Here is a 72089-nt window from a genome sequence, read left to right as displayed (position 1 = left end):
CCAGGACTGGATTCTTCATCACTTGTTACTTAAATATAAAGATGACAAAAGTGAGTTTGAGTTCTGCTCAGCAACAAAATGGCTTGAAAACAGAATCTTTGAATTGAGGAATAATTTCCCAAAAAGGAAAGATGTAGATTATCACAAATAAGGAAGAAACAAAAACAACCAAAAAAACAAACATACATTTTTGACTTATTAAGTCAAGGGTGTCAAACATAAGGCCTGTGCGCCACAACTGGCCCCGTAAGAGGCTCCAATTCGGCCTGTCACACCACAACGTAGATTGCCATTTCAAAGAAAACATTGATTTTTAAAAAACAAATTCCTTATTTTAAAAAAAACAGGCATAATGCAACAGCTATAGGAGATGCTTATTGGACATTACACTGTCTTTTGCACCTGAATAAAATTGGCTTTATGTTGAGATTATAGTCATTTTCTGTAGTAATTGTTTAATGGGTTGGTTGGTTGGTTGGTTGGTTGGTTGGTTGGTTAGTTGGTTGGTTGGTGAACAGGAAAACTCAAAAACATGAGGACAGATTGTGATGAAGCTGTACATGCTTACTGATAGTAGGACACGAAATAAGTGATTTAATTTTTGTAAAAATCCAGATTATATTGACACCAATGCCTTCTCATAGTGCTTCCTTCTTCACTTTGTTCTTCTCAATCTGCTTTATAAGAAGTGTTGGGAATAAGTGTTTATAAGATCACGGTTTGTCACAATAAAATGCAAGTAAGTGATTACCAGCATGAGATTAGGAAGTCCAACAATTGCCAAAGTTCTCGTGACTTTATCATTTGTTTATGAATCAGTTTGAGTGTAGAGATTTTTTTAACACCTAACTATAAGTGACGTCTCTTCAGCTTTACTTCAAGAGTACATCAGTTATTAGATAATCTGTCAACAGCAACAGTCAGACTTACAGATTGTGCACATTATAAATCCTATAATCCTAAAAACTAATATCGTGGCATCCTTGTCTCAAAGTATCCTTCACATGTGAACGTATTTGAGCTCTCTCCAAGAGAGAGTTTTGAGACTTTTGCTTGAAGAAATCGCTTTGATTGAGGAAAAACTTCCATTAAAAAGTCGAGCTCACACATGAAAGAAACGCCAGAACAGAGAGGCGGGGTTAAAGATGAACAACTACAAGTGAATATCAAATGAAAAGAAGTGAGATCACAAGCATCCCGTCTGTCGTATTTCCTCAGAAAGGAAGCGGGACTCTTTGTGGATGTTAAACGCAGTTGGCAGCATCGAGTCGCTCTGTCTTGTGATATGAACATAAAAAAACAAAAAAGATGTTTGGGTTTTTTTACTGACGGATAATCCAACTGCCGAAACACTGATCTCTGTGGACGCAGAGAGATTTTAGATGTGCAGTCAACTGTTGCAGGAGTCAAGGTTTCGAAATGAACGGACGCAGTCCGGGAGAGACAGAAAATGTTGCACTCGAGCGTTTTCTGGTCCACGGATTCGCCTCTCGGCGACCCTCATTGATGTGCTGCAGTCTGGATGGGAGCCGCTGCAGGTGTGTTATTGACTTTAAAGAAGGCTTTCAGGAACACAAGTCCACTCAGCAGCTCCTGGATGTGAATATTTCAGCACCTTTGTGACCCGGTGGGCCGGCTTGATTGGGAGAGATGCACCCGGGGTCATAGGGGGGAGGAGGGGGGTATCAAACATTCATTATACACAACTGGGAAAAGCAGGAAGGCATTAAATATACAACAGTGGAGCCACCAGAAGCCCTCCGCCGTACAGGCAAGGATGAGATGGACCTGTATATGTGTGTGTGTGTGTGTGTGTGTGTGTGTGTGTGTGTGTGTGTGTGTGTGTGTGTGTGTGTGTGTGTGTGTGTGTGTGTGTGTGTGTGTGTGTGTGTGTGTGTGTGTGTGTGTGTGTGTGTGTGTGTGTGTGTGTGTGTGTGTGAGGGAGAGTGTTTTGGGGGTTGTCATAGCTTTCGGAGCGAGGTTTGATGGACAGGTCTGGGAGGATTTATGCTTGGCTTTTGAAGGGCAGAGTAAAAAAAAAAAAAAAAAAATGAAGAGGGGGTTTATTTTAATAATTCACAAACTCTAAACTCTGAGGGGGTTCTACAACATACCAAACCCTGTGATGCCCCAGGTCATGAGCATAGACAACAAAGGAAGGAAATACATTGAGGGAATTTTCTTTCTGACTTAAATCTGCTCAGAAAAGAAACTAAGCAAGAACCAACATCAGATTTATTGAGATACAGATCAGGAGTCTGCAAACTATGGCTCTGGAGACACACATGGCTCTTCAGCACCATTGTCGTAACTCCATGTAACTTTCAAATAATCATATGGAATGTTCTTATTCATTCATTCATTCATTCATTCATTCATTCATTCATTCATTCATTCATTCATTCATTCATTCATTTATTGATTTATTGACTTATTTATTTATTTATTTACTTGTATGGCTATTTCTTTCTTTCTTTCTTTAAAAGGTTTTCTTATGTCCTGGCTACGAAAAGAACAAAACAACTAAAAAGTCAAAACGGCTCAAATGATTGACACAGCTAATGTGGCTTAAAAAAAACAACAACAACCCCAAAACAAAAGAAAAGAAACAAAGAAACAAGCAAAACTGTTAAAATGTGTCACTTTGCAAGAAAAAGTTAATCTGGGAAAGAAAAAAAGCAGCTGAAACAGCTCAGAGAAAAAGAAAATCCATCAAAATTATGAAAAGCAGTAAAACTGCTAAAAATGTCACCGAAAATTTCCCTAAATTGAAGCAATTAAATGTCATAAATACAATGTAAGTTGCAGGGTTTTTTTGTATCTACATCAAAGCTAAACAGCTTTTCGAGCCGTGGCATCCTCAGAAATCTTCATTCTCATGTTGCTCTTTGGGAATAGGATCTGTTCCGTCACTCTCACATCATAATGCACTTAGCGAGACTAAAATAAATATTTTCTCTGACTGCTCGCCAGCGTCTCTCTCTCCTCTCTGGGCCAACACATATTTCTAAATCACATTTATCAATGACAAATATCCATAAAACAACATGACCTTTCTTTTTTTAAAAAAAAAAAAGTTTTGATAATTATCTTGGCACGAACACGACCATCTGCACTGATCTGGAGCGAAGCCATAATGCAATTATAAAGCGAGTGCAGGTTTGCGGGACGAACATCTTTTTCACAGGCTGCGTCTCGGTGGCTCCTCCTGTGCAGATCTGGCTACATAATGTCCCCACATGTCATTAATAAAGCACTCGTATTTATTATAGCAGGAGATATACTGAGCGTGTTTGGATAAACTCAATGTGATTCAGCCCAACAAACGTTATGAAAGCAGAATATTCAAGAGTCTGACATGTTGTTTGTGGGGTGTTTTGGGTTTTCCAGGAGCCAATAAACACATGAACACAGCCAACATGCACCATGTGACAGGAGCAAAACTTCACCTTGGGGAAGGGCGATACACTACACCTCTTTATAGTAACATTAAGGAATAACTTCAAACGGTGTTACTCAAGCAGTTGAGTTACCAAAATCATGTAGTCAACATTTCAAATGTGATAAAAACAAATGATTATATCACCAATGTTACATGAGATAAGCTGACCAAAGCTTTTCTACATTCAGTATCATTAAAACACCCAAAGCACAGCAGCAAAAAAATAAAAACGTGCAAAGGACTGAAGTGAAGACTGGTTTTCGTGCGAGGATGCTGCATAAATAATGAATACAGGTCTTCCGGTAAACGTTAGATGAACACAGGTGCTCAGACTGCGCTCCGTCACAGAGGAGTGTCTCGCTGTCCAGGCCTGCTATCGCCAGGGTTTATCTCTGGGCTCGTCTGCACCCTGCTGAGCTGACAACACCGCTCTGTCACTCTGTGTGTGTGTGTGTGTGTGTGTGTGTGTGTGTGTGTGTGTGTGTGTGTGTGTGTGTGTGTGTGTGTGTGTGTGTGTGTGTGTGTGTGTGTGGGGGTGGGTGTGTCTGCACATGCAATTGACCCGAGAGAGCCAGACGCAGAGCGAGGCAGTGGGAGGAGAGTTCAATCAATGATGTTCATATGACTATAATGAGGTCTTTCTACATTCAGTTCAACAGCTGACAGTTTTTTTTAAAACTATCATTCACTTCTTTATTATTTCTCTCATTACGTCCACACATTTGAATTAATTTTAAGATGTTGGACACAAAAAGAACAAAAAAAAAAAATCTGTTTTATCTGTGTGTGTGTGTGTGTGTGTGTGTGTGTGTGTGTGTGTGTGTGTGTGTGTGTGTGTGTGTATGTGTGTGTGTGGGTGTGCATGAACCAGCTGAACCCTGTTGTGTCGACTGCTGTGCAGCCAACATGGCTGCTAAATTTTGCAACCGCCTGTTCAGACATTATTAGCCCGCAGCGCAGTAAGCGCAGTGTGTGTGTGTGTGTGTGTGTGTGTGTGTGTGTGTGTGTGTGTGTGTGTGTGTGTGTGTGTGTGTGTGTGTGTGTGTGTATGTGTGTGTGTATGCGTGTGGGTGTGTGTGTGTGTGTGTGTGTGTGTGTGTGTGTGTGTGTGTGTGTGTGCGTGTCCACCACTTTCTTCCAAACTAAATATCTGCATGTTGAATATTAGAGAAAATTCACATTCCTAATGAATGAAATCAATGCCTTTAAGTGGATTCTAGATTATTCCTCTAGCAGCACCACAAGATCAATATTTATATATATATATATTTCTGTTCAGATTTTTAGACCACATGTACTAACTAAAGCTACTGTAGAGCCACGTACAGCATGTACTTTGTGGTAATACAAGTACACTTTTGCACTCTAGTGTATTTTATCTACTTGTTGTGAATGAAGTGAAATGGTTTTGATAAATTCAAATAAATTTGGGAGAATGGTAGTCAGAAACCACCCCCCATGTGATTTTCTTCACAAATCAGGCTCTTATTCTGTTAACAATTTAGAAAATAAATACTATTGGTTGGGAATAACAATGACTTTTGACAGCATGAGAGAAACATACAATAATAAGATATATTTAGATGTTTTGTTGCCTATGCTTGTTACCCAAATATGCTATATATGTAAAGAAACAGAGCAGCGACGAACCCACCAAACAGTATGGTGTGTTTGTTGCTGCGCTGCTTTGCTGCGGTGTTTTCCAGTGCGGAGCTCACAGGGAGCCGACAGACACAGTCACTGCAAAGTCAAGGGCCTCCCTGCGCGCTCCTCTAATCTGCACTTTACTAAGTGATATCCTGCCGGGACGCAGAAAGCAGAGGGGTGTTATTGGCTGCTGGGAGGCGAAATAGCTTTTTGGTATTGATCCAGGGAGACATTATTTTTGATCTGAGGAAGCAGAGTAATAACCACATGACACAGGGATTTCTCCAGTGATAAACAAATAGATTGCATCGTAAATCCATGTTTTTTTTGTGTGTGTTAAATATAGAAATATTAAAGCGTGTGTTTATCAGTGAACGTCAGACCTATTGAAAGTTTGACAGGAGTTTTATCATCGATCTTCTCTATAAGCTAAAGCTGCATTGTTATTTTGTTTGTGCTTCTTAAAGAATTTAAAACAAATGCAAATTCATGTTAAAAAAAAACCCAACAAAAACACCTCTTATCTCATGTTGTAGTGTAAAAATAACTAATTTCCTGGTGGAAGAAGTTCTTTGCAGAAGTGAAGAAAGGTACAAAATTGCGGCGAAACCCTGCAGTTACACAGGATGTCACTCTTTTCTCCTTTTCTTCGTCTGGGATTAAACCCGGCTGTGGGGCCGTAACATGAGAGGAAAATCCAAACGCCACACAGAAAGCCCCCTAAGCCCGGACTCGAACCAGGGATTCTGTCAATGTGAGGCAAGAGCGTTAACCACTACAAGTCATATCCAAATGACTGATTATAAAGTTTGCAAGGGCAGCTGTTCAGTGTCTTTCAGAGGAAGATTCCTCTTCACTATTAGACTTACAGCGTCCTCTTGTGGTGATTTAATAGAATACATTTTTCCCCAAAATAAACTTGGTTTAGTTTTTAACTATTATTTGATACGTAATGTAATGAAGAGTTAACTGCCATTTTTTTGTCCACTTTAATGAATTTAAATTCAGATTAAATATTACTTTGATTTTACAATTTCTTTGGTATTTTTTTCATTCATAAAATACTTTATTCAGTTTTTTCCCCCTCAAACAACTGGAACAACAAATTAGCAATTTGCATTTCTGAGGTCTGAATTGTTTTACATTTGACTTTAACTGGGATGTACAATATTTTTAATAGAAAATAATAAGTATAAGTAGTAATAAACTACATAAATGTACATTGTTGCTTTAACAATTTGTAAATGTTGTTTCAATTGTGTCAGTTTCATTTGAGCCTATTGTCACTAAATAAACATCTTTACCCGACTTTCATTTGAATAAATGACTCACTGGTGATACTATTATCGTCTCTACAAGCACTTTAAAACTGTTAGTTAATCTTCTCTTTGTTTGGGTGTGGATCCTGATGACTGAACCTTGTGTAACCGAGAAGTTCATGTTGTTAAATAAGCATTTTACTCCTGCTGTGGCACAGGGAGGAGAACATTTCAAGGCCACTCATGACTCCAGACCAGCTTACTATCTTGACATCCCGTCCCTGCAGCCAGTGAAAACCTCAACCACTACAACATGCATCTCCTCTGATCCTGAAGGATCTCAACTTGTCGTTACCTGAAACTCACACACGGAGTGTGTGAATTACAGACGGCAGTCAAAAGCACAATCTGTGAGGTCTTGTTATTGTATGCAGCTTTAATCATCAGCCAAATGTGTGTGTCAGCATTTTTTTTCTTTTCCAGGAGCAATTTTGAAAGAGACGAACTGCAAAGTCAGGCTGCTTATTATCTGAATTTCTTTGGAGGGCTATTAGTTATAATTAAAGCACCACCAGTGAGTGGAGCTGTGGGGCCGTAACATGAGGGGATGACAACAGATGACTGTGTGTGTGTGTGTGTGTGTGTGTGTGTGTGTGTGTGTGTGTGTGTGTGTGTGTGTGTGTGTGTGTGTGTGTGTGTGTGTGTGTGTGTGTGTGTGTGTGTGTGTGTGTGTGTGTGTGTGTGTGTGTGTGTGTTTGTATACATGTATTTTCGGGGACGTGTTGTGGGGACCTCACTTATGGGGACAAAAATCTAATACTATAAAAATCAAGGTTTTCATTGGGGAAATAACAATTTTTTAGGTGAAGACATGTTTTGAAGTGCAATGCATTCATATGTTATCGTCGCAATTAAACAAGCAGACCACTCTGATGCAGTCTAAAAGTAGCCGAACCTGGCAAAAAGCACACCTGAAAGCAACCGTTTGACCTGTTAATCTCACGTGCTGCCTGTGCAGTTAGCAAAAGTCAGTGAAAAAGAAAATACTGTGAATGTTTATCAAGACTGTAGGAAATCCCCGCTCGGAGCCAAGAAACGGCCCTGTTGAAAACATGATACTATCTTTATCTGAACACCAGCCAACTGCTGTTAGGTGCTTAGCAGTTCATCGAAGACAGGACACAGGAGAGAACAGCCGAGCCAACTTTTATCCAAAGATAATACAAACGGCAAACTCGCTAATCAAATAACAAGTGTACTTGCAGTACCTGCAACTGCAAAATCAAGAAGTTGGTGCAAGAAAATATAGAATACAATCTTGCACAACCACTTTTTTTTTATTATCATGTAGCGTACAGGTGGTATTTACCTTCGGTGAAAGTAGAATGAATTCTATTGTATTGTGCACAGAGAATAAACACTTCTTTTTTTTTACTTTGTAGGTTAGGGATTAATGTGACTCATTTAAACTTAAAGCACTTAATCAATGGAACACATTTATCATAAATCCTGCAGTAATAAGTGTAAAAATATTCAATTTGAAATTTAATTCAATGAGTTTTTTAATTACTGTAGACTTTCTTGGATTTTTAAGATAATATAGATAAGATTGGACTTTTATTAATCCCACATGCGTAAATACAGTTTTACTATCTTATTCAAATGAAAAAAAAAATAGGATTAGTTGCACTGCAAATTATTTGGCACTTGATAGATAATCTGAATGTTTTAAAAGTTATTTAAAATGAGGGGGGATTCCTCTTCCTCCTTTTAATGACAATTTTCAATAGAAAAAAAAATTACAATATAAATGCTGAAACACTCTGGGGGTTATTATTTTATGACCTGACAAATATTATTCAGGCTGAACTTATTCTATTAAAGCTTTAATCCTTAATGTTTCTTGACAATCTTTTGAGAGCAGTTGTGATCCCAGCGTCTCTGGGTAAATGATATCCAATTGGACCCAGCGTGTCATGGCGTTGATCGCTGCAGATTTATATATAAAAGCTTGAGATGAATGTGTATGTATAGTTTCGTTTTAACACTTTCTCTTACACAGCCTCCATGCTACCATATTCTTATTTATTTTTTCATATAATAGTAATGCTAGATGTCTCCTGAGTAATACCGTCTGATGGCGCCGGTTGTTTTGACGATTGTAGGCAGCTACCTCACAGAACTGTAATCTGATTAACCAACTTATAGATCTGGTGCCATCTAGCTGGGACGTTTCATCATTTATCCGACTAATCCCGTGCATTCTTATTAGGGACGTAATTGATTGTGATGCAATCATTGAACGTAAAATAGAGTTAGGACAATATCAACAGAACCCGGATTGATATAGACTTCATAGAGAGCTTTGGTGCTGAAATAACATAACCCACACTTTCTGCTTCATATTGCAAGTTAAACCTTTAAAACAGGAGCGTTGAGACACTTGGTTATATTACTGAAGCACCAAATAGACGTCTAGAAACTAAATAAAACTGTGAGATGCTCCAAAACACCAACAATCCGAAACAAAAGTAGACGCACTGCTGCTTTCGGCTGTACTAATGGATAGCCTGAAAACATCCTCTTTTGGAACCTGCCGTGTGAAACAGACCCAACAAATAAATATCAAAGATAACTTCATGACAAATGAGACCCAGCAATCTCCATAAAGGGAAATTATGGGAACAACGACCTCAATGTGGAGCCGCAAGGACCAAAAGGAGAAGCTCCCCATTAATCATCCCCGGCATTCCCTTTGGTCCGCTGCGTACGTTCTCAGCCTCGGTTACAAACGTGGAAACATGTTGTTCTGTGCTGATCAGGAAACTGTCACATGCTGTGTTGTGCTCCGCTCTGTGGGGCTTTGTTCTGCGCCCGGCCGTTTAAAGACGCAGCTACATTTAATCGGACTTCTGGACTGTGTGATATCAGCCAGGAGGCCGACTGAAGTCCAAAAGCACACACACACACACACACACACACACACACACACACACACACACACACACACACACACACACACACACACACACACACACACACACACACACACACACACACACACACACACACACACACACACACACATTCCTCTGGCTGACTTTCCATTGACCTGGCCATTAAGATAGCATCAATAGGAGTGGCATTGGCTTTTAATGCTGCACTACAGTATTAATAGCAATAGTTAAAAAAAACAAAAAAAAGAACCTCTACCTTAATCAACATCACTTCTGGCTAATTACACGTCGATGTCTTTTTAGTACAAGTTCATGCAAGGCAATATGTGCATCATGTCTTATTATATCAATACAACAGCAATAAAGTGCATATTCATGAAGATTCACATTCATTTTGGAATATAATTCTGTACTTAAATAAAGTCATGTTTTCATTATGCTCACGCATTGTATGGCAAATGTGACACGTAACCTACTGAATTTAATTTAATTTCAAAATGTTGAGTTGGGGTTGGAGTTTTGAACACCTGATGTACATCGTCATGGGCAAACGGCAAGTTTCTTTTTTTACATTAACATCAGTGCAGATGAAAACATGATACATATGTGATAATTATGAGCATCTCTGAGACACATGCTTATTTTTATTTATGTATGTATGTATGTATGTATGTATGTATGTATGTATTTATTTATTTATTTATTTATTTATTTATTTATTTATTTATTTATTTATTTATCTCAATCTGAAGTTATTCCTCTGTACTGAATGACCTGGTCGAGATGGAATCATGTGTGGTACAGGTGAATGTATGTATATATACAAGTTTGTTGAGGTATTATTTTAATGCTTATTTGTGATTGTTTGTTAGGGAGGGGGTAGAAATAACATCAAAAAATATAGGGCATTCACAGTCACACTTTAGCCTCGAAGAGATCCAGTATCAAGACTTTATTTCTGTCAACAAACTTTGTTGTTGTTTTTTTGATGTTACTGACAGTACACCTTTCTGTGTTTTCACTTCCTGTTTTCTCAGAAGAAAACGTAAGGACTGTTCTCGACTTTCTCATTTGCCAAGCAAAACTGCTCAACAAAAGGAAAAGGAGCAGATGTTTGAACTTGTGACTGAGGTCAAATTCAAATTTAATATTTTTCAATCATTTAAATGTCAAACCCAGTAAGAAATAGGAGCTGGACATGTAAGAATATAAATTAATTGCTGTATACGGTATAACATTGTGATCAAGAACAGAGAGAGACAGCAGCTTTATTTTAAACATTTTTTTTAGATATTACAAATTAATGAGTAAATGTGCTAAAATTGCATTTTAAAGTAATCAATTACTAGCATCATTCTGCCAAAAATAGTGATGTTATAGAAACACAAGACTGTATAATAGTGCTGATAACACGTTTCTATCCTTTACTATATGTAACCTGGCGTTCCAGTGTATCAAATAGCCTTTAAGTTAAAGCTCAGTCGGGATGTGGTTATCTGCATTCTCTCTAAATTTTACTTTTTCCAGCGGGTATCCACACTGTGTCTGTTTATTGTATCTTGGTTTGTGTGGCAGCAGCGGTCAGGCCTGGTCAGCATTACTGTCCACGGCCAGCTACTAACTGGACTGATCCTACTTCCAAAATGTTTTTTTTGGGGTGAAGCATGTTTATGAAACCAAGCGTGGTCGTCTTATAAAAGACCGAAAAACAAGGATGCTTGGGAATATCTCCTGATGCAAAAATTTACCGTGCACAATATAGAAACATGGGAGAGAACAGGCTGAAATAAAACATGAGCAAAGGTGCAAAACAGAAGAGTAAAAATCTGTAGTAGGACGTTGCCTGAGATGTACATTTGAAAGAGGAAGAGTTAATTCTAAATGTTTAAAAAATAATACAGATTTTAAAATATTGAATGCAAGCAGGTGATACCTACTTGCCATCATTTTATTCATATCTATTCAAATTTTTATTGATCTTCGTCAACTGGAAAGTATGGTATAATGTTAATGCCCTAAACGGAGACATCGGCAAGGAACTGCATGTAATCTTAATCATAATAATAATAAGGCATCAAACTTGTATAGCACTTTTTGTGCACTCAAAGCCATTTAACATCAGAGAAACACAAATGAAAAAATATCAATAAAGCTCAAATGAGGAGTTCCAGGAAAATCTTAATTTTGTTCATTTTTAAAGCATAATTCAACTATCATAATCTCAGAATTCAGACACTGTAGTAGCTTGTATAATGTCAGCTTCTTTTTTCAACTATTCCAACAGATGTGACAATATCCTCACGACTGCCAGATAATCTTTAATAATATGCGACCCACAAGCCAAACTGCCTGCAAGAGCAATCAATTCAGCCTGTCAATCAATTCAGAGGTCAATAACGGCAATTTTTTAGGTGCAGAGCAGAATAATGATGCAATGCTGAAATCCAATGAACATTCCCAAAAGATTCCTGATAAGAGCCACAAAAGCCGGTTAATTTATAACAATCTATGAGGGTAGAGAGTGAAAGCATGCATATGTCAGACATCCTGTGCACTGAGAAGAAACGGGACTTTGTTTTTACTTATGTACTTTTATGTATTTATCTATTTTTGCCTTAAAAGTGAGCGTTTTACTGGTCCGTTTCGGAACACTTCGGAAATTAAGCAACACACAGGGCAAATGCAAATGAAGAACAAACAAACAAACAATGAAAATTTGCAGACTGAAAGGAGGTCAAACGTCACAAACCGCCTGCAGCCACGTTCACCCCAGTGGCATTAAAAGGAGCATTAGATGTTCCCGGGTTCTCTGGGAAAGCATTCCGCTCCAGCATGATCGAACCCACAGTCATTTGGCCGAGAGTTCTTGGCCAGGAGGGGCGACACCAGTGCTTATATCACGATCCCACCACGGGTCAGTCAGAGTGTAGCGGGTAGCCGCGGCTCGTTTCCCATCAAACAAGAAGCAGTGGCTCCAAAAACGTCAGATGCAATCTGCTGCGAGATTTCACAATACAGGCTTTTATCGAAGATCTGATACTCCGAGCATCGCGTCTCATGGGGCTTAAACAGTCACATTGGTCAAAGCGATCAAAGGGCCGTTTATGTCCAATTTGTTTAGATGACTGTGATTTAATATCATTTCATTACTTTTTAGATTCTTTCCTCTCATATGGTAATGATCTGGAGTTCAGGCGCAGCACTTTCTCCATCAATCCAACACTTTGATGTACTCTAGTAAACAGCTTGATATTGTGTTACTGACGAGTTCCTTCAGATGATTCAGCTTAATATTTATTCTACTCAAACACAAACATACGCAAATGTTCTTTTTTTTCTTACTTTGATAAAGGTAAGTGTATTCCACCAAAAAAACTGTGGAGCTGGAAGTCACTTTTTTTCTCGGCTCCATTGAGGTTTTAACGCGAGCAATCATGAATGACCGTCTAATACTGTGCAGATTTTTACATCCTCAATTTAATGTTTTCAATCGTTCACATCTTAAATCGTTCACATCTTTGGAGGCGTAACACATCATTTTTAAAAAATGTCTTTTATCAGTTTATCTTTGGAACACTGCATGAATCCACAGCAGGACATACCTTTCTACTGATACAACATTACTTTGTTTCATAAATCTAAAGTATACATTCCCCTCCGTGTCTCGACTGGTCTTAATGTTGTAAGACTATTTCATATGTAATATCGCTTGAAGTGACACAGTCGAAGTAATTCATCACTTCAACATCAATCAGTGTGTGCGTGTGTGTGTATAGGTGTACAGACTTTCTATGTGTATGTTTTGACATGTGTGGAATGAATGAATTAATAAAATAAAAAAAATAAAAGTTTTTATAAAGCCCCAAGTGATTAAGTTTCACAGGAAGAATATTTCCATATTCATTTGCGTCTTATTGCCTCACTGCACTGGAACACACCTCATTTCCAAGGTAGTGGGAAATAAAAACCCGTCGGACTCGTCTGAAGGATTTACTGGACACAAAGCAAACGAACCATGGGAAAGTTCACAAGGTGGCGTTTGACTTGTGACCTCCGGCGTGTATCTTGATCACATGACCTCTATATGAGGACCTTGTACAAATATACCCGAGTAATAATTTACAGAAAGGGGAAATTACATGACGATGTTACAATCGGGAGGTGGATATGTCTTGTTAAAAAAAAGAAAAGAAAAAAAGAAAGGAAAATCCTTTTGTTTGAGCTTAATTTGGTTTTATTCATGAGTTTATCAAAATTATCTTCCCGCACAACCATTAAATCTTACAACTTCTGGAAATGAATCAAATTCCCTCACTGACAGAGGTGAGCTTTTGCAGCACGTATAAATATCTCAGATTAAATATACTAAAACTGTCAGTTAGAAATCCACATCTAAACTGGCCACAGGCCGATTTAATGGGAGCTGAATAACGTCAAACCTTTATCTTCACCTGCTTTCTTCACACTGTGTAATTCAACCGGTGTCATTATCATCTATCTGTGAGAACACTGATATCAGACTATGCTAACAACAATCCTGGCCGCAGTCACTTGATTGAAAAAGTTCACTTAGGTTTATGAAGATTTGAGCCGGGGGGGGGGGGGGGGGGGGGTGAAAATCACAGCAGAGTGTCACGAAACAACCATAAAAACCCACATTTTAACAGTTCATCTCTCAATAACGCATGAAGTGCTTTCAGTGTCGGATAACCTTTTGTGTTGTTCAATTAGATGCAGAAACGGCTCATCTTTTGTGGTGTTTGAATAAAATGTGAGCCACGTACAAGATTTTGAACATTAGAAATACATGTTACGACATGTTTTATTATTGTGGTTGAAAAATCTCAGTAATTGCCGGCACACAATCAGTTGCATTAGAGGTTATTATTTATTATTTATTACAAGGAGTGGCTCTCAATGAAAGTGTTGCAGTGTTTATTAAACTTGTGACATTTTAGTAGATCATATTAATGCTACTTCTTTGCAGATAATGCAATATATGATGTTACTGCGTTTCTACAGTGGGAAATGTATCTTATTCAAAAAGTATTTTTTGTAGCTACAGATGGTAAAAAAATAAAAAGTCTAATTTTGGTCAGTTGCAGAATTTCAAGATATCTTATTGCTGACATTTTGTGCTGAAAATGCAACTTTTTGAAAACGGCTCCCACGGTGGAACTTTTTGAAAAATGCTCCGACTCAGTCTCTATGGAAACGGGGGAAAAAACACAACTTTTCTGCAATGCTGCTACTGTGCATGCGCACCACGGCCAGAATAAATAGTCCTTCTGCACATGCTCAGTAGATGGAAAACTAAGAACAATGTTTCCTCCAGAGTGTCGTGACTCTCCGTCCATATTCCTGGACTTGGTAGTTTTATAGGTTGAGAGTCACCTGTAATAGCAATCCAATGTCGTTGTCTGTCCGTGTACTCGCCATGTTTAAACCGCATCCTTCTCTGCTGCTTGTGTGTGTGGTTGCATTACAAAAACAAACAACAGCACATACTAGTGGCCCAACATGAAAACAACATTGTTTTTCCACTGTTAGTGTGGACTGATTGCAATGTCAACGCTTCCAGCTGATAGTAACCGTTTATTTTTCTACAAATGAAGCAGCAGTTTGAAATTGCCCCGTCCTTCTACATTGACGCTGTCAGGAAGGAGGCTACAACACTGCAGCAGAAGCACAAAAAAAAAAAAAGAACCCTGTGCAGAAAGCGTGCTGATGGATGTGATGCATGAACCAGATGAAAGCATGTTGCGGGAAGCAAGACAAACAATTTATATATCACAGAAAACAATTCGAGTGTTCGATCTCACCTGAGCACAGCTAATGTTATGACTTTGTAGTGTTTAATTTCAAACGAAACATGACTTTCCATCTTTGTAAGTTTAAATTAAAAAAAATTAAAAGTCTATTTGTTATTTTTAGCCTTCTGGGTGGACTATCTAGATTAGATATATTAGTTTTTAATTGAAGATAAATCACATTCGCTGTGTTTGTCCTGATACGCATTTGATGGTATTACAGTCTCCCCTGCAGCTGTGTGGTGACCCGAAAAAAAAAAGAAGAAAAAATGCGTCAAAGGTTTTGTTTCTAGACCTGATGAGCCACTCAGACACGGTTTGGAACATTTGCATGCATGAGGAAACATTCAACAGATGAGATCAGATATCATGACGGGATCAAGGCAGAAACAGTGAGAGCGATCGTCACACACCGATACCCATTACACAACCTACTTTCGCCGAAGCAAAACCTCAAACGCTTTTGTTTCTGCTCGTTTTTGAGACGGACGGTGCTCGGCTGGGACCCTTCGCCCCTCGTTCTCTCGCCTCGGTCCGTTCTGATGTTCTGAGCTGCTTTGACACTCAGGAAGACGCCTGTGCGAGCGCTTCTCCTCAAACAGGAAGTGCTTTGCTTTTTTGGTTTGTTTTTTTCCTCTGCAAATATTTCATCGCTCTGCCTACAAATCCCCTCTCCCTGTTACTCTGAAGAGGACACATGAAAATATACACACACATCTGCTTTAATACGATGGAGCAATAAATGTCTCACCGGCTGAGGGAGTTAATCACTAATCACTCGTCACCTCGTGCCACAAGCTCCATTTTGCTCATTTTCTTGCAGAATACAATTAAATTGACAATCATCAGCACCCAGTGATTTTCACTAATGTAGGTCAGTAAGTCACAGGTTTATTGCTGTTAATAGTCGTTCGTTGAACAATGTCCTTTTTTTTTAAGGAAGCTGATATGAGGAACTGAAAGTAATTTAAAGTCAAAGAACAAGATGTGATCATGTTCGTCACGTAAAGGTTATTATGAGTCGATAGAACATTTTTGAACGGCCGCACGTCTGGGAAAACTGTTGGTGAAGAAACCGTTAGTTTTTTATCAGCAAACAATCAGTTGGGCCGCGACAAACTTTCAGAGGCAAACTGAAACCGAGATGTTTTCAGGTTTGAACGCCGACAAAACCGACACGAGTCTAAATGTACCCAGCGTGCGACCACACGTACTGGTGTCTGTGAGTGTACATGCACTGCATCATCTATGTCATTTCAGATCAGGAGTTTAATTCAGTATGCAAGCAGCTTGTGGGTACAAATATGCTGCATTTGTGACAAGAAGCCAAACATAAAACCTGTTAGTGAGGAAACTGCAAAATAATAAATCTGTCTTTATTGTTATGTAGGAAACAATATGGATACCTGTTACTGCTGGTAATAACACAGTGGTATTTAAGATAAATATGTATGTACATTTGTTTTTGTAAAACAAATATCTTCTGAAAAATGAAGAGAATATGCAGGAATTTACATTTTTGTTACTTTAGTTTGTTAAATTTAAGCATTAACAATTAGATAATGTCAGTAAAAACTATATTGTGCATCACAAGTAAAATACTGAAAATGCACATCAGTGTGAGAAGACATGAGGTTGCCATTTTAATAAAGTATGCTCAAAAAGTAAGGACTTGTGTTTGGTAGATTAGTTTTTTTCCTTCATTGTGACGATACATATAAACTACACATTAAACTACACTATAAACTACACTCATTTGTAGGGAACATGCATTTGCCGAATGAGCAGCAGAGCTGATCGTGTGGGTTTCGCTTATGAAGAATTTGCCAAATCGTCTTTTCAAAATAGATTTTCTTTGCCAACAACTCCTGTTTTTTTTTTTTGTTTGTTTCTTTTGAGTCAGAGGATCAAAATCTGATAAAAAAAAAAAAAAAAAAAAACACACCACATACTCACTATTCAACTCTGCATTAATTCACTAAACAGGAGCCTCTGTATCACTTTGAACAACAGCCTGGCCCATCATCCTGGTGGTGCTAAACCCAAACAGACGGCTACAATGGCAAACACATCTAAAGAAGTATGTGAGATGTAAACAAAAACTATTAGGGATTGTGTGATTCTTATGCAGTCATGTTGCTCTTCTTCTTCTTCTTCTTCTTCTTACGGGTTTAACGGCAGTTTGCCTCTATGAAGTTGTATTACTGCCATCTGCTGGTTCTATCTAACTACATTGTTTCCCACCGCTCTCGTTGTCCCTGATGACTGTTTCCCTCTCTATGTCTTACCAGCTGGCTTTTTCGTCCCTGATGACTGTTTCCCTTCTTCACTTGGGTTCAACGCAGTTGGCATTCGGGCAGTTGCACTATCGCCATTTGCTGATTCCAGCTCGCCCATACCATTTCCACAAAATTTCCAAAAAAGGGAGAAGCAAGAAAGAAGAAAGAAAGAAAGAAAGAAAGAAAGAAAGAAAGAAAGAAAGAAAGAAAGAAAGCCTCATGTACATTGTCGGCTGAGATTCAGCTTTTCACCGCGCTATCTGCACACAGCAAACTTTATATTGTTGTGTGTGTGTGTGTGTGTGTGTGTGTGTGTGTGTGTGTGTGTGTGTGTGTGTGTGTGTGTGTGTGTGTGTGTGTGTGTGTGTGTGTGTGTGTGTGTGTGTGTGTGTGTGTGTGTGTGTGTTGCTCTGTGGTGGACTGGCGACCTGTTCAGGGTGTATCCTGCCCTCGCCCATAGTCCGCTGGGATTGGCTCCAGCATCACGCGACCCTGAACAGGAAAAAGTGGTATAAAAGATGGATGGGAGGCATAATTAACAAAGTATCGGAGCAGGAACATGATGAATTTCCTTTAGTGTCAACGAACTGAAAACACTGAACTTCCCCTTTAATTTCTTTTTTTTTCTTTTTGGCACAAAGTGAATTATTTCTGTGAAACATTCAAGACAGATGTAGGCAGGTAGTGATTTGTCTTTGACCTTTGTGGATTTTCACTCCTACTTTGTAATCTCCTCCTCCCAACGTCGCTTTTCTCCTCCAGAACCTTTCACTGATATTCGCCAAAGACTTGATGGACTCCGCAGGAAAACTGATGAAGGCAGGATGGATAATTTCTATCGTAGTTCTGAGGAATGACATCATGAGTCGTTCTGCAGAAAGGTTTCGAAACCTTTTCTGATCACCCCCACACACACACACACGCACACGCACACGCACACGCACACGCACACGCACACACACACCAGTATGAGTGATTTTTCCTGACAAGACAATTAATATTCCTCAACTTTACGAATGATTTCATTGCTTGCATTTTGTATTTATCATCTATTTCACATCTTTTTTTTATTATATTGCTGAGTCATGCTATCTGAAACCAGCATCTCACGGGCTTGTTAACTACATCACATGCTTCAATCTGAGCGGATTTTTTTTTTATTTCTGGTTTCCGAAGTTTTACAGATGGAGTATGAGTATTTTTGCTGGACAGAGCCTCGGCTTTACGGTATTCACATTTTCAGGTATTCTTACAAAGTTAAATTGAATAAATTCGCTTTATAGAGTATGAACATGGGAATGGTATTGATGGACGCAAAAAAGTTCATTGAATATATTTAGCACAAGGATTAAACAGCAACTTCAGCTGATATCTCGTTCTAAGAACCATCTTCCTACCTGTGAAACTAATCATTTTGAAATATGAGTACATCTTAGTCTTTATGATATAAAATTCAACACCCCTAACATTTATATGAGATATTTGCAAGTTAAACATCAGTAATACGTCAAATTTGCTCAATATATTATCAAATGATATCATCAAAAGTCAGTCATCTGTTCATGTGATGGAGCAATGCACAGTGCATGCAGGGGGCGTGGCCTAACCAGCACTGCGGTAAGTGAATGGCAAAATATCTTCAACTGGACTTGCATGAAATCTGGTTGTTTAAATCAGGATTATGCAAAAATATATTTCATTTTCTCCAACGACACACAAGTTCCCAAAATGTCAATGTTTTACATTCCTGGTTTATTTCCATAAATTCCAGTTTATTCCCATGGAAAGTTTCAAACTTAATAGCGACTGAGCAGTCTGCACAGCAGCGTTGACCACTGTCACTAATGTATGAGTGTGAACAGGTGAAGCACTTAAAAAGATGCTATATAAGTGATTGCATTTACCGCAATTTGAATATTGTCAGCCTGTTGAGTTGAGTTGAGTTAATTTTCATTCTGCATGTGTTTTGCAGGTTATGAACTAAGAGTCACACCAGCAGTGACATCATGGGGAAATACAAGTATTCAAAAGAGGGTTTTGCATGTTTCAAGCATGGTTTCCACGAAAACAATCAGCGAGACAAGGTATTGTGTCTGTGTTCGTTTGCTTGATTTGCAGTGATCTGATGGAGGATGGAGACGAATACATTTGTGAAGGACGTTATCAAACATATTACAACGTTACTGCAAATAAATCAAATTCTGGCACAAAGTAAAGGAAAAAGAACAGCAATGACAAAGAAACAGAAAAGAAAATAACATAATAAAGTCCAGAACTACAAGTTGTGGGGAGCCAGCAGAGGAAATCAAACAAAGCAAACAAGACAAAATAAAGGTCTTCAATGTGTAAATCAGCTTCCACACACGTGCAATATCAAGTTTGCACCCACTTTAATACTTTCAAACTATTAATCAATCAGGTTCTACGCCTATTCGTGTGCTGTTCTTCTACAGGAGATGCCACAGTGAAGACATCACAGGCTGCAATGTCCACTTTTCGCCCCAGACGCTCTCCCTGGCACAACCAGCTTACGGCCCAGACCCGATGCTCCGCTTCAAGATAATGACGAGAAATACGCAAATTTAAACGGAAAGTCCACATAAAACACGATGTTCTACTCCTCGTACTCTCATATCCTTTTCCGCGAGAAATTAATGTCCGTCCAGAGGACCATACTTAAAAAAACGGGCAGACTGGAATCATACCTGTGTGTCGGGATGTGAGGTCATTAAAAAAAACAACATAACGTTCGTCATCGCTCCGGTAAACTTTCTGTGACGACCGAGGGCAAAACTCACTATACAGACACATCCTGTCCTCGCACACGTTGACCTCGGACAGCCAGGGTTTATGAAAAAAGGACACTGACAGAACAAAGTGTCAGTGGTTTGCGATGATATTTATTTGTGTTTCCACTGCTTGTGTCTTTCAGCGTAAACCGTAATTCAGCTCCACTGCACACATTGTCAACAACAGCAAACAGCTGGTTTTCCCTCAAAAAAGCTCCGATTTAACAACCACTTTCAACACCAAATGGAACACCGTCAAAGGTCGTGACAAGCTGTTGAACATGATGGAGTTTTTAACACCTAAAGACTCAGATTCCTCCGCCGGGTCAAGTTTAGGACAACATGTTGCCAAAAAAGACCGTGAATATCCATTTTTAGCATTAATTTCCACACAATGGGTTAGTAAATTAGTTATTATATAGTGAGAGACTTTCTTTAATCCTATGAAAACTTCACAAGTCACTTTCAAGATGGAAACCCATTAATTAATTGATTTTGATGTGTGATAAAAGTTGGTGTGTATTTTTAATTTCTTAAATAATAGAAATGATAATAATAATTAAAAAACTGATCAAATTAGTTCATAGACTACTTAAACGGCTAAGTAATTAAACAGCTTTATGCACTTTAGATATAATTACAATAAAGTTTCTAGCCTGTCTTCAATCCCGAGACGTGACTGAAAAAGTTGTGAATCTCTAAGATTAAGATGAAGGTGTAAAACTAGGCAAACTCGAGCCTGTCAGTAATCCATAACTAGTATACGATCAAACCGATTCTGGTAATATGTGTTAATCTGGCTTAGGGTTGTGTCACGCAGATGATCAACTAAGAATAATACCAAATATCACACGCAGACAGGACGGTATCTACGATGGAAAATTGTGTTTTGCATCATTTAGCCCAGGTTTCGCTGCCATGTTTGCGTTCACCGTGGAGAGATGAGCTCCATCCAGCAGGAGTTATAGTGAAGCTATCAAACATACTGGAGCTTTACGGAAAATCACAAGAATTAAAAAAAATAAAGAAATAAAAACAATTAAGCAATCTTAGAGGTTGATCAGTCAAATTTCCAAACTTGAGGTAAAACACCGAAAAATACCTATAATGAAGACAATTCTGCAGTTATCACAATAACTGATGAAGGCAGAGTAGTTTTAAACCTCCTGTTCAAATGAGGGTAAAAAAAAAAAGTAATAATCACAGAAAGAGTTTTAAGACAATATAAATCACATCGTGGATTAAACTCCTCCCTGTTACTGAATCATCTTTCATGGTGTGTATACTTAATATCCTGTCTGCGCCTGTATTTATGTGCAAACCTTCAGTAGGTCAGGCCCAAACCATGCAGCAAACCAGAACATTTTATTGTGTCCAAACACTTGAAGCTTAAAGTTCTTTGGCTAAATGAACTGTTAAATATAACATTCCACACAGATGGAAAAGAGAAATATTTACAGAACTAAATTAAAGAAAATGGTACAAAATAGAGTTAAAGACAGAATTAGACACTGAGCGGACATGTTACAACTTCTCTTTCCCATTTTAAAAGCAAATGAAGAAAATCGTAGGGACTGGAATTTGTTTATCCCTCGAGTCGATTCACTCAACCGCAATTTGTGATTAAAACAAAACAAAACAGACCAAATGGCCGACATTGTGATTATCAACGTTTCAAGACTGTGTGAAAAGATGAGTGCCCGAGGGAACACAGTGGGGTTAAGATGCTTATTAAAGTGATTATTCTCCGAGGTAAAACTGTGTCTGATTGTCAGTTTATTCAGACAAAGACCTCTTTGTGTCCCTGCAGTTAGTAGCAGTTATTACATGTTGTTGTTGAGAGTCGTTGGACGCTTGAGAAACTAAGTGGCGGCGTACGCCGATAAAAATAAAACCCCGCTGTTCGCAGCTGTTAACATGTGCGAGATCTTGACACAGACTGGTGTGAATCTGCATGTGTGTGAACTTGCAGGTGTTCCCAGGCCGACACACGCACTCAAACACATACGTGTGCACGTGTGATCAGATGATCGGAGCACGTTTACTGCGGAGGAATGCAGGAGAGGACAGGTGTGGCACTGCGGCATCCCGACTGGTGCCAGAACCACGGCTCAACGCTGACGAAACTGAAAAAGCAGCTTGGAAGTAGTGGCTGTACAGTAATGTGATACATTTACTATTTATAAACTCAGGTCAGCTTGCTGTGTTACCCAAAATCTGATAGTCCTGACGGGTCCGCAATAGGCGAAAGTCTTTTTATTTCTTTTTTCGAACTAAACCAGCCCAAAACTATGATGAAACCACCCCATAACGAGCATTCCAGATAAAAAGTTAGTCTGAAATGTGTCTGAACAAACATAAAATCTGCCTAGAAATGGTGAAAATGTAGATTGAAACAGCTGAGCTCCAGCCTGAATTCCAAAAAAAAACAAAATATCCCCTGAAATGAGTCTAAACTCGAACTAAAAGTGGTTAAAACTGTGCAAAACTTGCTGCATAAAACAAGGATGTGCCTGAAGACTGTTTATTTTCTCTGTGGACCAAAAAAGATTAAAAAAATTGACAGAATTTAGAGTTATGTATTTTTAATCTTTTCATAATGTTCATATTCAACACCTTCACACCAAACAACAAGTTGTAACCGATCAATTTCAAGCCTATATAAATTAACGTGTTTGATTACTCCTTAATAAAACTTGTAGAAAGCCGTTAATACTGTGTTCTGAGGGCAGTTATCCCACAATAATTAACTCGTTTACATAAAACATCGAAACATAACTTTGAGCACAGCTGGGCCGCGCCACCATTTTTCTTATTTTGACACACAACATCCCCAGTGAAAGTCAACCTCGAACGTCTTGCACATATTTTTAGTAGGTTGTACTCATATAAAGCCTTTTTCACAATTATGGTAACTTTAGAAAATGCCGTCACATTTCATGTAAAATAAATATATCTGGCACATTTTCACTGCTGTAAATTGTCTGTTGGTCACAACAGATCACTTTTGATCCAAACCGTATGTGACGGGTTAAACATTGTCCACATTATATTGTGCGTATTTAAAAGCCCTCTCATCAGTCTTCAACATGCATATAATGTTCTGTTCTGGAGATCGCAGGAGACAACGAGGAGACGCAAAACACAGACTGAAACAGAAACACAGATGAACCAACAACCAGAGCACACAGAAGACGCCCCATATATAGACCCCACTGTCACCAGGTGCAGACAATCACACAGTCAAGCACAGGTGAAACGCGTCAGGGCGGGTAACAGCAATCAGACACAGGGAGGGGAACTGCGGAGGTTATCAGTTTGTGATCTAAGAATTTCAATTCAACATATTCCATTAGTTGGTTAGAGGTCAGAGAAGCAGACTTGGGATCACAGGTTTGCAGGTTCAAATCCCACTGTTCCTTCCATGTACACTTAAAGATAAAAACTATATTTGGGATATGGATATATATATGCATATATATATATATATTTTTTATTTTTTTTTTTCATTAGGCAGAGGTGGTAAATGTTTGGACAGTTGATCTGAGATATATATGTGTGTGTGTGTGTGTGTGTGTGTGTGTGTGTGTGTATATATATATATATATATATATATATATATATATATATATATATATATATATATATATATATATATATATATACATATGTATACGTATGTGTGCGTGTAACAGTTATAAATGTATTTAACCCCGTGACCTCAATTCAAATAAAGTACTGTTGATAGAGAAATACACACAGAATACAAGCAATTACCTTTGCCATTCAATCTTTAATTACAAAATTATGCTTACCGAGTCCGCCCCCCCAATCACTTATTTTGATTGATATTATATAGTCCATATATTTTCATTTTCTCAGATCAACTGTCCAATCATTTACCCCCTCTGCCGAATGAATTACACTAGTTGATCTTTCATTTGTTCTTAAAAAAAAAAAAAAAAAAGATTTTATTTCTTCGTAAACCGATCGGGTCATGTTTCGGGTAACTCCTGGAGGCGACCAATCCCTGCCACCACCAAAGATACGCATGATCATCCCACTGATCTTTTTCTTGGACGTAGTTCAGCTTATGAGACTAGTATAGTACCCCCCCATAAAAAAAACCCACATCTAAATTTTATTTTAGACAGGAGTTATCCTTTAGTGTTTCGCTCAGAGCGACAGGCCTCACTCCTCTTAAGACTTGCCAGCTGATGGGGAATAAACAGCCGGGCCAGACGAGGTCACCGCTCCCTGGTAGCTGGTGTCTGCCGAGGCCTGTTGGATCGCGGGTCATGCCAGGTGAAGCGCTGCTGTGACTCTCGCTGACTTGTTTGTGTGTAGAATGAAAGGTGGATGGGAGGTTTTGGCATGCATTTTAATTTTGTAATTATATAATGCACCTCTCTCTCTCTCTCTCTCTCTCTCTCTCGCCATCTATCTCACACATGCACAAATACTGAGAAGGCTGTGGGACATGCAGTACTTGAAGTTTGCTTCCCGGGCCACCTCGGGGTAATACTTCGCAACTGTTGGGACTTGTTCCTCTAAAGCTTATGTTAAAACCGCACCTGAGTGTTGAACTGATGAACATAATTATAGCCGTAAGTGTCTGAAGATCTTTATGAATGTACCGATTGAGAGGGGAAAACTGGGGCAGATTCAAAAAAAAAAAAAAAAAACAACAACAAAAAAAACCCCCAATATTTAAAAGTGAGAACAAGGAGGAGATGACCTCACAAGTGAGGAAAGACCTGCATGCATGATCAGAAGAAGTCATGACGGTTTAAGTTCTCTGCAGATCTTATCTATTCTCTCTCGTTCTGGAACACATGCATACCCACGCCACTTCCCCACGCTACACGCAGCAGGAAGCGATAAACCGCATGTGCAGTGTGCATCATGGAGATAGTGCAGGACAGGCCGTACGTTCCCCGTACGGTGAGTCACGGCTCAGAAACGTTGCGTCTGCTCAGCGGCGGTGTGGGAGGAACTCTTACAAAGTCCCATAAAAATGTGCTGCACCACTCTGCTTTTTTTTTTTTTTTTCTTCACCATGTAAACCAATTTGTGCTCCACCTTAATCCATGACAAGTATTAAATAAAGTTTGTTTGTTTTGGTTGGATTATTTAAAATGCGTTCGTTTGGTTGATGGGTGGTCGCTTGAGTTTTTTTTTACATTTGAATGATCATTTGATTGATTTGATTTGAGTTGGTTCAACATCCCCTAAATGTATTATAATGCTGAATGCACTTTGTATGATAGAAACTTTTATTTTTCTTACCCCTTTTTCTTTTTTCACTACAGAACTGGAACACACTGAGAATGATTAACTGCAATTCAATTATTTATGGCCACATGGTTCTTTCTGTGGATTGTCACTAAAGAAGAGGGGTTTGGTCATTTTAATAATCTTATTCAGCTTATTCTAATTCGCTTCCCAGTGCAAAAAGAATAGACGATGGATGTGAGACAAGGAGTACAACTTCAATAAGACTGGCTTGTTGGGTAAATTATTAGTAAAGTAAAGGGTTTTAAGAAAACGACCGTGCCTCCAAGAGTGGTTAAACTTTAACGTGACAAGAATTCTGTTCAGCAGGTGAGTGCACAAGTTATCCATCCATCCATCCATCCATCCATCCATCCATCCATCCATCCATCCATCCTCCGTCCCGCTTCATTCAGGTCAAAGAGTCGATATCATTGTATGTGAAAGCAGAGGGCACGACAACAAATATATAAGAAAACTGCTGAGGGAAAACAAACTTCATGAGAAACCGGCCGAAGTCTCAACCAGGGATTTAAAAGAGGAGAGCACTTCTCTCTCTCTCTCATTGCTTTTGGATTCACTCATAATCTCTTTCAAAAGGAACTAAGTCCGCAGCGGATAGAGATTTTATAGTTATTTATTGGGGTTAAATCCAGAATAGTTCCCCATCTCGTGGGGATCCTCCTTTAACCCGAGCGGTTCCCACAAAGACTGGGGGGAGTAACCTGCCTCTCCGGGGAGGTTTTCTCCTCTCCAGCCACGTGGGGGAATGCGTGGTGGGACGCGCAATTAGCTGGATCTTCACTGGAACAATGGCGCAGACAAAAGGCCTTTTACGGAGCTTGGATTTATTGGAAGAAAATTACTAAATTGTCACAATATCACTGTTGACATTGATTGACGGGGTTCCAGAGTCGACAAGGGAACGTCCGCAGATCATGGCTTGCCGTTCCAAAATATTTTTCCCATATTTAGAACAAAGCTTTAAAGCGGGTTTCCCTCTGTCGGAGCAAATCATGCACAGTCCTAAACCACAAGAGTAAAATAAAGAACAAAATGCAGATCTGCACCCGCGGTTGAAAAGAAAAAAAAAAAGAAAAAAGAGTGAAACAGGAGTGAGCACAAGTGCAAACATGACACTGACAATTATTTCTCTGTGTTAAGCGGAATATCTCTTATTAACGTTAGTCATAGCCGTCTAAGTGTGGTCTCTTTGGGAAACGTTGCAAGTGCACTTCACAAGCCATTAAAGGTCTTTTTAGTAAACGGTGCTTTCACTGGGTCTCTGGGGGATGTCTGCACTTCCAGGCAATCTGAGAGTTTGGAAAACGTGACCTGACATAAACGTAACCCGCATCCCCGAAGATGACCCGAGTGAAGACGACGAGGTGGACGATGGAGGGGTGGCGATTCCTCCCCTGGGAACTCAAGACATTTTCTCTGGTTTTCCCAGGCTGGGACGGGACATTTCATCAGCATTTCGTTCTGCAGTTTGTTTGTTTTATTTGCACATAAACAGGGACCCACATTGATCCGTACAGGTTTGGCAACTGCAAATTACCGACTTGTTATTGTTTTTCACAACTTCATACACTTTTCACAGGTGAAGGTGGGGGTATGTGTGTGTACATGTACATGAAATATGCACCAAACAATCATGTCCTCGTTACTGTTAAGTAGCATTGGTGTGAATAATGTGTGATGAAATGACCAACACGGTTACACTTACTGAAGATTTAGTTTTCTTTAGGGCCCAAAAGGTTCATTTGCGTTCTGGGTGTCCGTTTACAATGGTGCTCAGAGCCACTGGAAATATTTTGAAAACTGCTCCCATGGTGAAACTTTTCAAAAATGTGATAAATTTCTATTATTCGATTTAAATACGGTGCGTTTATAAACCACATTACAACAATGTTGTCTTTTTTTAGATTGAGAGAACCCCCCCCCAGAGATGAAACATTATAGTTCCCTGGCGCCCCCTATTGACCAGCCACCACTGGCGATAACAACAATATTTGCCTCCAGATTCTCCTGGGACTTGGTAGTTTTATAGTTCAATGTACTTAATGTTTATAGAAAATTAATCATTGCACACACGTGCGTGTGATCTCATTACAAACACAACCAACAGCGCCAACTCGTGGCCTGGTATGCCAACTACATAGTTTTCAGTTTTTTGGTTTTTTTTCCCACGAAAACAGAAATCGTTTTCAAAACGTTGACTTTTAAACGCCAAACTTTTCTGTCACAAAAAAACCAACCAAACCGGTTTCACTGGAAACATTATCGTGTAAACCTGAGAGATGTTCGACAATAATGTGTTTTGTACGTTTTTGCTTCAGAATGTGGCGCCGTTTACTCCCGGCTCTGATTTTTAATATCTAATGATGACGCATGACAAAGAAAAAAAGAAAAGAAAAAAAAAGAAAAGTGACACAGCATTGACTCACAGAACAGGTTTAGCAACTTTCTATTTAAATGGCACATTACAGTCATACTGAATGAGACATGTAAACACGATCATGCAGCGTCTCACAGAAATCATGGGGACAAATTGGTGACTGAAAAGTTTTGCATACAAATAAAGCCTTGAATTGAAATCCATAGGGTCAAATAAATAAATAAATAAATAAATAAATAAATAAATAAATAAATAAATAAAAATAATAATAAAAAATAGAAATAAATAAAAATAAATAAAAATAAAAAACTAAAATAAATAAATAAATAAAGCTGTTTAAAGTTTAGTAGGTGAACTTGAGGAAATCATTCATTTGACTGACCAACACATCATCTCCTTAACAGTTACCTTCAAAATTTATTCATAAAAATCATCTATTAGAAACGACTAGAAAAGAATAAAGACAAGAACTTAAAAAAAAAAAAGTCATTCATAACTGTCATCACTCGGTGCTTTTAGGACTCTGGGCAATAAGAGAGCTTAATAAGAAAGTTTCCAAAAGGTTTATGTATGAGAGTCACTGAAACATTTCACAAAGTTTAAATCCTGCTGACGCCAGCGTTTTTAAAGGAAAAGTTACTGATTGTTCCTGCCGTAGTTCAGCTTTATTCCGTTAATTCAAGTATATTGATTCTGTTGTTGATGCGTATTAGATTACAATTTATTCCTCGAACGATTGGGACATGAGGATAAACACGTCGGCTGTAGACAGGCGAATCTTTCGCTGATTTACTCTGATCGTAAAGGTTAACAATACCTTTCAGAAAACGTCTGTTTCTCAAGCTGTTATGGGAAACTGGAAAACATCCAGGCTTCATATTTCTACTACATTTGCAGTGGAAGGCTGAGAAAAAAAAAAAAAACCTAAAGAAAGAAGGATGCACTTGTTCTAATTACAGATCTACTCTGATTCCTGGTCATGTCTGGTTCCTGGAAATGGACCATAAAGGTGAGTCATGGGGATGACCGTCTGTGTCTGTTGATTTCATGGCTTAAAATTACATTTCCTGCTCTTCGAGCCATTTTGTGTACAATACTCCCGAAAAGTAAACAGATTAGGCAGATTTACAAGCCGCTTCAAAGTGAAGAAAGAAAGAAAAAAAAATCAACGATCCATAATGTGCTTGTGTGAGTAATCGTGCAGTTTTCCTGGGGTGAGCAGCGTCACTAAATCTGCTCTCTTAACGCCACACTCCGTCAGCCGACCCGACTGGTCGGAGCAGACGTTTTTTAAAAATAAAAAAAAAATCTGAAAAACAATGTGGAAAATGTCACAAAACCAAATCTTTTTTTTTTTTTTTTAGCAGGTTTTAGATGTTTCTGTCTCTCTAATCACTTTCATGGAGCGTTGTATCGGCGCCACATTGACAGTAAACAGTAGTTAAGCACGAGTTCAGATAATCTACCGCCGTGATGAACTCTTGATACCGACAGACCATGAAAAGATTCGTTCCACCTCAAATATTTGGCTCATATCTGGAAAAAGCCACAGCAGGCATGTCCCTGAACTGACATCATTGTTCTTGTTTTGCACTTTTGGGTTGTTTTTTTCGCCCTTGGGGGGGTTTACGAATGTTATCTGCTGCCAGAAGTCATGCCTCAACAGTTTGATGTTTGTTTGCTTCTTAATCATTGTGCCAAAGCCACATCAAGAATGAGCCAGACTGCATTACCTGGTCGGCCCCGCTTGTTTGGAAAGTAAGGTAGCTGCTGCCCTGCGGGAGAAAACAAGCACAGCTCCACAATACTGCTATTATCGAGCAGAGGTTAAGATCCCAGAAAAAATTAAATAAATAAAAGAATCATGATTAAAACAATTCTATAAATAGTCAAAACCTCGTTCTCAACATCTGATTTTCAAGGTAAAAAGTCTTTTTGGATTTAAGTTTGATTGTAAGACATGAAATCCTTATAGTGATCCTGCAGTCCAAGCATTATTAGGAGTCCTACTAATGCTGATCTCAAATGGACTTCAGCAGCGGTATTTGATGGGGACCTGAAGTGAAGTTCTTAGGGAACATTAGTAGAAATTCTGTTTTGACGTTTCATTCCAATTCGTCATTGTAATAATCTATGGAAACCAAAACTTCGATCTAACCTGAGCATCGGCAGGAATCTCAGAGAGACACCAAACTCTGATCTCAGCCATCTGACCAGGAGTTCTACTCAGGTTCTACATATGACTCTCGTCTCACCAGCCCATCAGGAGGAGTATCTGATCGGGACCCTGGATCCATTCTTAATTGAGCCTTAGTAAAATTTACAGTGAGGTATTATAGGTAAGATTGCATCTTCACCTCGAACATGAGCATTGGCAGGAGTCCTGATCGGCAGAAATGTGGGTTAGTATGTAGTTTCACCCAAATGGCCGCCAAACCCGAAGCTCTCGATGAGGCATCCCAACTGCTTTCTGACTTCAGCATTAGTAAGCGCCATTCAAACACACACCAAAGGAGGCGGCTGCTAACGCTGACGCTTTTTCACCGAGTTATAAAGAAACCGCTGATCCGGAGCATTAGCAGGATTACTTCATTCTCGCTGTAACTGTATTCGAGTATTATTGATAGTTCCTGTTGGGAGCCACAATTCTGATCCAAACAAATCATTGGCAGGAGTTGTGAGAACACAAGTTCTCTCTTTCCGTCTTTCAAGTCGCGGTCACTAGTCAAATTATTCGACTACCGGAATTTCAAGATAAATAAACACAAGTCTGATTTCGGCAGACGATGCCAGTGAAGAAGTATTTTCTCTGGCGGATATCAGGGAGTGTTTTTCTTTTAAAAAAAGTCCTCGTCCTCTGTAGCAGGCCAGGCTGCTGGACGGATGACTCAGGAGATGTTTATTTACAGACGAATCCATTTCCTCTTTTAAATGCATTTTAGAGCAATCCCAGAAACTCTTGTAGTTTATCGTGTAACAACACACACTTGGTGGCGGCTGATTATTTCTGAAAGAACCACAATAAAAACGGCAATACAACTCTTGCTATATTCAATTTAAAACTGTGACATGATGCGGGATTCGCTAACAAAATGACATGAAATATGGTTACAATTAAATTTTTTGTAATTTATTTTTAGCCAATAAAATACACACAAATCTCTATAATATTCTACTAATGTACAAACTTGCTCATAAAAGGTATTTTATGTAGATCTCAAAATATCAGTTCTTTGTTGTTTTTTCTCGTTTTAGCAGCTGTGGAGCTGCTCTTATCTTAATAATACATCAATTTATGTTTATTGTAAATACTAAATCCTTCATTTTGTAAATAATAAAAGGAGCCAAAGTTACAAGGACTTTTTTTTTTTTTTCAACGCTTAAGAAGAAAGTGCCTACATGTGCTTCTCTTTGTTAGATCGAACACGAAGCACTGCGGTCAGAGGAAGTGGCAAAAGGTTTCAGAAGTGTTTCGGTGGAGTACATTTGTGGGTAGTTCGAAGAACATCAGACTGTGGCTTTGTGATACAAACGCCAACATCCTGCTCAGGCACATGTTCTTCACTGGTCATGAACAACAACGTTTATTTGTTAATAACCCGGAAAGCATCTGAATAAACATTTATCTGTTGGGAGTCTTTGTCTTAACAAAACCTTGATGAAAATGTCTCGAACGTAACAAGCATTAATGCAAGGTATTGTAATTGTTATGTTTTTGTGACAGCATTCACAGGACACAGTTTGGAACCTATTTCAACTTTATCAAAGGTAGAACACATACAGTGTAATAACTTCTGTGAATTAAGTCGCACAGCATCAACATTTCCTTTACATTTGCCGACGAACTGTAGGAGCCTGTTTATAGATTTAAAGAAAGAAAAGACTGTGAACGTTCACTGAAGTCTCCAGGGGCCTTTTCGCTCCATTTTATTGCATTCATCGGTACGCCTGGAAAAGTAAATGCATCAACAAGTATAAGAGCAGACATCTGTCATAATAAATAGAAATATAATGGAAATATTCAACTTTATCTATATAAATAATAACATATTTGGGTGGTAATTACTGAATGTATTTGATTTATCTCAATAAAATTAACCAATTTACATTATACTAACATAATATTTGGAGATGTCAAGACTGTGAAATAAACTTGATTCAAACTAAGATCTTCAAATGTCCATCAACTACATAATGTAGTTTCTCCTCAAGACATCCAGATGCAGGCGATAATCAGTTTATTAAAATAGACAAAGTGTAATTTCCTCTTGTTTGATCGTCCCTACTTACATTTTTAGGGACTGTGTAAAGATACAGATATGTATTATTTGGGGTCAACTGTTTGACAGTTGTTTTTTTTACTTACTGTACACTCAGCGCTGCAAAGAAAAAACTTTAAAGTTTGAATTTAAAGGTTATTGTGGCACTATTTTACTCCAGATGAGTTCCAACTCAACGAGCAATCTAAAATGTGTTTGACGCACCTGTGTTTGGAAACCAGAGAAAGGAAAACGTGCAAACTCCATACAGAAAGGTCCTTAAGTCTTGACTCAAATCAGATTTTTCCCCTTTTGAGGCTGAAGTGAGAACCAGTTTTGTCGACGTGGTGCGCATCGGTGCTGGGAAAAACAGTAACATCCCCTTCTTAGGCTGAAACCAGTTGATTATTTTATATATATATGGATAGTGCCTGTTATCCTGCACGTCTTTCACATGTATCTGAGTACATCCTGTTAGTAGATCAGATTCCACCGTGTGTGCACAACAACCTGCTTGCACCAGTTTTTATGTGTACAACCCTCCAGTAGATGAATATCTCTGTTGACACCAGCATTTAACCTCCGACTAACTGTTGTCATTTCACTGAATTTGACGAGTGGATCAGTCATCGGACGCCATCGACGCATCCCAATCAAGAGAGATCCGTTAAAGTAATACGAGTCACTTTTGCAAGTAACTAGTCACTTTTTAATTTTCAATAACTAATAAGTGACTGCACTCCTTCATTTTAATGAAGTATCTAGGAATTGTGTGACCATATGAGTCTGAACTTTGCGTTTGCATGTTCTCAGTGTGCATGCATTTCCTCTGGATTCTCCCGCCGTCGCTTAAGATCAGATCAGATCAGATCAGATCAGATCAGCCGCTCTCAAGTTGGATGAAGCGGTGTAGAAAATAGATTTTTTTTTGAAGCAAAGTTTCAATCTTAGATTTGACGAAACAAGTTTGCATGCATAAAGCTGCAGATCTAAAGACATAAAAACAAATATGCAGGGTTGTTTATACCTGTAGAATTTCAGGGTTGTAGATTATATGATTTTTCAATGAATTATGGAACAGAAGACATGCACACACACTTACTGTGATTACCTGGAGTAAAACAAGATGGACTAATAGTAACTGTAACTTATGAACACATGGACTCAACCTAAAAAATAAAAAATAAATTGCTGAGGTTTTTCTTTTTCTTTTTTGAAGATGTAAGTTTGTTGAGAAGTAAAATAAAATAGATAGATTTGCACATGTATTAATCGTTCACAGGAAATTACTGTGTTTCAGTAGCACACAGAAAACACTCACTGATATCAACATATATGTTCAATATCTAAAATAATAGACTGAATATCTGCAGTCCCTGTTTTTGTAAAATTACTGGCATGAAATATAGATTATATTTTCGACTATAGTTGCCTGTAGACCAGATAGTTTTGAGTTGCTGTGTGGCGCAACACCAATAGAAAGTTGTACAATATCAGAATAAAGAATGATAATAGCAATATTGCTGAGCAATAGTAGTTTAGTTATCTTCTTTGCGCAGGAAATGCTCAGACTCCTGAGGTGTCACCTGCAGGATGACGGTACAGATGACGATTTCACGTCCCCGGAGTTGCATGTGCGCACAGCAGACATCAGTGGAGACCTTTGCGCGGCGCGCACTTTGGCTGCGGTTCTCACTGGTTCGATGAAACGAGGAGGAGCTGCAGTCAGTGGCCCGGAGAGGAAACTCCCCTGTCAGTTAAGAGTGTGACAACAACGTGCAGCGCAACCCCTCGCAGGCTCGGAACATCTTTATCGGACCAGAAATACCAAACTATACTTTGTTGTTGTTGTTGTTAAACTCCTCTCGTGGCTTTTGAGAAGAATGTGGAGTTTTGACTTCGTGCGTAAAAGCGATATTTGGAGACTATAGATTTGATTTCAAAAAAACTTGGAGAATGGAAATTGTCACTCCTTCGGATATGAAAGAAAAGCCTTTGCTCGGTGTGAAACAGTGAAAGTTTTCTTTGCAGGCATGAACAACACCGCCGCAGCGGGGAGATTCCAGCCGCCCACCATCCCGGTGATCATGTTCATTTTCGGGGTGGTGGGAAATGTAACCGCCATCGTGGTGCTGCGGATTTCACGAAGGGAGCAAAAAGAGACGACTTTTTACACACTTGTGTGTGGCCTGGCGGTGACAGACCTGCTGGGCACCCTGCTCGCCAGCCCCGTCACCATTGCAACCTACATGAAGGGCGCCTGGCCGGGCGGGGAGCCGCTGTGCCAGTACTCCGGCTTCATCCTGCTCTTCTTTTTCTTGGTTCAGCTCAGCATCGTGTTCGCGATGTCAGTCGAGAGGTTTCTGGCAATAAACCACGCGTACTTCTACAATGAGTACGTGAACCAAAAACTGGCCGCAGTGACTCTTCTGGCTATTTACATCTCCACCATCGTGTTTTGCGCGCTGCCCAGTTTGGGGCTCGGTCAGGTGAAGCGCCAGAGGCCGGGCACCTGGTGTTTCATTGACTGGCACAACAACCACACAACCTTCAAGACTTTCAATCTGATGTATGCCGGCGTGAATGCGGTGGTCGTGCTTTCCACTGTCATATGCAACGTGATGGTGTGCGGGGCGCTGATCCTCATGCACAAGCGCTTCATCCGGCGCACGTCTTTGGGCACGGACCAGAGGCGCATCGCGGAGCTGCGGCGCAGACGGAGTTTTAGACGACTGGCTGGAGCGGAGATCCAGATGGTGATCCTGCTTATAGCTACCTCTGCTGTAGTTCTCATCTGCTCCATTCCTTTAGTGGTAAGTATTGGAAAATCTTTAAATGCGAGTTTTACGCACGGCATGTGTGCGCACTGGAAGTCACCTCGAAAATGACAACCCAGAAGACAGGGAGTGAACTTACTAGACAAGTGGTTAAATCAAGTCTAGTGCATCGAAATAAAGTTGTTTGGATCTCAATTAGGTTAAAACGCCTCATAAAATGCGCTTTCGAATAAAAACAAACATTCAGTGGGCGGGTGGTTACCACAGCATGGTTTCTGAACTCTGTGTTCTGGTTTTAGTCATTGGCGTTTCAGTGACGCATTTCTCTTTGAGACAAGTGAAGTTGATCCCTCTGCCGCTCACTCACACAGCATTTGCATAGATTCAGTGTTTGCATTTTTGCAAACTGAAGCGACAACTGATATCAACACACTTCCACGTTTAGAACGTTCTCTGAAGTTTTAGGGTTTATTTTTTATTTTTGGCACAAAGTTTCCTTTTCAAGTTACAAGCTATAAGGTTGGCTGAACTGAACCACATGAACCTTAGTGACATTGTAAAGCTAATCATTTTCATGAGAAACCTTTTTGTGGCCACTATAAATATGATGAGAGGAAGCATTTTTTTGGACCTCAGACTTCATTCTTCAGGGACCCCCTTTTCTAAACTCCGAAGAATAACAAACATTGAGGTGTTTACGGTTTTGGCTTGATAAGTGAGTGACTGTTGATGAGACTTTGGGGAAGCCCAATAGCTGAAGGCTCACTCCTGATGACAGTTTGAACTGCTTTCATTGGCCCGCTGCCATTCGGTGCACTGCTGCGCTTCCCCAGAAATCCGTCCACCCTCTGTTTATACATGACCACTCTGTGCCAATCATGTACAAATATGGAGAGTAAACAATTATATGACTCTTGTAAAATGAAGTGCGGACCAGTCCGGGCCTGCAAGAAAACACTGAGATAATTTCAGCTCTTGAAATGTAGTTCTATGTTTCTTTAATGTGTCATTCAAGTAATCTGTGGATGCTTGTTAAGCACTTTTTTCTACCATTGTTTTTTGATTTGATTTTCTCCAGTTGAGGATCTTTGTGAACCAGCTCTACACAAACCAGACAGAAGAGCCTCAAGGGTTGAATAAAGACCTGCTGGCCATTCGCATGGCCTCTGTCAACGCCATCTTGGACCCTTGGATCTACATACTCCTCAGAAAGACGGTGGTCCTCAAGCTGATGGAGAAGATAAAGTGTCTCTTCTGCAAAATGGGCGGACGTGGACGGAGGGGAGGCGGGCGGTTCCGCTGCGCCGACGGTCCCCTCTCCTCCTCCATCGTCTCTCGGGATTCGCCGTCGCTGGTGTCGCGGGGGCTGCGGGAAATGGTGAGCACCTCGCAGACCTTCCTGTACCCGTCAGACAGCACGGGGCTGGTTCAAGCGGGACCGCCGGGCGACTCCAGCCCGCCGGCTGTAAAGACGTTGCAGGGCCCCCGGGAAGCCGAGGGGCCCCAGAGGGGGCTCCTGCAGTCTGATGCAGAGGACAGCACGCCAAGCCCGTCGCTCCGGGGGCTCTCAATGTGCCCCAAGGACTCGTCTTTACATGTGACTTTCACCGGCGAGACCACAAACATACAAGAGAAGTGCATATAACCATCATCAGCACGATCCATGTCTGTAGATATGTGTGGACTCATTATCTATTGTCAACGTAATAACAACAATACCACGATATACGGTTTAACTCAGGCCCCGTTTATGCGAAAGTGAAAGTAAAAACGCATCGTTTTTTTGCTTTTTCGTCTGAGAAAAATCTCCTGTCGGCGCGGCAACGGTGTCGTGAGCACGCCGGGCCACTAGTTGGCGCTGTTTAGTTGTTTTTGTAAAGGAAACATGCTCACACGCAGAGAACTATACGCTCCGAACATGAACAATTCAAGGATTTTTATTGTCGTACCATCACACATTTTTACATGTAACGGCACGAAATTACATTTCCCGAGATCCGGTCAATGGCAAAAACCTTTCAAATAAAGAATAAAATAGAAGTAAAATGTAAAATTTTATAGAAAAATAATGTAGAATATGCACAATAAAAACTAAATATATATATTTTTTACATGTTGGTCAGATGGCAAATAGATTTAGAGCCGTTTTCAGCGGCTCTGATCACCGTCGTCTCAGAAACGGACACCCAAAATGCAATTAAACTTCTTTTTCACTTGACAAGTTGTGTAAACGGGGCTTCGACCACAAACACAAGACTCCTCATTGGAACTCTTATGTTGCACTTTGTGAATTTCAAACCACTTCTTGCCCATTTGTGTTGTTCTGTAAATAACTCGTGTTAAAAATGTGAAACAGCATTCCCACTATATTAACTTATTTGAAGTATGCGATATGTACGTCTATTTTCTTCTCTGTGAGAAGGTCCACACTCTTGGGAGCCATTTTAAATCGGTACAAGATGAATATTTTCATGGTCATTTTTGTTCCTTCCTCCATTCTTTTTTTTTTCTTCTTCCCCCTGGTATGTCGGGGCATTTGCAGACAATTTGGTCACGCTGGTGGACAAAGCAGTGTGATCCTGAAAGCCAGAATTTTACCACCACCTCTGCATTTCATAACAGAAAGGCAGCTATACAGAGGCTTTCTCACCGTGAGACACTAGTGGACATTACGAAGCCTCTTTGATTAACTTCTTAAACGAAAACTGCTCATTAGCTCCTTTCGTCCCATCGTTTTTGCACAAATCAGTTCAAATGAATCCAAATTGTTTCAGAGAGAAATGTCGTGGGCTAATGAAACTTACAAACCCTCTTAAGTGTCCCGTCTGATAAATTAGTTGGTTTTGCTTTTCTTCTTATTTTTTTTTAAAGTGGGTCTCCTGGTTTAATATGACATTTAATATGGTGCTGCTATAAACATTGATACAGATATCAATACATGTTCTAGTGTCTGATTTATTCATGTGAACAAACTGTTGTACCGATAAATAAAATAAAAGTTGTTAACTTTTCACGGTGATTCTGAACTTTCTGGGGATCTCTGTGTTTGGTAAAGGAAATCAATCTCAAGAATAACAGAAGTAAATAGATGTTTTTTTAAATTAATGATGTTCTTTTTGTAGTATTTGTTTTAAAAATTGGGGTCCTGTGCTTTCCTAAATATCACATATTTTGTGATTTTATTTATTTTTTTGTCAATCACACGGTAAAGACAATTTTCAATGGGGAATACAATCCCATTTAGAAGATATTTTAAACAGAAATGGTGAAATTAGTTAGATTCTGCTTCATTTTAAACCACTTTGCAAGAGTTGTGATTGTATACTTGACATGTAATGGTTGTAACTGTGTATTAGAAGCAACACCTTATGGCTAAACTCTTCACTTTACACATATTTTAGGTGTTGTCTTATTTAAAGCGGGAGTTTTTTGCAAGCCTAACCGCAGCCCGAGAGATGAGCTTGTATTGTTAAAACATTAAAACTGAATTGGTCGCACTGTTTCAGAAAGAGTAAGAGACTTATAATGAAAACTGATAATATGAAGAATGATTGAATTTTTCCAGCAGTAAAAGTTTGATAAAAATCTAAACATTTGAGTTGCTGAAAAGCCAATGTTTGCAGGCGAGCTGGTGAAAATAATGTGGTGGACTGGTAAAATTGATTTCAAAGAGCAAAAATAATCAAATTGTTTTATTATAGTTGATTTAAAAAAAAAAAAAAAAAGGTTAATAAATGTAATGCGAAAATTTCAATTCATAACTGTTTGAAGCAAGGGTGTCAAACTTTAGTTCAGAGGCCACATTCAGCCTCAATCCATCTTTCGTGGGCCACATCGGTAAAATAGTGGCATAATGATCTTTTAATTCAAACTTTGAAGTATTTCTTTGTTGTAGTTTTGAGCCTAAGTTTTGGAAAAAGTCTGTGTCTTCACATAACCAAACAATTAGCAGAGAATATTACAAAAAATTCAAACATAAAGTCGATGTAATGATGCTTTCTGGTGCAAAATGCAGAGAACTTCTCCTGTAGTTGTTGCATTATGCTTTTACAAACTCTTAAGGACACAGTTTTGTCCCGCGGGCCTTATGTTTGACACCCCTGTTTTAAAGGGCCTCGTGGTAAAAGGGATATAAAGGAGGAAGCTGGAAAGTCAAAGATCCTCATTTTTTAAAATGCCACTTTCACTCTGATAATGCAATTAATTTAAAATTCAAAAAATCCAAAATGCATATTTGTCTCACAAGTCACCGATGTATTGGCAGAAAACTTTGTCTCGCGTTATCCCCTTTAAATCCTGAAGAGCAAAACAGACGTCCAGTCATGCCGATGGCATGGCGGCGCTCACCTGCAGACACATGGTTTCCTCGGGGGTCCAGGGCGGCCGGGCGACCGTCCAGACCCGTGAAACGACCCTGGGAGAACAATAACCCATTAAAGAGGGAGCGGCGTCCTCAGAGCAGGAGATCTGCTAAAGCTGTGGAGTCTCTGGGGAAACGGTGATTGACAAAACAGTCGTGACGGGATTTTACAGCTGGGGGTGAAGAGGACGGCCCGTCTTGATGCCGGGAATATTCTATTGTTAACAGCATGCAACAGGCTGTTAGAGACATAAAGAGCCTGCGAATGCATCAGAAGTTGTCACTCAAAGAGCAGAGAGTATTAAAAGTGTGTCAAAGGGAAAACTAAATAAAAACCACTGAGGTAGAACACGAGCAAACACTGGTTGAATTTATGTGAAATGAAGCTTGGGGTTTCAGGAAGCAATACGCTGCGTTTTCCACCTGGACCGTGTCACACACTTTAATAGATGAGATTTAATTACCGCGACATCCTGTTTTCCTGCGTATGGAACTGAAGCGTGCTCATTATCTATCGTTTCGGATCGCATTCAGGAAATACCAGAACTGTTTGTGCCGACCAGTGGAGGCTGTTAATGCCGCTGCAGCATTCGCATGAAAGTATGCTGCAGCTCATTTGATCAGTTCCGTCTCAATGACTTGCGACCTGCATCTCTTCAGTTACACCATCCCCACGTCCTCCTTCACTGGATCCATCAATCTTCTCCTGCATGACGTCTCCAACATCCTTTGTCCGATATATATCCACTATCGCACGAGAAGAAAATACGTACAAAAAAAAAAGAATTTTTTTTTTGCTTCTAAATAAACAACAAAGGACTTTGTTTTGTTGAATTTTACAGTTAAATTAAGAAAAATGTGTCTTAAAATATAGCAAAAGCTTATATGCTTGTAAAAGCCGGCCATGTTCAGACTGACCATCTATAAAGTTATGTTAGTCGTTTAAAAAAAAGGGAGGCAACTGTCCGACGGGAATTGAAGTCCCCGGCCAACAGGTCATTAATCAACTAATCTGAGTCCCTGAGAACGACCTTTGACCCTCCAACAAGAAGAGCATCCGCTGTAAAACGTGTCGGATCAAACCTACTGATTCTATGATCTGACTCTGGAAAAGAGCAGCAGGAAGACTGTTTTTTTTTAATCCCTGTATAAATCTATTTACATGTTTTGTATAGTATCTTGATGGTCAAGGGGAAGTTAGTGTGTGTGTGTGGGTGTGTGTATTTTCAAATGAAAGACACATAATGTATAACCGACAGACCATAAAGTTTCCATATTGTGCGGAACTCCAGTTTTTTGAACGGCCTAATGTGTTCAGTTTAATGAGAAAATGTTGGCATACTGCACAAACAATGTACTTACTGAAATTCTTCTTATTTCCTGGTGCAGAATGCAGCAATGTTTTAGATTGTGATGAAAACATTTTTTTTTTTTAAATTTTAACACAATGGTGTGTTTTAATGATTTCATTTGTTTAGGGGAAAAAAATTCTTTTTTTTTTTTTTACTGTGCAGTTTTTTTTTCATGTAAATTGATGACATTAGTCCAGATTTAATATATTAATTAAAATAAGAAAACATCAAAAACCTTACAATATGCTTTCTTAGGGTTAGGGCAGTCAAATTCTATTTAAGAATTTTACATTTCGAACACTTTTTTGTCGCTTGCCACCGACAGGATTTTAAATATTTTGATGTAGCTTCATATTCTGAATAGTTTCTCCGTCCGGCAGTTTAATTACGGGAGTTTTTATCAACCTGAACCGTACAAAATGTTCTGTATTAAGAGAAAATGTTAAGTTTCATGTGACAATAACACGCTGCCCCTGAAAGTGTGTATACATGCTGGCAGTGGCATTTAGCCAAAGCGGGTAATACTATTTATGGTCGACTCCACAGTCATTACGGACGCCACTTTTTGAGCTTTGTCAGGATAACCGCCAGTGAAAGATGTGACACAACTCACCGCCAGCAGAAACAAGGATCAAATACAACCCGCTGGACACAAAACAGCAATTTTAAATGAAGTTTATTCATCATCTTTACAGTATTTACTGAGGATTCCTCACGAAGCAGGGCGGATACTCCCTGGAAAAAAAATCTCCACACACTCTTCTGAAATGAACTTTCATTCATCTTATATTATTCTTAAATAAGACTCAACTACAGTTTGCAAACAATCTCACAGGTTTGACGTTTTTGATTGCAAGCAGCTACTGTGTGAAGTCTTTTTTTCATTAAAATCACCCGAGTGGAACTTTATTTGTTTTAAAGTGACCAGATATATCAAAAGAGAGCGTAATGCAAAGGTTGAAAGGGCTACTCGAAGCGGACGCGTGTGTTTGATTTAGTTTTACGAGTTTACGTTCATATGTCGGAGAAGTAGAAGTTCGAGTTTCTTCTTAACTGGCTGGAAATGGGTAAAACTCATAATGCATCACAACGAACAACGAGATAAAACATTCACGTCAACAGAAGTCAAATATCGTTTAATCCCTTACAAATAGAACCTAAGTTTTGCCTCTGAGGTTTTAAGCTCTAACGTTGTTCACGCGGTGTCTTTTCCAGAGCGGAAACGCGGCCTTGAGTTCGGTTTAAAGCCCTCTGGCTTTGATGAACTGTTCAATCGAGGGCGTTGCAGCGTCTTCCGAGCCCTCCGCCTCGGTCACGACGTTCTGCACGTTCCCCTCGGCGTCTACGACCACGGCGGTCCTCCTCAGCTCCTCGTAGCGCGTCTGGCGCTCGGCGACCGCCACGCAGGCGGCCAGCACCTCGTCGGACTCGAAGTCGTCGTAGTCCCTGCTTAGCTCGGGGGCGTGGTCGATCTGCCGCTTGGTCTCCTCCTCCTGCCGGAGCTTCTCCCTGGTTGCCGACTGCTGCTTCTGCAGCCTGCAGGCCCACCGCAGGTCCTCCTGCCACAGGGGGCGCTCCGACGGGCAGAGGTGGATCGCCACCTGGAAGGACCGCACGGCCTGCGGGGGACAGAGCCGACGTGAGCCCGGGACGCAAGGTTTCAGTGGGGGTGGAAATGGACGGAACCTTTTCACTCGCTGCGGTTAAGCGAATCATGTAAACACTCACATCTGACCTGGATGGAATTTATGGTCGGATTGTGGGAAAAATGGCGGAACTGTTAACTTCACCATGTGACGCTTCAAGCAGAGTTTTGAGGAAAAAATTAAATAAAAGCAGTGGGAATGTAAAAGTAGTCGACGCAGGAAAAAAACCTGCTCTTGAACATATTAAAAGATTTGAAAGTGATTCTACCAGAATCCACACGGGGGAAAATGAAATATTGAGGAGCCAGTTTTAGTTGTTGACGTACATCTTTAATACGTCGTTAAAACTTTTCTGGAGGAATTTCGTCGTCACACTCAGACAAACACGTATTTCCAGTATTTACATTTCGCAAAAGATACCCGGGTTTGGTGACGTTTCACCGAAGCGCCCAAAGATTCCCGAAGCAAGATCCCGATTCCGATCTCGACTCGCACTGGAAAAACGATTAACGATTCATTTCACAACATAAAAATGCTAAATCGGTCAAATTATTTTAGCTTGAGCTGCCGCGGCGGTTTGATGGTTACGAATTCGGGTTTGTTTGTAAACGTATCGACTTTGGTGTGATGGATTTAGGAAACTGCGGGGTGGAAATGAGAGCTAATGGTCTTGTTTTCCTGTATTGGTTTTAGGGCTTGGCTATTATGCATTAAAAAAAAAGATTTTTTTTAAAAGAAAAATTTGAGTTTCGATTTGATTTTTTTTCTCAAACCCCTTAAAAATGACTGCAGCCATCAGCTATATTGTTAAAAGTGCAACTTTTTTGCTGTGATTGTCCTCAGACTCAAAATGCATATAAACAATCCCAAAATAAAAAAAGTAAATGAGGCTCTGTCATTCAACAAACTCAAGCTTTAACACAGGTTTAAGCAAATGTGCAGCAACTACAGAAACCAACAAGGAAATGGTAGAACGGAACAGGAAAAATGCCAAAAAACAAAAAAACTAGAACTTGCAAAATAAAAATCTTTTTTGCCCAGCACTAATTGGTTTATTCTCTGTGCAGAAGTGATTCATTTTATGTGAAGTATATATACTGTATATTTGAAAGTTCTTTTGTTTTTCTGGTAGAGTAACTTTAAAATAGTCAAAAGTTTACGATCTGGACTTTTCTAACCAAGTTCCATGAGAAGTTAACCAACACTGAAGTCAGTGTTCATGTCAATAAATCTCTATATCCGAAAGAATTCCGTCAGATTGAAAATAAATAAATAAAATCCCCGTCCCGTAATCCTCACATTACGAAAGCATTAAACCGCCATCGGGACAAACGATGAACGCATGGCTGCATTATCACCATGTCAGTGAGCAACACCAGCGCAATCTCCCAAGCAGCCTGATTGATCTTTTTTCATTACACAGAGATCGATATCGTCCCGCTGATTGAGCACTTGTGCGTCGGTTTGAAAGTTATAGTCCCACCGGGCAGAGATACAAATGGCCTCCTTGCAATCTGACCGTCTGCGCTGCTGAAATGTGAGAAATGTGCTAAATGTATTCCACAGGAAGTCTTAATTCAACAGCTGTGTGTTGTTTAGTGAGCCTCCGTAGGAGTTTTGATGAGTCTGACGAAATGATGTTGAGGTGATTTACAAAAAAAAACCTGATTCTGATTGTTTGGATTATTCGGCTGCTTTTATTCAGGCTTTTTTGGTTTTTTTTCCATCAAATCTGACTCATGCGAGTCCAGCAGTTGTATGGCGTTTACAGATGTCGCCTTTCAGTCCAAACATTGAAATGCAAGCTCAGTTTTTCTCTTGATCCATAAACAAAAAAATGTCCCAGTTTAAAGCCATAAAAAGGGTAAATTATTGACACGTCGGAAAGATTAACTGAACAATGTGACCGTTTAATCTGATAAAAAAAAAACGACTCGGCCAGTAAGCTCGGCGCTCGAGGGGAAAAATGTTAAGAGATAAACTGACAAAGTGCAAATCGACTTGCTCTGTCAACGACAGCGCGAAGGAAACTGGATTAGATTTCTGACAAATGAACCATCTGTGCAGGGGGGTTTAAAAAAAAAAAAAAACAGATCGAGTTTCGTCTTCACCAGACTAGAACTTCATCGGCTCTTTATTTTTAAAGGAACAGTTCAACGGACGGCATGTCGCAAGAGGCAAAAAACAAAGCAAATGTTGACTCAGGATGATGGATTGTGACAGAGCCGTCGAGCTGTGGCAAATTCCAATACGCTCATAACAAAACAAAACAAAACGTAAAAAGGAAAGAACAAAGAAAGTGAAGCTGTTTGAGAGTTTATACGGGTGCTTTCCATTTGTCGCCAAAGAGACCGAGTGGAATGCAAATTAAGGAAATTAAAGGAGGGTGAGGAGCAAAACTTGCGGCGAAAACGAGGAATCACATTCGCGCAAACAGGCTCCGCTCAAACAAGTCGGTGCAAATAACACTTTAAAACTCGACCGAACAAGTCCAGCTATAAATAGATGTACTCTTGGTTTTTTTCTTTCTATCTATCCGCCCCAAGAGGTGTGTCTATATTTGGTTTAAGTTTGAGCTCCGGTGACTTTCAACACTTCCCTTTGTTGTGATCGGTGCCCCGGGACAGGCCTTCAGCCGGAGGGCGTGCAAGGGCGACAATAGCTGAAGGGTTTCTTGAGTTCAGCCATGTTTGCTTTGGCTCTGAGAACGGCCACCGAACTGTGGAACCGCCGTCCGCAGGCTTTTCCGAACAACCGGCACAGGCCCCGGCGTGTTCTGGGGCAATTTAAACAATGGTCCGAGCCGCGGGCGGCTGGGCGTGCTTTTGAAAAGACGCGTTTCGTCTCGGGAGGTGGGGAGTTCACCAAAAAAAAAAAGTAGTAAACACAAATCTCGTGAAGTACCCATCTTCAAAAGAACGAGGTGATTTACAAGCGCCTACGTAAACAGGTGAAGTTAAATCGGGGAATAAATCAAACGCAGGTGAACTCTTTCAGTGGCTGAATGAGGCCAGTGAATCGATCAGTCAGCACGTGAAGTGTTCGGCTTCAGTCACTGTGAATATCTTGGACATGTTTGTTTGCAGCCCTTGCGATTTTGCTCATCTTAACTTGTGGTGACAGGCATTGAAGTGAAAAGGTAAAAGTTTCGTTGCGTTTTTGGGAGTTCGATTACAGGACAACGGCGCCCGGAGCCGCTTTAAAACACAAGTTTTACAACCTTCACTTATGGAATAAGTTAAGTTTAAAACAAATTCTAACACTGAATGTACTATGAATTTAACAAAGTCAAATTATGATTATAACTCTCTTTTTATTCAAACTCAATATCCTTCACAGTGGAAATAAGGGAATTCAGACAAAATCACAACCGAACCAAGGCAAAGTAAGAGCATGAAGTGAGTTTAGAGTTATTCAGAGAAGTTTCGTTCATTAGCAGGCCGCCCGCTTTACCTTTACTTTACATCTTTACAGTGGCGGGCCGTGCATTTCAGCCCAAGACCTTCACCAGTGCTGGTCTGAGTCAATCCACCCCTCAATGACTTCTTTATGGCCACAAAAACCATGTTAATATGCAGAAATGCAGTATAAAGAGCTGTTGCATCACAGGTAGATACCCGTGTAGCCAGAATACTTTACTGATTAAATAAAATCCGGTGTTCGCATCTCTCCTTCTGCTGCAGCTACATAAAAAAGCGGTTGCTATTACCGAAGCTTCTGGGGGTCGAGGACGGAGACGAAAGTCAGCTTTTCATGGTCATGAAAATAATGTAATGGCAAACAACCCAATCCTGAATCCTGCCATGGAAGTTGCAGAGTGAAAGTAACTTGCACCGGACCTCCGTGCGCTTGGAGCGCTTGCTCATGTTCAATGACCTCTTAGAAAAGTCTGTCTTGAAAATGGTTTTGACAATAAATCTGCAACCAAATGTCTTTATCTTCTCCTTCAGCCATTGTAGGTTGACAAAACTGCTATTAAATCAACACAACTATATTTTTGTTCACGCAGCTCGCTACATATGCAGTCAGCTAGCGCTGGAGAGTGAACTCTCTGACCATCCAATCAGAGGGCTTGAATACGCTGACGTCACCCGAGGCCTTCTAGCAGGCCCTGAGTCGCCAACTGAAAATCTGATTGGTTGAAGCAGCAGCGTGACCAACACTTATTTTACACTGCCGACGCCTGCAGAATTGAAAGTGAAGACCTCAGGCAGATTTCTTTACCCGGCAACAGGTGATGGCAAAACGTGATTGGTTAAAAGCTTTAATATGGAAGTTCAGTCTGGAAGCAGCGAAGCAGAAGGGGTTAGATCTCCTAATCCTAACTTGGACGGATGGATGGACGTATGTATGTATGGATGAATAGATGGATGGTTGGATGGATGGATGGATGGATGCCACACTCACCAGGTCCACCTCTCCCAGGTTGAGCTGCGCCCGGCCCAGAGTCTGCCAGCCCTCCCACCACAGAGGCCGGAACTTCACGGCCATCTCAGCTGCCTTGACAGCAGGAAACACCTCGTGCAGGACGGTCAGAACCTGCAGGGACCACAGACGTGCTCACAGACCTTTGAAGTCGACACATGCGCACCACACGGCTGCAGTCAATAAGACTTTCTGCACGTGTGCGAGGAGAACGACGACAAACACAAGGGCGGTTTGCACCGTGATGTTTGTGACGCGCATGCTTTTCAATTCAACAGTGCTTCCCCAAGAAAGCACACATTTGCTCCACCATCATCTGGATTGTGAATTGTGGTTAAGGGAATTATGTCGCATCTATTTTGATTTCGACTGAGGACTTTTCTGGACCCCAGGAAGAATAATTGCCACGATTGAAGCAGCAAAACAATGTGGATCTCATGCGGAGACGGAGTTAAAAAGAATGTTTCTGAACGTGAATGTCCACATTGTGTGTACAAGAACACATAAAACTACAGGGTTTTCAGTGTCTCTGGAGTTCCTGCGGGTACAGCGATGAGTTTTCAAAACTTTCCCTTCTGAACGTAAAGCTATTCTGAAGGGAAAACAAATTCTCCCGTAATCAGGGCTTCGTTTATTTTTACATTAGTATCAAACAGTGATTACTGGTATTACTACTAAAATCTCATTTACGCAACAACGTTTTCAAGTGAAAATGCAAAACCTGCGTTGCGTTTTGGGTGCACGTCCGTCGTGTCATGACTCCCAGTCCAGTTTCTCCTGGGACTTGGTGGTGTTATGGTTGACAGTCACCGTAATAACAATCCTTAACTTGGTCGTCTGTCAGCACATTTGTCTAATGAGAATATTTTAGTACTTTCTGTTGTTCCAAAGAGAAGAATCTTCTGGTTGAGGTCTACAGCTCTGCAGATGTCCCTGAGTCACTCGAATCCATTGTTGAGTGTCTAACAAAGAGATTTCTGCGTGAAACTCACTCACTCGCTGGAGCTCACGTTTAACATTTGTCGATCCGGGCTCATTAATCTCTCTGACCCTCAGTGAGTGCGGGCAGTTTTTAAAGTCAATCTTATTTGCTGTCACGCAGGAAACGAGCCGTCATGAGAATTAAAGTATTTCCACTATAATCAGAGCTAAATTTTTTTATTATTATTTTTTTTTAATCAAATCGTAGCGGAGCTGGAAGGCTTTCATTGTCCAGTGCAGTGTGCTTTTCCAGAAGGTAGTGGAATCGAAAAAAATAAATAAAAACCTGTCTAACTGCTTTTGTGATTGCTTCATTTGTGGAAAGTGGAGGTATTTTGACTGTTTAAGGTAAAATAAACTTTTGTTGTTGGACAGGAGATCAAAAGACCGGCCCGACAATGAAAACACGTGAACGGCGCCGCCTCTCCCCTCCTCAGTTTCCACTTCAACAAGAGATAAAGAAGCAAGAATAGCATGGCGGCATGATAAAGTTCAACCAAGTGGCTTTTGCACAGGCTTTAGTATCACAGTCATAAAGCTGTGATTCACCTAATGTCCTCACCAGGACCGTGGAAATAGAAATAGCCTCAGATGTTTGAAATTACTTGCACTGCGCGCTAAAAGCAGGCCCCTTATAAGTAAGAAAAATGTGTATATTTCCCTGGATGACGCAGGAGCAGCTTGATCGTTATTGGACCACTTCCAGACAAGAGCTGGACGTATTTAATTCAATACTGATCGAATCAAACAGGAAGAAAGAGACGAGGGGAAGTAAATGACCAGCGTCAGTGCAACTGCTCTCGTCACCGGGCGCAGTAATGAGCATCTGATGAGAACCAGCCCGTGTTCTGTCTAATGATTGTAAATAGCAGCGACAACAAAGGGTAATGGACGCTTAATAGGTGAAATAAGGTATCTATGTGCAACGGCGTTGGATCGCTGCAAAATAAAATCATGGAAAAGCGGTGATTTCAGAGGCACGGTGGTTCACACTGTCGCCCGTCTGGCTTCGGGGGGAACTTTGCATGGTCTCTCTGGGTGGGATTTTCCAGGTACGGCGATTTCCTCCCACAGTCCAAAAACCACCTTCATTTGAGGTTAATTGTTGACTTGTAATTGCATGTAGGTGAGGGTGTGTGCGTGTTCACACTGTGGTGAACTGTTGACCTGCCGCCTGCCGTCAATAATAGATAGTTGGATGTTAGATGAAGCACTAGAGAAAGTAGGAGGACTTCATTTCCAAACAATATTGCGGTGATACTTCACCGCAGTCATAATGTTTTGACTGTTCAGGCAATTCAGTTCTGGGCTTGATACACACAGAAATATTATAACTACACACACACACTATAAGCTCTTTATGCCTCGACACTGTTTGAGTGTACCTATATTTGTGAATCAGAGCTTTATGTTTAATTATTGATTTAAAGGACAACAACTTGTCAGAACGAAGCCTGAATCGCTCTAATATCAGACATTTCAAAATCACCATCAAAAGAACTTTATTTACACCGAGAGGCACAAACAATGAAGTCATACCTGACAAGGCAGTCTGAGTTAAGGTAGTTTTTGTTTTGTACCTTTTGCACCAGTTGGACACACTCATTAAGTTCCATAAATTCGTTGCTTTTCTTTCAGTGGTTTGTCTAGTTCATCCTGAACCGGCTGGATCGGGTTTCGGTCTGGAGACTTTGTTTGTTATTTATTTCTTTCATTGTAAAAATGGAAAAACTAAACAAAAATCAAACAAGCAAAAAATACTTGGATAATATTAGTAATTTCTTTGTATTTAAATAATAATGTTTAAATTTTTTTTTTAATCAACTATGTGTTTTACAGTCCTTTGAGTCCTAATCTAGATTGTTTGGAGCCCTCTAACGGAAATGCAACGTGTAATGGAGGAGTAATGTAGGATGTAATGGAGATGAACATATGCTTCAAAAACCACGCGTGTACCATTTACAATTAAAAGCTTTTAACGAGCAAGAGAGGAGTTTCACACTGTTTTAATTAGTCATTGTTACCGTAATTGTAATTATTTTGTCAAAAGTCTTTGTCTTTGGAGCAGCAGAAACAATATTGTTCGTCCAGCCGTGACCTGAGTGCAGGGACCATCTGCAAATTACAACCCGCCGCAAAAGCGAAGGCAAATATCAAAAAAATACCTGATAACGCTACTGGTATTCACTGCATCGTCACCAAAATCACTGCAGCCTTCACTTGATCACACTACACCACTCGGTTTGATAGTGATATACGGTTTGTGGTATCTGTCTTTGCTGTTGGAGCGGCTTTGCAATTTGCAGACGGTCCCTGCACATTTGTTTGAGCTGAGGGTGAAATTATTCCTGTTAATGTTGTAAATCCACGCCTTGCCGGCTGCTGACTGACTTTTTGTAATTCCACATGCAAATGTATCATACGTTCTTTCTGTATTTTCACTTTATGTCATTTCGTGTCCGTGTGAGTTTACTTGTCAGCCCAATTTGTATGATGTGGCTCTTTGTAGTACCGCCTTGGTCTCGCCAGTCAACGATGCCGCCAACATTCAGCCAGAAAGCAAAGAAACTGAGCTTTGCACTCATTGATGACATATTATGCACCTCAAGACAAGATTCACACATTTGGAACATTCACAGACGGAGGATCGCCGCCAGATATTGAAAGTTGATGTTGTTTTGAAAGAAAAAGAGTCAAAAGCACATTTTTGAACATTTCTGCGCCCATAAACTCAAAAGTGAATCCAGGTGGCCTGAATAGAGAGGAACCGATTTACCCGATGTGGAACGCGAGGTACAGAAAGTGCTGTTTTAACGGCCGGACTTAAAACCAAAAAAATGTGACTCCGCACTTGAAAGAAACCAAGAAAAAAAGGAAAACGATTCCCTGACATACCTGAGACTTCATCTCGTATAACACCGGGTTGTCCGGGGTCATCTGAATAGCCTCGTCCCACTTCTTCAGCGCCTCCCAGTGCCTGAGAAAAAAACACACAGATCACATGAACAGAGGGAAGCTGTGCAGACATGCGTCCATTGAACGGCTTGTTTGTGAAGTTGTCATCCGACGTCCCACTCCGACTCCGCTAATTAATTCCAAGACAAACATGGCTTCGCATTGATCTTTGTCCGGACTGGATAATACGACAGCGGTCCACAATCAATTGAAACGGCGAAGCACGTAATGCGGTGAAACCGAACACCGGGCTCCATTGTCTGCACCAGACCGGGTTGATTAATGTTACATGACAACTCCGTGTTTGCTATCAGAAAAAAGAGATTTCTCTCTCGTTGCTTTTAATAGAAAGTACAGAGAGTATTTCATGTAACTGGAGACTTTGATCAGTTCTGCTTTTCAGGAGTCCTCCAACGATTAAGAAAACATCTTGTAATACTGCTGAGGAGGGGGGGTTGGTTTTTTTTTTACTTTATTTGTCCACTGTTTTAAGATTTTTAAATAAAGCTGATAAATTTGCTTGTGAATAGGCAGAAAACATTATTTTATTATTTTCTTAAACAAGGGGAAGTGTTGAGGGCCAACATTATTGAAGACAAGAAATGAAAAAATATAGATTTTTTTTTTGACCAATTAAATTTTTTAATTTTAATTTGACCAATTTTTTTTATTAAACTTTTTCCAATTTAACGTTTTTTGTGTGCGTGTTTTTTAATCCTATAGAATTAAAACAACTTGAAGAATGGACAAAAAAAACACACACTGGATTTACCAGTTCAAATGGAAATTGAGAGGAGAACGTGCTGATAAACAAACCCTTTGCAGATGAAATTAAATTAAATCAAGCGACACCCATTCGGCTGAGAGTCACTGAACGATCCCTCCCCAGTCGATTTGTCTCCCGACCCAGCGAGGCACTGACGTCGTCACTGGTGGAGGAACCCTCGGGATTTGCATACATTGGGGCAGAGTTTGCATTGAGCTGCACAGGAAGCTTCGCTCCGAGCAGCTGCCGCCACACTCTGCCGGTTTTTGCATGAATTTGTCTGCCGGGATTCCCGGTCCTTCCGGGATTCCGTTCGGCGGACGATCGCCTTTGCCGAGATTCAACCCACACGGTTAAAAACGAGATGCAAACTCTCCCCTTGAGTCAAGGTTGAATCAAAACTGGTTTAATGGTCCAGACAGAGGCGGCTGTCATTAAAGGACAGATGAGAGGGGAAACACAGCTCGGGAAGAAAAAAGAATTGATGTTTTATTTACTTACTTTTGAGTAATCTATTGCAATTTCAGTATATTTGAGGATTTCATGAATTTTAAACAGTCCCAGTTAAAAAGTAATTTATTAGGCGATTGACTACATATAGCAAATTCCTAAATTAACCTTTTTTTTTTACTTAAATTTATGGGGAGAAAAAATTGATTGTGAAAACTGAGTTCAAGCTACAACATGACATAAAAAAAAAGAAAATCATCACATAGCTCTTATTAGCTCACCAGTAAGCAATACCACAGTACCTTTTGCACGTGTATTTACACATTTTTCACAGATTTTTAATGAATGAATGAAAATCATTTAATTTAAAGAGTTACATGGTGTAAACTTTAGAATCGTATGAACCCTCCCTGACTCTCCCCTGATTGATTCCCGCCTCCGTCTGTCCGCCATGTGTCGGAGATCTTTCTGCTCCCTCGACTCTGGAACGCACTTCCTCAGGACATCCGGCCTCTAAAGCATCTCGACTCGTTTACAAATCCTCTTTTATTGATCCCGTCTGTATCTATAAACTATTTTAATGAAAGATACTACCAATCTAATGCCTGTTAACCCTGACCTCGGCATCATGAGATCCACACGCGAGCCTTTGAATGCTCCTGAAATTGCAAATCAAATCAAACTAGAGCTACACTCGGTAGAGCGCAGACCCTCGCCAACGCCACATATGCTCGCGAAAACCCAGTTAGCATCGCTAGCATGTTAGCCGTAAGCTCATATCAGTGCTAACCAGCCTGTCAGGTAGCAACGTCACCGTGTCAAACACTGAGCAGGGAGCGTCTCCATGGCAACAGACGCTGATCTCCTTTAATTTTTCCCATCCGCTTTGTATGGCACTTTCTTTTCTTTTTTTCTTTTTGCGATTTAGACGGAAACGGTTAGCCGATAACGTCCCAAAATCTAATCGATTGGTCCTTGGATGAGGACAAATCATGCCTGAAGATTCTACGCATTTGTGTTAATAGTTTTTGTGAAAAATTGGTAAAATATATACATACATACAAACCAAGATAAGAGAGATAAGATCAGACTTTATTAATTCCACATGGGGAAATTCAGTATTCAGTTGATGGGTATTGATGTATTATTGGTTACTATGAGCTACTGTCACAGAGTAACAGTAGCTCATAAAATAAGTGACATAAACTGCTAGTGTGTTAGTGAGTAGTGTGTTTTTCTTAAGGACTCAATGTAAAGTTTAAAAACTGGATCCATTTCCTGACCGTCTCTAGTTTCATTGTCTTGTTTAGTAGTAATCTCTAGTTCAAAAAGTATTTCCTCAATAGTTTGTGTCTCTGATAGAAAGTTATTATTACTGTGAAACAGACAAAAAGGATAAAGTTGTTTTGAATAAATGCGGTTGATTCCTGTGGAAGATGAAGGTCAACGGTTTTGTCTCGTCAGCAGTTTGCATCCAGTTTTCTTTGTTTCTTCTTTGGCTTAACATTATATAGTTAATGCAAAACAATAAATAAAAAAATTCATAAAAAAAAAAATGGAAATGAAAGTAAAAGATTTCTACTGACTTTGAAGAACAGATTGTGTCACTTCTTGTTAGAAGCAGAAAGAGGACAGAGGAAATGCAACTGAAGCAATGTGAACATTTCACCATCAAATGAAAAAAAAACTAAAATCTGCAAACTCATGAGGACATTAGGCAATAAGCTACGCCGGGTGGAGCACGACAGCTTGACATGACTTATAACCTACAGCACTTCTAAAGACTACCACTTAAGATATCCCTTTATTTATCTCGCATGTGGAGAAATTTGCAATTGTTTTTACTTAAATAAAATCTAAAGCGAAATAGAGAGAGAATAAGTACAATGCGAACACAGACGTTCCTCATACATGCTCACTTTTTCACTATCACAAATCAGACTCGGCTGCGATCCAGACAAATCAGCAAGCAGGACTCCCACGCCTCGTCAAAACAGCACCGAGCTGCGCAACACGACAGCTAAAACCATTCAAAACTGTAATAATGATGAAAAAGTAAAAAAAAAAATTCTAAGAGCCGTTTTCAGTATTTTTAAGAGTGCGAGTAAGACTTTTAGGAAACCAATCGGAAACAAAAAGTTATCAAATCCACTTTGTGAATAAATGTGCCGCTCAGACGAGTCAGGACTTGCGCACCAACGACGGGACATCTGTCCTTTATGGAGCGTCTGCATCCGTCGACACGAGAAGAAACACTGGTGTTGTCTGAGTCTCTAAATCAAAATGTAAAAACTCTTCCATCAAATTCAAACAAGCAACAATGGCACTAATTTGAAAACATTACAGGGAAATTCAACCAACGTTTGATATAATCTGTTCCCACTGTATTTAGATTTGGGTCAGACGTCATAGGTGTGGGCAGCAGAGCTGCTGTTGCAGAAAAACTCCAGAGAGCAAGGGGATCTTTTTTTTTTCTTAACATTTTTGATAAGAAATTGAGATTTTTATTTCTTTTTTTTTTTTTAGAAGTGAATGAACTTAAAGTGTAATAATAAGACTTAAAATAAGTTGCATCCAAGGCATTTTTCCATAAATACTGGATATAATGACACAAGCAGCAACACCAGGGTTTTGTTGCTTTCATACTGTGTTGTTGTTACTGTGATTAAAACCTCTGTCCAATTACTCATGGAGCCTTGTACGCTCAAACTTGTGGTAAACTGTGATTGCCTTCACTCGGCATTCAAGGCTGCACTGCGGGCTAACAGAGCGGCAAGACTGAAAACAATGTACTTTTCATGTAGGGCCACTAGTGGGTGCTGTTTTTATGGAATGAACCATTGAAGAATAAACCATTTAAACTGTCTTTCTGACTCAGTATCTGTAGTTATTGGAAAACAAAATGTTTCTCGATGATGTGGGGAAATGTACAGATTCAGCTTTGTAGTCATTTTTAACCATATGGGAATATAGCAACACAACCTTGTGACTCCCCTTTAAAAATCAGTAAAGGTCAACATGTTGCCCATCTCCCACGCAGGCACTTCAGCCGCTGCCAAATTACACCAGAGACCTTTGTAATGACAAGCTGACATCAGAGGTCAATATAGCTAAAGTGGAACAAACTCTGGCCTAAATCATGGACCAGACACCGTCTCAAACCTCCAGACAACCATTAGAGAGCAGCAAGACCTCATTTCCCCAGCAAATATCCACTTTCTTCTCGTAAACGAGATTACAGGCTGCTATTACGCGAGCTAGACGAGGGAGCTCTCACAAAGTGATGCCTATTTAGTTAAAAAGGTAAATCATCTTAAGGATTGCCTGTTTAATCGTTTTCTACCCGTGCAAAAAGTGATGCAATTCTGGATGTTCATTTAAAAAAACAAAAAAAACAAGTGTCTGGTGAACTAATAATAATAATAATAACAATAATAGCAGTTTAAACACATTTAGAATTCATCTTCTGTTTGAAAGGTTTTCATTATATTTCTTTCTGCGTTCTTTGTAATATTACAAAGACATTTAATCAATCTTGATGTTTATCTTAACAAGGACACATAAACCTTCCACATTACAATGAGACTGTGTGTTCAGTGCAATGGCGCCCTCCTGTGGAGAATCGTGACAACACAGGCCACTTGTTGGCAAAGCTGAAACTCATCCAGTGAAAATGTATTCACATGTACTCGTTTAATTTGTTTACCATTAAGATAATGGTAAACAAAGCCATGGGATGCTTTACTAAATATAGGTGGACATATACTAGACATACGAAAAGCATATAAAACATTAATTAGAAATAACAATATGTAAAAGTACAGGATTTATTCTCTCAAAAAACTGAAGTCTCATCCGTGGACGAGTCGTCCGACAACCATCCTCACCTGCCCTCCTCAGCCAGAGCTGCACCCTCATCCTTCAGCCTCCTGCTGCGGGTGGCGCAGTCCTCCAGCAGCTCCTCCCTCCGCCGTTTGACGGCTCGCATCCAGTCCACCTCCTCCTCGTCTCTGGGACGGATTGCGGCCTTGTCCTCCTCCGCCTCGAACTGCTGCACCACCGACTTGGACACCTTCTCGCCGGCTTTCCTCTTCCAGCCGAATGAGGCCATCCTATAGAAGAGAACACGGGCGCCATGATGAGATATGACAGCACAAACGTGAAAGTCTGCACGACTTTAAACGAACCGCGACGCGTGTCTTGTCGCAGACAAACTGACCCGCATGTAACGTTTTGTAAACATAAACAAACGTCACATCGATGCTAACACGCGTTAGCGACAACTTAGCAACATCGCTACATCCGTTCTTTGTTTCTTTTTTAAACTGCATTTTATTTATGTTCAACACACTCCATCCCCATGTTTTAATTCCAAATAAAAACGCATACCCACACGCTTCAGCTGCTTTCCGTGAAAATCTACGGAGAAGCTAACAGAAGCTAGCAGGCGTTAGCTGTCCGGAGCGAGTGAGCAGTCGCGATGCGTTCATGTAAATCGGTGAAAGTTTGTGGAATTGACAAAAATACTCAAACTTTAAATCGTTTCATCGATTTCAATAAAATGCGCGCTTTTAAAATGGTATTTTTCTTATCTACCATTATATTGAAAACAATAAATCTTATAAATGTGTTTGTTCTGTGTGAATATCAGGTGCTATGGAATCCCGTATAGAAACTTTTTCCAACTCTGGAGAGAACACGTAAACGCAGCTTGACTCGGAAGCTGTAAAACGTGTTTACATCTTTTTTTAAAGAGACACGAACACAATTAGAAATCTAAGTTTATAATTTTTTCTTCTTTAAAATTGTAATTTTCTGTAAAGTGTATGTGTGTAATTTTATCACAACAGTACTGAATTGCATACGTTTTCCTCTAAATATATAAATGACCAAAGAAAACTGATCTGAGAATAAGGATTTTAACTTTTTTCATTTTCAAAAGATCAAAAGTGCAGGGGAGTGTGGGTTAAGATAAGCATGAGTGTAAGTTGACCCAGAAAAGATACGTTTTTTTGCTTGCCAAAGTGAAATTTCTGCATAACAGGTACAATGACTGCTATGCCAAAGCAAATTTATCCAGGTCTAAAATTATACATTATGCGTATTGGTGATTTTCTAACATAAGAAATCATGCGAATCACATCACTAAAGATGAGCCTGAATTTCAAACCACCAGTTTAGGGGTGGCGACTGGGCAAAGTGAGGCCCCAGGCTGTGAGGCAAACTGAGCCACACGCTGTAGGGTAAGTTGGGCCAACGGTCCAATGGTCTCAGATTTATTAAATGGTATTTTAGTTGAGCATACTCAAATAGTTTGGTGTGTTCGTCATATGTTAACCATTGTAGAAAAGGCTTCATGCCGAGAACGTACAAGTGGAAAGCAAGCTGGGACTCAAAACCCCTTGAAGAGTTGGAGAGAGCAGTCAATGATGTCAAGGGTGAAAAGTCCATCAGCTCAGTGGCAGAAGAGATAAATATTGACAGTTCAACGTTTAAAGGGTACGTAAAAAAGGCGCTTTTTTCTTCTTTTTTTTTTAAACAAGTCATTATTTTGGGTGGCTTTGTCAGAGATGCATCCTGCACATTTCATTTGATAGCAGACTTCCAGAAATAATGGATTATGTTTTTATTCTGAGTCATTTCTCCTTACCTCCAAGACAACATAAGTCCAAAATAAAATAAAATAAAAAAAGTGGCTCATCTCAGCCCACTCTCCACTACTTTCTATTTCCTTTATAAATAACAAGACTCAAATTAAATTTCTTTCAGATAAAAACAAAAAAACACTTGAACCCCCCCATTTGAGTAGACAAAATATAAATATACAGACATGCTTTAGCAGAAAAAGTGTGCAATTGAGCAGTTTATTAGGCAGTTGTGTATACAAATGATTCAACACTGTCCATTCAGATTTACACTGGTCCACCTGGTAGGGTCCCCGTACACACCAGACAAAAACAGAACGATGGTTCTTTGAAGCAGTTCAGATACTGAAGTAGACACTTAACAAGGACATCAGTCCACAATCTAGCAAAAGGCTCACACTTTCGCAGACATTCTTTTCCTCCATGGCGGGTTTTTTCCACAACCAGAACTTCCAACTGCCTTATTTTTTATTTTTTTTTTAAACTATATGTTTAGTTTTATAATATTTTTTTCCACCCCAAGGACCATAGTGCACGTCAAACCATGATCATATATCATTCTAGTGAAACTGAGACATAAAAGGTCAAATATCAACAGAATACTTCAGTCCAGATCTGCTCTGCAGGACTGGGAGATAAACAAGATGATCGTACATGTTGTCACATAACAATTTCTCCTGAAATATACCTATGAAATGTGAATTTGAACAAGATATTTAATATTTTTTTTAAAGCTGTGGAAAGCTGAACACTGGAAATCCAGGCTTCAACTACAGACACCTTTTAGCAAAAAAAAAATAAATCTAACTTTAAAGGTATAGTATGTAAGATTGGAGTAATGAATGCCACTTTGATGCACTGGGTGGCAGTGGTGAGTCAGTTCATTCAATTTCCTGCATACTTTTATTGGTTCAAATCTCACTGCACCATCTTGAGGTACAAAGTGGTATTACAACATTGACTCGGTTGAGGCTAGCTGATTAAATTTATCCAAACGATGATTATTCTCACTAATAATGTTACATACTGTAGCTTTAAGGCTTTTGCAGTAAGAACATGCAAAACTTTTAAAATCTGGGCACAAAGAGAGACCAATTTACCTCAAAGTGTTGCTTTGGTTTTCCTATCGCCATTATTGGAAATGGCCCAGGTATCTGGTTTCGACAATGGTTTTGAAAACATAAGCACCCATTTATCTTCACAATTAGAAATATTCAAATATGTTCCTGTAGACTGGAATATTATTGTGAATTAACACTGACACTATACTTTGAGGAATTACACCTTTATAACAGCAAAAAAAAAAAAAAGTGCGAATAATTATGAATCCTTTCAAATTTCACTAACATATATATATCTAAAAAAAACCAGCACTGATAATGATAAGGCAGCCAAAACAGACACCACTCAAAACTTTTAAGAGTGTGAGACAGAAAACGGGAGTGAGATGCATTACACTTACAAATAAGACAAATATAAGACTTACTGGGCTTGCAAGTGTAATGTAATAGTTTGTCATAAAATATAAATCTGCACCACACACACACACACACACACATGATTTTCTGTCGTTCTACCAGACAGGTCTCCGCGAACGCCGACACATCCGTCTGTACCGCCTTTAATCGCAGGTGAACCTTAGTTTAAGGTCAAAACTTGGGAATGTGTGGCCATTCAAAACATAGAACGCGTCCAAAAAAATTGACAATCTCTGGGATGTATTCGGCTGCCGTCAGACGCCGTCCATGCACTGCATGGAATTGCTACTGCTCGCGTTCGAACCGAGCCCAGAGGACTGCACACGTGTGATGGATTGGCATTAATGAAGTGAATTTGTAGGCTAAAGGCATTTCACACAGTAATTATATCCAAATGCTAAATAACTAAATCTAATAAAAAAAAATAAAAAAAAGAAATAAAGGAAATGTAACAATAAAAACAAAAAAAAAGGCAAAATCAACATGTCATTTTAATACGCGACACTGAAAATGATATATTTCTAGGTTTTGACTCATGGCAAAAACACTAACAAACAAAAAAAAAAAACTCTTAAATGGTAAAAGCAGTCTATACCTTGGGGGGAAAAAACAATCGAGTATCAGAAGAATTGTGATTGAAGGAAACAAAACTGTGATATTGATTTAAAAACCAAGACAGTAAAAAGAAAAGAAAAATACATATCATCCAGCAATCGATCTTAATGCAAGAAAGAAAAATTCAATTTCTATTAGAACCAACACTCCATCCACTTAACGCACTGATAAATATATTCATGACTTTATATAGAAAAATGCTGGGGACAGACAAATTCAAACAATTTGTACAAGGACAAAACCAAGATTATTTGTTGTTGTTTTTTGACAAACTCAAATTCACAAAAAAAAAAAAAAATCCTAACAAAAATCTGATGACGCATCCTTTTGTCCCTGACAGGCGACAGAAATACCGGGGTCACTGCACTTTCCTCAGTCCAACGAATGTGACCGGGTGTGAACCGCCCGAACTTACAGCCAGTGCAGCGCCCCCGAAACGTCTGCACCTTCTCTGATCCCCAACTGAGGGAAGAAACGAGAGCAGCAGGAATTAAAAGAAACTTGTGCGACAAAAAAAAAAGTGCCACCCGGGTCCGTCTCCGAACCCCAGAAACTGTGCGGCTTCTTTCTCTGCAGGATAAAAAAAAAAACAAAACAAAAAACACGGTCTTGTTCTCTGTACTGTAAAAAGCAGTGCTCGCTGGCGACAGTACAGCAGTTTCAGTGTAATCGCTTTGTGTTTATATTGGATACGTGGGACGTGGACATTTGTTATTAGATTGATCAGTAAAGTGTAAAAAAAAAAAAAAAGAAAGACAAACCCTCCTTTATGCTGTTCTGTCCTAGCTGATTAAGTAGCTTGCCATTCTTCTTTCCCAGTTAACCCCGCCCCCTTTTACCTCACCACTCGGCTCGGTACACGTCCTCCTTCAGCTCCGGGAACGCCACCAACCTGCATCAGTGCCATGGAACAATCGCTCCGTCCTCAGCCGGGACGAACTGAGCCATGAATCGGTTCTGCATGCTTATTGCTATAAAGACACTCGGAGAGGAAATCAAAAGGCCAGCGATTGTTTTGCAAGCTATCGTGCAAGTAGTTTAATAAGATTCGCGCACATCTCAAAGAATTCGATGGTGTGGCTTCCCGGCCGAGGGACCGACGCCACGTCCGCCCCTCCCGTCGAGTCGATGGACGAGGTCAGCGACGACGCCAGGGAGCCCTCTGCCGCCTTGGCGGGGTGCGCCGCGCCGAGAGCGGCTGGAATGTCCGCCCCGTCTACATCGTTCTTAATAGTAGTGCGGTAGTTGCCCACGGACCCGGAGCGGAGGGGGGTCGCAGTTCCAGACTTTGTCTCCATCATGTCATCTAAAAACGCGGGACAGAAGTTCTCGGTTGGTCACACAGCATGATTCGGCGGTGTCAAAGCACTGTGCACCCCACACACACACACGCACGCACGCACGCGCACACGCCATGTAAGGAGCGTTTACAAACAAGACAGACTACACAACCCTTCTATTCTTCACTTTAACCCATCACATGCTGTAACATCTCACAATTTTAACAATTGCAGTGGCTTAAAAAAAAAAAAATCAATATAAAGGATCTGTACTTTAACTCGATGCAGGTTTTTAACCAGTAAAATCTCATTTAGCCCGTAACTGGTCAAATGACCATATTTAGGCAACTTGTGCAAGATTCCCTGTAAACTGAGAAAGAATACAGATTGATGTGGTACATGAATTTTTTATGTAGATTTCTTGATACATCATAGTATTTGGCCTCTTTGCTCGACTTCCTGGTTTCAGTTGTTCAACCTGATCGATCCATTTATCTTTAAAGTGTTTAATACTTTAAATACTAAATATTGGAGAAATGCAAGCAAAGACACAGGATATATTTTTGAACATGCCTCCATCAATGTAATCAATCTATTTAGAATTATTTTATAGTAAAAACCCATTGTTTTGTAGGACAGTTGTACTCAATAATGGTATAGACATCACTGCAATATTGCTATATCGGCATTCTTTCACTTGTTGAGGGAATTGTTTTCAAAAGACATGGTGCTATCTATGTGTATTTGTCATTTCCACACTCACTGTTCAGGAGATAGGTTCGTATAATTATAATGATCCATCTTTATACCGGCTTTAAAGTCTTAGGAATATAAAAATATCCTTGAACAAAACGTCAGAGTGGAAAATTTCAATTTACATATTTAATGAAATTGAGCTGAAAAGGTAAGATCTTTTTTCTTTCTTTCTTCTGCCGTATTGTTGGTGATAAAATGTTTGATATATCCGAGGATTTTCAAAGTCAGAAATAGTTCAAACCATTTCCATTGAGTTTTAGGTGTTGATACATTTGGTGTAAGTGTGACAACAGAAGAGGCATTTGACCTCTCTGTCTATGAGGTATTACAACAATCAGAAAGTCAAACCCACAGCAGGAACTTCATCATCAGCGTTCCATTTCAATGTGGAAATAGTGAATAGTGACTCCTCCCCAAGTCTTTCTGCTTCAGATCAACGTGAGCTGACTCGGCTCCGGCCTGGAGTCACATTTTAGCCTCTTGCAGCTTTTGTACCGCCTGCACACAACACCGATGGCCCGGAACAACACCCTTATCTCACATTTCCCCTTTGAGGTACCGCGAAGGCACCTACGCAGACTTCCTAAGCTCTGAGTCAATCATTTATGAAGGCTACACGGAGGCAGCACACAGCGGGACGGAATCCTGACAAACAAAACAAGAGTCCAGACTTTCCACACTGTGAGCCGCTTATGAACTTTAGAGAAGTGCACGTCAGCGGTGTGATACAGTGTATACACGAAACAAAACTCTTGAAAGTGACAGAGAGGACGTCGAGGTAATGTAAATCTCTTCAAACTTTGATAGGGACAGATAAGGCCTGACCCACATGAACCATAGTTAAAACTCACCGTCTATGCTACGGAAGTCGAGGAGGTAGGTTCTACTGTCCACTTGGTAGAGTTGAAGGCTCATCTTGGTTTGCATCCCAGTGATCGGATTCTTCCTTCTCACGCGTAGATAATATGGATTGACGACCTTTGGGAGAATGGAAGCTGCGTGAGGCCACGTCCTCGACAGGTTTAAGAAATCCAGGCCGTTCTTTTCTTCCTTACCTTCCACTCGTAATCCAGCTGCTTCATGGCGCGACACACTTCCGACATGATGTCGTTGGGTCGACTCTGACTGCGGATCCCCAGGTGCCACTTGGCCCGTCTCACGCCCTGGTGCTTGGACTTCTGGGGGTTCAGTTCATCCAGCGTGTGCCGGGGCCTGGGAGGGGTCTCCGCCACGAGGAAGGGCACCCGCTCGGGGTGGGGCTTGATGGCCACGGCGCCGCCGGACGTGGTCAGGTGCTGGTCGTCCAGGAACGAGTCGGGCGGGCTGGACGCCAGGTAGAAGTCCTTGGCTTCGCTCATGATGCGACGATTGTCAATAATGAGGTGGTAGGCCACGGCCAGCGGATCCTGATGATTGCGGCTGTATATGCAGGCCAGGACCTCCTCCTCCGGGCACTCGAACTTGTCGCACACCTCCTTCAGGGCCTCGTCGTCGATCATGTTGTTGCTGTACGAAGGGTCCTCGGGGAACAAGTACTTGGGGAGGTCTTGTTTGAACCACTCGTCCTCTCTGCAGGGAGGAAATCATTTTGCAAGTCAAACAAACAACAGGCCACAAATGCAACGCTGCCAACGGGACGAGCTGTACACAGAAGCCTTGAAAGATAAGAAGCACTGGACGGTCAAAGCAATTTTGTAAATAGTGTCCTCGGGCTTACCGGATCTCTTTGATTGTGGCTCTTTTCATCGGGTCCACTTGCAGCATGTGCTTGAGGAGGCTTATTACTGAAGGGTTCAGATACTGAGGGGTGAAAAATATCCCGTCGCAGATCTTCTTGAAGAGCGTTGGCACGTGGTCGTCGTCGAAAGGGAGCGTCCCGCACAACAAGGCATAGAGAATGACCCCACTACTCCAGATATCCACCTCTGGACCGGCGTATAACCTGAAAATGCAAGATTAGATCACTACCAATTCATAGTTGGTTTAAATTCTGAATAAAATGCGGCTTATAATTAAAAAAAAAAAAAGAGAGAGAGAGTGAAAGAGATTACCTTCCTGAAATGACCTCAGGAGCAGCATAGTTTGGTGAACCGCAACTTGTTCTCAGGAACTCTCCGTCTGACATCATGTTCGACAAACCTGAAGAAGGTTTCACGTAGTTGAAGAGCACATGTGTGGATTTCAAAATCTACTTAACTACAGGGGCCAGTGAGATTCATCATGACAAGATTAGGAAAGAAAGTCAATAAAACTATATTGTATTGTTGATTTTACTTTTTTTGGGCTGAGCCTGACAGCAAGGACAAAATGTATTTTCGGAGTCACACATAGAAAAACAAAAATCCACAACGAAATGCAAATACACCCTCCACACATTCACTCATTTGGAATGAAAAAAACAAAACAGCAAACATTCTTGGGTGGACCAGTAAGATAACCACCATGGTAAAAGTGAACTCTAATCCTTCATTGGGCTTCGTTTCTTTGTTAAGAATATATATTTTTATGGTGTCAATGCATCTCCTTTATCGTTCTCTGAAAATTAACTAATGATGTCTGGCTGCTACGCGAGCTTTACACAGCGCTGAGAGCAACGAGTTCAGTGTCTTTCCCAAGGACACTCCCGACACATGGACAGGACCCGATGAAAGATCAAACCATCAACCTTTGGATGACTCGCTCTACCAGCTGAGCCCTTAACCATCACAACCAAACCTTATTCCTGACAGTAATCTGTTTCAACAGGGCGAGATGAAGGGGGTCAATCCCAAAAACTAGAACTGCACGACATTAGTTAAACATGTGATTTGCAATAGTGCCGTTGAGCATAAGCAAATTGTAAATGTTGATAATATGACACAGCCGTAGGCCACATATGAGCTGCTTATGGAAAACACTGTATAATCAATAAAAACTCACCAAAGTCTGCAATCTTGGCATTCATGTGTGCATCAAGCAGCACATTTTCTGGCTTGAGGTCTCGGTGTACCACCATGTGCCTGTGGCAATAGTCTACTGCTGAAATAATCTGCTGGAACAGTCGCCGGCTCTCCTTTTCATCCAGCTGTCAAGGCAGAAATTATCCATTAGGTGTGATCTTCTCTGTGACTCAGCCAGTTAGCACATCGCCGCTGACTGAGCTGCGCTTCGTGCTCGATTCTGATATCTTTTACAGCCACGGACAAGCACGCGGTTCACAGAGTTTAAAGATTACCGGATCGCCACAAAAGGTTGGAAATACATTTCTATACATCTGTGGTGCTGGAAGCAACGAGAGAGAAAGTGTGGGTGATAAGTATGTGCGTTTACCTTTCCATTTTTGCAGATGTAGTCAAAGAGCTCTCCTCCTGAGACGTACTCCATCACCATAAAGATATCAGTAGGGGTGCTAATAACCTGATACCTACGGTGAACACAAAAGTGAAAACGTGAAGTTGTCGACAGTTACCATGGATTACACAACTCAAATTTGGTCTTAAACAATTCCATCATTGCAATCCTCTGCATTTCAGTATCTATTTCCCTTTTTGAACTGAACAAATCAAATCCGATCTAAACTGAGGAAAGGAAAAGGAGTGCATTCTGGGTTTTTAGGGTGTTATATTAGTAACATTTGAGCTGCGAATGTCTCACATGAACTTAATATGACCCGTAGTGATAATGAACCTGCAAATATGCTACAAATATGCAACAAGCACCGACACAAATCCACCACAGTCTAACATGACAATCCTGCCTTTCATTACAACATTTAAACAATGTCCTTCCTGTCCCTTAATGTGAGAGTGTCCATATGTGAATGAACATTATCACCGTTAAAAAAAAAAAAAAAAAAAAAAAAAGAACGATAAAAGTGATGTCACTTCACTAAAGCAGGGTAGAGTCTAACCTACTTACAACCCTGCTCAGGGATTGTGCATCTGTGTGTCCAGAACAAGCAAAAAAAAATGGACTTATTGAAAGTGCGTACAGCTTAGGAGAAGCAGGTGTAGCAGCAGAAGATATGTAAATGAAAACATGAAAATCTCTGTCTTTCCCTCAACCTATGAAAATCTACTTTTGCCCTCTGAGTAAAGTTGAAAATGAACTCGATCGTCGAAGGTCAGAGTCACCGCAGGCATCACATTTGCATTTCAGTGGCTATGCTTGCACTAAGCCACATTTGCCCGCAGTCCTCATAATCAACATTGAGTAACAAAACTTATCTGCATGCAGAAGTAACACTGTTCTCTCTGCAAACTTGGACTAAACACAGGAGCAACAAAATTGCTGTCTGTCCAGCATTCAAAGCAACATTTATGGGCTGTCAAAGACACAGATCCCATCGAGACTGGACCTCCCAAATGCAGGTAGCAAGATCGACTTATACAGTGTAAAATGAATAAAAAAATGAAAAAAAAAGACACATATAAGCAAGTGAAATAGCATTAGCATGAACAGGCCAGAAAATAAATAGTTATTCCCTGCTGGTGAGAGTAGTGAAGTAGTACAACAAAATTGCCACAATAAAGCCACAAATTACAGCCAAGTATTTTTTTTTCTATTTTAGGAGCCACATTCTGATATTAAATGCTACTAAAAGATGCAGCACTTTACTCCGTGCACTCCTCTGAAGGTTAGCATACAGCCTCCCTGAATGGTGTTAAAAAAATAACTTCCTAAAACTTTTACCCTCAACAAAATGAAGGTGGAAGGAGATTCTTGTGGAGTTATGGTTGTGATGAGTGGCTTTTAAACCAGGGGTGTCAAACTCCTCTCCGTTCAGGAGCCACACACATCATCTCGAGTGGGCCGGACTGGTAAAAATAGTGCCACAATAACATTTATATGTAAACTTTTAAAGTTTTTTTTCTATTGTGGCGTCAAGTAAAACTTTTGAGAAAAGTCTGCTTTTGCAAAACGTTTCAGAATTAGTACCAAATTCTACTACAACCTCAACGTAAAGCCAATTCTGATGGTTTCCATCTTATGGGTCAAGGTTGCGACAGATGTCTTGTCCTAACAATAAAGCAGTATTCTGGCACATTTCTCCATCTGTTATTATTCAGGCTCGACACGCAACGTGTTGTACTTTGCCCCTGTGGTTTGTTTTCCCCGTCAAAGATTGGATCTCTCCGTCTCTCTCCCTTACACACACACACACACAGACACAGTTTACATTCTTGGGCATACATGACATGGAGCTGGTATTTCAAACAAGTTGCCACACCCCCCCCCCCCCCCCCCCCCCCCCTCTCTCCGGTCACTTTAATGACCCCAGAGCTGTGCTGTCGGCCTTGTGGACATTTGCACACCAGACAGGAAGTACAGCCACACACACACACACACACACACACCCCCCTTCCCCCAGTTTTCGGACAATATTTTTAGATTGTGGCTTCTCGCTGCAGTAACGTGTCACAAAAGCATGTTTGGGCTACTATGTGACGGGTTCACCTCTGCATGAGGGCGGCCGTTAAAGCATCCCGGGTATACTGGGCTGATCTAATTACTGTCAGTGTCAGGCCTGACAGCAAAGTTAAACGACTTATTCAGAGTGCAGTCAACACTTTCAGATGTTACTGATGCTTGAAGAGAACCAACTGGTTTTCTTCTAAAAAAATATTTAGAAACTGCTAGAATTGGTCTTCACTGCTAAACACCGAGATGAAAGGCTAAAAGAGAGAACAAACAAAACAGGCCCGGCTGACAGCGGAACACACTGGGTCAGACAGATATTGTCCTACATGGATGTATTTAAAACACGTTTTTAGAGCCTGGAAATAATTGGGTGGGAGGCATTAAAGTGGCGGCGGGGGGGATTAGGGAGCAGCGAGCAGGGTGTAATCTACGACTTACAGTTTAATTATGTGAGGGTGCCTGAAAAGCTTCAGGTTTTGGATCTCCCGGCGAATCTTTCCCACCACGTCCAAGCTGCGGATCTTCTGCCTGTTTAAGATCTTCACCGCCACTTGGTGCTTGGTAAGCTCATGTTGGCCCACTGCGGGATAAACAGGATGAGAGTGCATGAGTAATACCGACTGCAAATCAAGGATGTATAAACAGTGACAAACGGCACAGTCAAAGAAGCAAATGTGAAGAGAAAGGTGCAGAACTATCATCACAATGAATAGAAAATTTGATTTAATGAGTGATGACGGATTACAAATTACAGAAGGGAAAAAAAAAAAAAAAAAAACATCCAGTGGTAATAACGTTTATGTAAAAGTCATCAACTTGAGAGACGAACGTCCAAAATTCAGTCTGTGTTCAAAATCCACAGTCCTGAAATCAGTCGTTTGGTGATAGGGAGACAGTCTCAAAGAGACTCAATTTCAACAATTTGCAAAGACCTGTTGCCTACTTAAGGTGACCTCCAGATAGTGAGCCCAAAATAACAAAGCTACAGACAACATCACCAAAGCCAAAAGCTGAAAATGTTTTAAATGAATACAAAATGTGCTGCCAAGATGAGAGGAACTCAAGTCGAACATTAACTAACTTGACTGTCTTTGTCATTTTGTGCATTCCCTTGTTCAAACAGTCAAAAGATCATTATCGATAGACATTACTCAAAGAAATAGCCACTATTTCATATTAAGGTTGTTTAGAAAAAAAAAAGCCCATTAAAGATTGAATGAAAACACTGGTGTTACAAAGAAGAGATTGTTCATAACAATGTTGTGTAAACTATGTAGGAAAGGGTGACAGAAGAAGATTCCAAAACAGAAGTTAATAGTTAATTCTTACTACATAGCACAAACCTAAGTGACTCATATTTATAGCCTGAGAACAGAGATGTCAAACATAAGGCCTGTGGGCTGAATCCGGCCCAGGGAAATGACAAAGCACCTCGTAAAGATTTCTAGGAAAACATTGATTTGAAAAAAATAAACTCAACAAATATTTAATCTCTTAAGAGTGATGGACACAAACACAACACTGAGACCCGAGCTAAGATATCAGTGATGCTACCATGAAAGTGAGCATTGGCCTCCAAGCGAGTTTGTAAAAACATGCCTAATGCAACAACGATAGAAGATTTGGGGACATTTCACTGTATTTTGCAGCAAAAGGGTTTCATTAAAACAGGCTTTATGTTCAGATTATTCATGTCTGGTAGTAATTGTTAGGTTTTGCAGAAATATAGACAATTTCATTATGTATACTCTGTGCAAAAACCAGGAAAGATGTCAGTATTCTAACGGTCCGGTCTTGACACCCCTGCCTTAGACATTACATACCGACAGTAGCTTATGATTTTGATCATTGAACTCTGCTGATGACTAATCATAAAAAAATTCAGATGTTTTTAGGATGGAATTGTGTGATCGGATAGCAGCGTTTGTCTAAGACATGCATGAAAGTTTAAATCCAAAAACCCTCTCAGTGACATCATGAGTCATGTCATAATTTTCTTTTAAGAGGTACGAAAATAGTTGCAAGTTATGATAACATAGTTGTCATCTATGTAGTGACAATATAACTACACAGCAATACTCAACAGAATGGACAAAATATGCAAACTTAAGGCGAAGTGGTAATATAAAGTAAAAAAATAGCCCATATCAGTAAAACAGCTGCTTCTGATTTGCTCGTTTAGTCCCTAATAAAGCCAATAATCACTCAACAACTGACCTAGTACTTTCCCTCTCTACATCAACAAAAATACTGGAGCCCAGCAGTGACTCACAGGGAAATGGGACTGACTGTAAACAGAGCTAGTGGTTGTTGGGCTATTTTTTTTTTTTTTAAAGACAGGCTGAGTGCTTTACATCATTTATATGCATTGGCACTTGATTGGTCGTTTCTAGGAGACGCAAGGTGAACCGAGGGAGGAAATGTAATAGTTTTTTTTAAAGCAGGAAACTACAAAATATGCTAGCCGACTGCGTGTTAATACATGCCAGGCTGTGTGTTGACACAGGTTAGTGATCGCACCGCCCTCTGGACTGACAACACAGGGCGTAGATTGGTGCCCAGCTCCCTCCTCGCAACACGTCCAAAAAGCGAGTAATTGTTCCAACGGGAAGGCAAATACGCAAACAAGATCAGATCCAATGTTGTGCCATGGTGCAGAACTTTCTAATATCACTCAATAAAATAGTGGGAAAGCGGTGAAAAAAAAAAAGCTCGTTAATATGAACAACAGTCAAGACGGTTTACTTCCCGGTGTCCGTCTTGACTAACGACTTGTGGCTCACGGGCTAAGCTAACGACGCTAACTGAGATATTTCCATACCACGATTAACTGTCACATAATTTCAGCGGCGTCGATGCCACACGCGAGAGAAGCGACGCGATTTGAAATGCCGCGGACGAGTCGCGGGCGACGGCGGGACAACAAGTGTGTTGCCTTTGCAGCCGCTGCGACGGGGTTAGCCTGGATGCTAAGTTAGCATGCTAGGCTAACGCAGCAGCCTCCGCCGTTGACTCGGATGCGCGAGCGGCTCCCGACAGTCCAACCGCACGCACCTTTCACCTTCCCGAACGTTCCCACTCCGAGCGTGTCTCCCAGGATGTAATGTCCGATCTTCACTCTTCCTTCATGCTTCGGCTTTTCCGTCGCCATCTTCCCGCAGTGGCCTTGCTGCGGGTCGAGCTAGCTGCGGGCAGGAGATGGAGCGGACTCCGCTGTGTGCGCGTCTCTCCACTCCGGCGGCTCCGCTTCTCACGGAGGGTGGGAGGTGGCCCGGCTCCGGGGCGAGTGAGGGAGGGGGTGGGGGGGGGGGCGGAGCCCCGGCTTCGGTGCGATTCGTCAGAGGGCCCGGTGACGTCACATGCTGCCTTCACAGCACCCGGGAAATCACAAAACTACACTGTCATCGACTAACTTTAATATTATAAATAATTATACTTTATTGATTCTTATGGGAAACTCTTTTTTCTGCATTAGCTCTATTACTATCTGGGTTGTGGTGGTGCAGCAACACTCCAGCACTGAACTGAAGTCGTTCTCTAGTTCAGGGGTGTCGAATTCATTTCAATTCAGGGGCCTCAAATAGCCAAATTTCATCTTGAGAGGTCCTGACCAATGAAATCGTGGCATAATAACCTTCAGATTTCAACTCGTAAAGCTCAGGCTGATGGTAGAAACAAAGTGATAAACTGGACTCATGGACACATATGTATATTATCTATAATGTATATGATGTTTGCTGTACATGTTCTTTTTAACTGTTTTATATATTTATTCATCTATGACATAACTTATTCATAGATGTGTCTAAAATAATCTTTTCATATTATTTTATTACGTGATCTCTGTCTAGACCCCCCCCCCCCAAAAAAAAAATTTTCAGAGCAAATGAAAAGCATGAACAAGAAGTTGTAGTTCCAAACAGTTTTTGGATTACAGAAAGAAAAACCTGAGAGTAAAGAAAACATGTATGCACATGGGGGAACATGCAAACCTCACACAGAAAGGCTTACCTCACATTGAAACACATGATTCAATTTGTCAGTTCAATTTTATTTCTACAGCACCAAATACAACACATTTCTAAGTGTCATTTCCAGGCAATTTTACAGAAAAAAAAAAAAAAATCAACACACATAAGCAATGATGGAAAGGAAAAACGAAAAAAATCACTCTCAATAGAAAGAAATCAGGAGAACCAGACCCATGAGGTGGCTGTTTTCTGCTGTCCTGGTTAGAGTTAGGGGCGAGGCGGAGAGAAAACGATAAGTATGAGACAGAGCGCAACAATATATTCCACCTCAAAGCCCCGAGTAATGAAAAACAGGACTAAAATATGTCTAAATGTTGTTGGCGCTGCGGAGTAGTACAGTGGTCAGCATTCTTGCATAGAACCACACGCTAATATCCACATCTATGAGCACTTTAAGGGTCAACACTTAACCTCACGTGCACCACGTGCTTCGCTGTATGGGAAAAAAACTGAACGTTTGCCTTGTCGTTCATAATACACATAATTCTCATCATACTTACATGATGTTTTCAATTCATTTCTAAAATAGTTTCCATCCAGAGGCCAATGTGGGGTCATTCTGTTTCTATAATCACTGAAAAATAAAGCTGAACATCGCTTTATACAGGCATGCTGTGATACAGACATAATGGGAACTGTGGTTCAACCTTAACTGAACCCAAAACTCAATGTCTCCATATATGGACCCTATTTTCTTTATTTACAGTCATGCATTCTTCTAATAAATCTGCCATAAATATTGTGTTGACAACATGAAATTAGGCTGGAGAGAGAATAGAAGTATTGAGTTTCCTCTGTTCACACTATATGGTGAATTGGTGAAAAGAATCCATCTTTGTTTTTTGTTTTTTTTCCTTCAATGTTCACCATATTGTTTTTAAAGCTCCTTAAAACAATAATCAGATGCAGAATTTGCAGTCATTGTTGATGGAATGACTCTAAAATGTGCGATCTGACAGGCACGTTTGGTTTGTAATGCTGCGTTACACTTGCGAGGATGCAAACAATTTTTTTGAACAACGGTTCTTTGTTTTGTTTTTTACCCCCCCCCCCCC

General features: G+C 40.3%; 3 protein-coding genes across 4 annotated transcripts; 1 reads left to right on the top strand and 2 right to left on the bottom strand.

The window, feature by feature from the left end:
- The first annotated feature begins 33338 nt into the window (after positions 1 to 33338).
- On the top strand, positions 33339 to 37905 carry ptger4b (prostaglandin E receptor 4 (subtype EP4) b). Its single transcript, XM_080477092.1, has 2 exons — positions 33339 to 34930; positions 35973 to 37905. The coding sequence occupies exons 1-2, from the start codon at positions 34151 to 34153 to the stop codon at positions 36537 to 36539; spliced, it is 1347 nt and encodes a 448-aa protein (XP_080333218.1). The 5' UTR covers positions 33339 to 34150; the 3' UTR covers positions 36540 to 37905.
- Positions 37906 to 41264: 3359 nt separating this feature from the next.
- On the bottom strand, positions 41265 to 56518 carry ttc33 (tetratricopeptide repeat domain 33). 2 transcript variants are annotated; one of them, XM_080477093.1, is made up of 5 exons: positions 56219 to 56518; positions 55717 to 55941; positions 50554 to 50635; positions 46660 to 46791; positions 41265 to 42225 (listed from the first exon to the last, which is right to left on the bottom strand). In XM_080477093.1, exons 2-5 carry the CDS (start codon positions 55938 to 55940, stop codon positions 41848 to 41850), a joined length of 816 nt encoding a protein of 271 aa, XP_080333219.1. In that variant the 5' UTR covers position 55941; positions 56219 to 56518; the 3' UTR covers positions 41265 to 41847. The 2 variants fall into 2 exon arrangements, with proteins under 2 accessions (XP_080333219.1, XP_080333220.1); XM_080477094.1 differs by having other exon boundaries at positions 56225 to 56300.
- A 2443-nt stretch (positions 56519 to 58961) lies between these two features.
- prkaa1 (protein kinase, AMP-activated, alpha 1 catalytic subunit) lies at positions 58962 to 70257 on the bottom strand. Its single transcript, XM_080477091.1, has 9 exons — positions 70058 to 70257; positions 67442 to 67583; positions 64913 to 65006; positions 64523 to 64667; positions 63655 to 63742; positions 63321 to 63545; positions 62659 to 63172; positions 62455 to 62581; positions 58962 to 60873 (listed from the first exon to the last, which is right to left on the bottom strand). The coding sequence occupies exons 1-9, from the start codon at positions 70152 to 70154 to the stop codon at positions 60590 to 60592; spliced, it is 1716 nt and encodes a 571-aa protein (XP_080333217.1). The 5' UTR covers positions 70155 to 70257; the 3' UTR covers positions 58962 to 60589.
- Positions 70258 to 72089: the final 1832 nt, after the last annotated feature.

The sequence above is a fragment of the Lipophrys pholis genome, assembly GCF_963383615.2.
Source record: "Lipophrys pholis genome assembly, chromosome: 12".
NCBI classification, from domain to species: Eukaryota; Metazoa; Chordata; class Actinopteri; order Blenniiformes; family Blenniidae; genus Lipophrys; species Lipophrys pholis.
This window is presented reverse-complemented; position numbering and strand designations above follow the sequence as displayed.

Coding starts and splice junctions, on each gene's coding strand:
- ptger4b (XM_080477092.1), top strand. CDS start 34,151: ATGAACAACACCGCCGCAGCGGGGAGATTCCAGCCGCCCACCATCCCG. Junction 34,931..35,972: donor TCTGCTCCATTCCTTTAGTG/GTAAGTATTGGA, acceptor GATTTTCTCCAG/TTGAGGATCTTTGTGAACCA.
- prkaa1 (XM_080477091.1), bottom strand. CDS start 70,154: ATGGCGACGGAAAAGCCGAAGCATGAAGGAAGAGTGAAGATCGGACAT. Junction 65,007..67,441: donor CACCCTCACATAATTAAACT/GTAAGTCGTAGA, acceptor TGTTCACCGTAG/GTATCAGGTTATTAGCACCC. Junction 62,582..62,658: donor AGCTGGATTACGAGTGGAAG/GTAAGGAAGAAA, acceptor ATTCTCCCAAAG/GTCGTCAATCCATATTATCT.
- ttc33 (XM_080477093.1), bottom strand. CDS start 55,940: ATGGCCTCATTCGGCTGGAAGAGGAAAGCCGGCGAGAAGGTGTCCAAG. Junction 50,636..55,716: donor GCTCTGGCTGAGGAGGGCAG/GTGAGGATGGTT, acceptor TTTTTTTCTCAG/GCACTGGGAGGCGCTGAAGA. Junction 46,792..50,553: donor TATACGAGATGAAGTCTCAG/GTATGTCAGGGA, acceptor TGGTCCCTGCAG/GTTCTGACCGTCCTGCACGA.